The sequence below is a fragment of the Ovis aries genome, chromosome 1 (genome assembly GCF_016772045.2).
Source record: "Ovis aries strain OAR_USU_Benz2616 breed Rambouillet chromosome 1, ARS-UI_Ramb_v3.0, whole genome shotgun sequence".
NCBI lineage: Eukaryota > Metazoa > Chordata > Mammalia > Artiodactyla > Bovidae > Ovis > Ovis aries.
In genome coordinates, this window is record NC_056054.1 from 112173471 (window position 1) to 112245559 (window position 72089).

At 44.0% G+C, this 72089-nt stretch overlaps 1 protein-coding gene and 5 pseudogenes across 1 annotated transcript; 3 read left to right on the forward strand and 3 right to left on the reverse strand.

The window, feature by feature from the left end:
• Positions 1-5427: 5427 nt before the first annotated feature.
• LOC101104035 (intelectin-1-like) lies at positions 5428-15809 on the reverse strand (annotated as a pseudogene).
• Positions 15810-16215: 406 nt separating this feature from the next.
• LOC101104293 (voltage-dependent anion-selective channel protein 2-like) lies at positions 16216-32123 on the forward strand (annotated as a pseudogene).
• Positions 32124-40771: 8648 nt separating this feature from the next.
• On the forward strand, positions 40772-41395 carry LOC101104549 (large ribosomal subunit protein uL13-like; annotated as a pseudogene).
• Positions 41396-42342: 947 nt separating this feature from the next.
• LOC114108808 (voltage-dependent anion-selective channel protein 2-like) lies at positions 42343-43422 on the forward strand (annotated as a pseudogene).
• Positions 43423-45033: 1611 nt separating this feature from the next.
• LOC114113243 (intelectin-1-like) lies at positions 45034-52738 on the reverse strand. Its single transcript, XM_027965470.2, has 8 exons — positions 52582-52738; positions 52231-52294; positions 51493-51600; positions 50298-50545; positions 49812-49970; positions 49299-49419; positions 48090-48193; positions 45034-45296 (listed from the first exon to the last, which is right to left on the reverse strand). The coding sequence occupies exons 1-8, from the start codon at positions 52591-52593 to the stop codon at positions 45144-45146; spliced, it is 969 nt and encodes a 322-aa protein (XP_027821271.1). The 5' UTR covers positions 52594-52738; the 3' UTR covers positions 45034-45143.
• Positions 52739-68198: 15460 nt separating this feature from the next.
• On the reverse strand, positions 68199-69141 carry LOC114108825 (heterogeneous nuclear ribonucleoprotein D-like; annotated as a pseudogene).
• Between the last annotated feature and the right edge of the window lie 2948 nt (positions 69142-72089).

The window sequence follows — 72089 nt, forward strand, 5'->3', positions numbered from 1 at the left end:
AGTTAATATCACATAAATATCTGGGAAAATGGTACACCAGTGACCTACCTCCTACTTCCTCTAAAATCTGTATCCCACATCACTACCCTCAAGTCTTACTGCCCCTGACACTTAATTAGTTCAGGTCTAGATCAGTTATGAGGCTTTCAACTGGGACTAATACTAAACCCATCTCAAACTGGCTTAAGCAAAGAGTAAACACATCACCTCATGAAATGGGAAATTTAGAGGCAAGGCAGTTTCCAGCTTGATTGACTCAGCTCCAGCTCAGTGTCTTCAAGGACCTGGGCACTTTCAGCCTCTCTGCCCTGGCTCATCCTCTGGCTGAGGATAAAATGTCCTCTGGTGTTCTAAGCAGCACATGTGCATTAGTTTTCTGGGTCTACCATAACAGAATACCACAGACAGGTGGGGACAACAGAGCCTAAACAGCAGTGTATTTTCTCAGTTCTAGAAGGTACAAATCCAAGGTCAAATGTTGACAGCTCTAGTTTCTTCAGGAAGGCCTCTTTCTTGGCTTGCAGATGGCCACCTTCTCTCTGTGTCCTCACAGGGTATTTCCTCTGTGCATGAATCCCTAGTGGTCTGTGTGTCATCAAAGTGCTTCCTCTTATAAGGATATGAATGAGAGTGGATTGGACCATCACTTTAACTTCATAACCTCTTTAAAGGCCTCATTCCCAAATGCAGTCATGTTCTGAGGTACTCAGAGTTAGGATTCTGGCATGAATTGGGGGAGAACACACTTCAACCCGTAATAATCTATAGTATTTTTTTATATTTTTTTTAATTTTTTGAAGTATAGTTGATTTACAATGATATGCCACTGTCTGTGGTGCAGCAAATTGACTCAGTTATACACACAGAGGTGATGTTTTAAATATTCTTTTGCATTGTGGTTTATCACAGGATATTGAATATAGTTTCCTGTGCTATACAGTACCTTTTTTTATCCATCCTATACATAACAGTTTAAAAGTGCTATTCCAAAATTCCCAGCCCTTCCCTTGCCACACCTCTCCCCTTTGGCAACCACAGATGTGTTCTCTATGTCTGCGAGTCTGTTTCTGTTTTGTAAATATGTTCATTTATGCCATATTTTAGACTCCATATGTAAGTGGTGTCATATAGTATTTGTCTTTCTCTGACTTACTTCCCTTAGTTTAATCGTCCCTAGATGGATCCATGTTGCTGCAAATGACAGTATTTCGTTATTTTGTGGTTGAGTAGTATTTCATGGTGCATATGAACCACATCTTCTTTATCTACTCACCTGTCAATGGACATTTAAGCTGTTTCCATGATCTGGCTATTGTGAATAGTGCTGCTGTGAACACAAGGGTGCATATATTTTTTTTAATCATATTTTTTGATTACTTACTTGTTAGCTTCCTCAGATCTTAGGTGCAGAATCTTCATCGCATTATGAGGGATCTTTTGTTGTGGTACACAGGGTCAGAAGTTGTGGCATGTGGGCTCTCTAGTCGTGGCATGCAGGCCTAGTTGTTCTGTGGCATGTGGGAATCTTAGCTTCCTGACCACGGATCAAGCCCACATCCAGTTCATTGCAAGGTGGATTCTTAACCACTGGACCACCACAGAAGTCCCGGGGATGCATGTATCCTTTTGAATTGTAGTTTTGTCCAGGTATACACCCAGGAGTGGGATTCTTGGATCACATGGTAATTCTATTTCTAGTTTTCTGAGAAACCTTCACACTGTTTTCCATAGTGGCTGAACTAACTTATATTTCCACCAACAGTTTAGGAGGGTTCCTTTTTCTCCACAGTCTCCAGGATTTGTTGTTTGTAGACTTTTTAATGATGATTGGTGTGAGGTGGTACCTCACTGTAGTTTTAGCTGCATTTTTGTAATAATTAGTGATACTGAGCATCTTTCCTTATGCTACCTGGCCATCTGCATGTCTTCTTTGGAGAAATGTCTATTAAGGTCTTCTGTCCATTTTTCTATCAGACAACCCATAATAAACTATAAGACTAAGGAATATCCAGAGCAAAAACAGGGATCACTTCCTCTGGCTCTTTTGCAGAAGTGAAGTTTTTCCCAGAGGCCCCAGCACACTTTTCGTCAGGTCTCATTGGGCAGAGACAGGACACACGCCTGCTCCTGAGCCAGTCTCTGGCCAGAAGGCTGGAACTACGTTGATTGCCTCAAACAAATCATCTGGACATCAGATGATGCTGGTGACCATAGAACAGAGTCCTGCGGAGGCCTCCATTCCTGAAATGGCCTCCTGCCCCTTCCTAATCCTGTGTTCAGTGTTGGCCACCTCCAAGCCCTTCCCTACATTGCTGCCAGTAAGGGTCCTTCTAAACCACAAGCTCCTACACAGTCCTACTAAGAATATGCATGGCATCAGCTGGAGCACCAGGCTCAACTTCCACACCATGGAGTTGGATCAGTTATCAATGGTGGCACAAGCCACTCTAAACCCAGGGGCTTAACACAGTGATGACCCTTTCTTTTGTTCATGAGTCTACAGTTCAAGCAGAGCTCAGTGGGGACAGCTTGTTTCTGCCACATTTGGTGTCACTGGGACATTTGAAGGCCTTCTCACTCCTCTCTTCCCTCAGTGACCTTCCCCCAGCACCTCAACTGTGCCTTCTCCCTTCCTACTCTCCCTTCCTCTTTTCCTCCTTGCTTTCCTGATCCCTTCTACCTTTCCCCCTTCCTCTTTCTCTGGCCACCCTTGTCCCCTTTTCTCATAGGCAATCAGTTGTCATCACTCATTCAGCATCCCACCCTGGACAATGCACCATGGGACCTGTGATAGATTTCAGATCAGTCCTCTGCCTCCTCCATATCTCTTCAAAAATTATTATAAAGAGACAGGTAGAGTGATCACAAATCACATAGCTTCTAGTTTTTGTTTTTTTCTCAATCTCTTCAATTTTTTCCCTAATTTTTATCTTTCTGAATTGGCAGCTCCTAACTCAAGTCTTAGTTAGCACTTTCATTTTTGCCTCAGGCTTTCATGTATGGAGGACCCAGGCTAAGACAAATAGCACTAGAATTGGTTCTGGAAACAGGCTGTCAGGATGGGCTTTAGAGTCAAGTGGCTCACATATCTGATAGGAAGACTAACCCGTTGCTGCTGGTCTCAGGGATTCTGTGAATGTCTGGTACTTGCCCTCTGTACCTTTCTCTTCCCCATTTTGTGCCTTTTATGAGTTTTAGATCAATTTCTCTCACACTGAACTTCCCTGTGAACCAGAAGGTAGGAATCAGGGAGAGAAGTTAAGAGGGAAACTGTAGACCCAGCAGGGAACGTTAGAGCACTGGCCATGAAGAAGGGATAGACAGAGTGAGAGAAGTGTGAGGGGGTGGGGACTATAGCCCCCGATCTTTCCACTACTGGACAGCCTAACCTGGGGAGACAAGGAAACATTTGAGACTGGATTGTGTCTGGGAACAAGCTGGAACTGTTGAAATGCACAGAAGATTTAGTAAGAATGTAAAAGAAGGATAAAAATTGATTCTGGTATATTATTACTTTTGTGAATTTAAATCCACCATCAATCACCAGTCCATAGAAAGATAATTCAAAATGTACCTTAGGCAAAAGAAAAACTGATGTGTTTACATAGAAAGAGAATAGTGGGGATAAAAGCCCTGACCCCTGCCACCCTTTCCAGCCCAACCTCTCTAAGTGAACTGTTTATGCTTTATTGTTAAAACAAAAAAAGAATAACAAAAAGAATTATAAAAATTAACACAAATACAGGAAAGGATATAAGGCATAAATATACAGTTTAGTAAATTATAAAAAAGCAAAGACTTATGAAACTACCATCCTGCTTAAGAAACAAAAGGTTTCCAGAGCTCCAAAAATAGTACTTCCAGATAACAAACCCTTTCTAAGTCATACCTTGGAGCTGTTTTGCAGATACTGAAACTCCACCAGGTGGAAGAAGTTAACTGCATGCCAACCACAAGCACACTGACCCCAGACCAGCTGGAACCAGAAGGTGGATGATGCTGATTCCCAGTAGCCTCACCATCAACCGATTGGATGAAAATCCACTTGCTGATCCTGCACCCTGCAACTCCCTTCCTCACCCTGTCTTTAAAAACTTTTCCCTGAAAGCCACTGGGGAGTTTGGGCATTTTGTGGGCATTAGCAACCTAAACTTGCTGGGCACTTGCAGTAAATGTTGTCCTTTCCTTCACCACAGCTCCACGTCAGTAGATCAGCTTCCCCACACACAGGCCAGCAGACTCAAGTTTGGCTTTATAACACCTTGACATGAGGAGAGAGAAAAAAGGCAAGAGGTAACAAAAATGAGGAGAGAAAGAAAGAATAAAGGAGAGAAAAATGAAGTCAGGAATGTGCTAGTAAGGGACAAAGATTTACTAAGGAGGTGAAAGCAAAAGAAGATACTAGAAAAAGAGCAAACACAGGTGACTCTTGAACAATACAGATTTGATTCGTGTTGGTCAACTTATATGCACGTTTCCTTGACACAATACTACACCATCCATGACTCACTGAATATGCAGTTGCTGACCACAAACTCAGAAACTGCAGATATGGAGGAACCATGGTACAGAGGGCCAAGTATGAGCTTTTCAACTGTGCAGGGGATTGGTGCCCACAGGTTATTCAAGGGTCAACTATATATTAACAGTAGATGACCTAGTACCACACAAACCACGTTTAGCCAAGAACAACCACAGGGCTTTCACTTCACCCTCCAGCCAGGACAGCATCTGCCCAAACCAAAAAAAAAAAAAAAGCCCCAGGGCCTCAGCTGTGGCTGCAGTTCTCCCCTCAGAAGGATTCAAGGGGCAGGCTTGTAGGACTCAGCCTTTCACGTGGGGATCTGACACTGTCTCCCGGTAGATTAGGTTGAAATTGAGTTGACTTGGAGGACTCCCAGCTACTTTTCAGTGAATTTCTTGGTATTGTGAGAACCCTCCCCAACACACACACACACATTGCAACATGTACTAGAATCATTGCAGGGACACTTCCTGAGTGTCAAAGCTGGAGGAATAAAGGAAATGGACAGCTGTGACCTTAATCTCTTTTTTCCTACTGAATCTAAGTAACCTATTATTCTTTAAGATGTTTATATTGAGGACTTTACCTGATTAGCTAATAACAGTATGTTACAAAAACTTCATAAGAATCATTTTCCTCTGCCCTTCAGTCTCACACTAGTCTCCAGAAACGGGCAAACTTGTGTTCAAGAACTTGACGTTGCGACTTGAAGTTTGAAACTCAGACTGTTCAAAGAGGTATTCACCAGAATGAGAGGTATTGTTTCAAAATATCCCTTCAGGTCTTCAGGTCTTGGCCAATTTGTAAACAGACTCAAAGAAATTCAAAACCACAAAGTGCACAAAGTGATATGATTTATTCCCCTCCCCTCCTTGTTAGCATTCTATTTTTCCATACCTGAGGGTCTGGGCTTAGGAGCTGGGTTCCACGTCTCACACCACAGCTCTCAGTGGTAGAACAGGAGCACAGCTGCCTCAGTGATCTCCCGGCTGGAGCTGTAACCCCAGTGAGCTCCATACCCATCCCAGTCAAAGGAGGAGAAATGCCCACACTGCAAGGGACTGCTCTCTGGGAAGAATCCTCCTCCACCGATGCAGTGCTGGGGAGCAGGGAGAAGACACAGCGAGGGGTTGGCTGTGGACACACCAGTGAGCTCTTAATGGTCAAATCCCCTGTAATTTTGGGCCTTCTCCTACTTGGCCTTGACCCCTCCCCTGCACAGAGCTCACTTTCCAGTGGACTCTGAAATCATGCTCTCCTGAATTCCTTTTTACCTTCTTTCCCGTTTATTCTCAGGCCCCTCAGCTCACCTCCTTTCCTTAATCAATCCCCCAAATGCTATTCCTCACAGCTCTGTCCACTTCTCACTCTCCCAGTGAGGCTCATCTTCTCCCATGACTTTTGCTAACACCAGCATGATCATGCATTGTCATGATGCTCCTAAATTTCACAGGGCAGCCAGTTATTTTCTGCGTCTGAAACCCCATATCCAACTGTCTCATGGATGTCTCCACCTACATATCTTTAGATCTAAAACTCCACTTGAGCAAAACAAAACTAATTCTCTCTTGCTGTCCTTGAATCTATTCCTCTCTCATCACACATCTTAACTGATAGCATCCAGTCACCCAAAACAAAACCCTGAAGTCTGTTCAGTCTTCATCACATGCCATCTCCCATATTCGTTTAATCATCAAGAACTGTTGATTCTACCATCTATGCACCCATCCTTATTCTTTCGGCTTTATCAACAACACCTTAGCTCAAGTCCTTGGTGTCTCACATCTGCACCTTTACACCTGCCTCATGGTCTGGTTGACTCTTGTTTCCCTGCTCTTGAATCCATGCCCCCCTCCTTGCTAAACCAAAGTGATCAGGTCACTAATCTGGTCAAACTCCTCTGATGTATCCCATTACCTATAAAATAAACTCTACATCCTGAACATAATGCAAAAGCCCCCCCTTGCCCTACTTCCTGTAAATATTTTCAGCTCTTGATTCTACACCATGTGCATACCATGATACAATTTACACAACAGCTCACTGCCCCCTCAACACACCATGTCTATCACATCCCAGTGATTTTGGACATGTTAGTCATTCATCCTCAAAGGACACTATTTGCCCCTTGCTGCCTGTTGAACTCTACACACATCTTTTGATATTCACCAAAAATGTCACCTTCCTGCAGAATCAACTGGGTGCCATTAGTAGAGGTAGAAGCTCCTGTATTGCCTCCCCAGGGCCCTTTGTTTATGTAGCTATCTCAGGTCATACCACACGAAATTGCAATCGTGCATTTACAAATCTGTCCCTAACCACGTGAGTTCCTTAAGATGACTCTGTCAGCTTACAGTTCTAATACCCAGCACTTTGTAGGTACCCTCCCATGTATTTTTGAGTCAGTACATACAGGGGTAAATGCAAATGGGAACTTATGAACAGAATAAGGATTCATGGAATCCAGAGTAGGAGGGGGGGGACACACCCAACCCCACTCCCAGGACCGACACACACATTATCCTCCAGATCAGTATCTAGGGGCCTTGTCATGAGGGCACAGCTGCCTCTTTCTGACTGACACATGGACAAACTGATCATTGCAGGGGGAGGTGAAGATGTCCTTGACTTCAGGGTCGCATTTCTCAGACTGACAGGTGTGGAAGGAAACGTTGTGAGTGAGCATGCTCGTCCTTAGAGCTCTGACTCCCTTTTCTCCTGCCCCTCCAGTCACAAAACGTCCCTCAAAGACACTCTCCAGCTGGCACACCTCTGCTGCTCACTTCTACAAGACTGAACATACAACAAAAACATAAAGATTCTAGACGTTAATAAGAATATTAGATAATATTTTTGTGATCTCAGTATATGAAAATACTTCCTAAACACAATATAAAAGTACTAATCATACATGAGAATATAGATAAGTTGTACTTTGATGAAGTAAATTATGTCTAATGGTTAAAGGTACAAACTATCATTTATAAATTAAGTTCCTGGGGATGTAATATACAGTATGCTTCCGATAGTCATAATATTATGGTGTACATTGAAAAATTATAAAAGAGTAGATGTTAAAAGTTTTCCTCAGAAGAAAAAAGATTTTGTAGCTATGTGTGGTAGTGGACGTTGACTAGACTTATTCTGATGATCATTTCACAATACATAAAAATATAAAATCATTATGGTACACACCTGAAACTAACATAATATTACATACTGATTACATGTCAAGTTAAAATAATAGTAACAATTTTAAAATTATGTCCACAAAATACCAGCGAAAGAAGAAAAATGCAAGCTACAGAGACATACACCAATATACCCCAGAAGGGGTTGTACACACAAACACAGACACACACACACACAAGCCATGATTCTCCCCAAAACTCACGAACTCAGTGTTGCAGCCAGTGACTCTCATCCCAGCACACAGGGCATGAGCTGCTCTCATTGTTAAACATCCTGAACTGGACAAATCCTTCAACAAATTCTCCTGGAAAAGAAGAGGCAGAGAAAGGCCTAAGCATTCAAAGGATGAACTGAAAACAGCTTCCTTTTGACCAGCCCAGAGATTCCCTAAATCAACAAGTCAGGTGATAGCCCAGCACTCCAACATGCGTGGATGAAACCCAGCACTTCTGTGGACAGCAGCTGCTACATCCTGGCTCCGAACTTCGCTGGAAGAGACCTTCCTCCATCTGGAGTAACAGGACCAAGGCTCGTGTTCACAAGAGTCACTTGTCTGCCTAAAGCTCATAGGTGAAATTAATAATCCACTGAGAGATCAGCAAGAAGACATTCAGAGGTCCAGCAGGAATAAGCAATTATCAGAAGTGGCCATCTGTTTCTGCTAGCACACTTCTCATCCAATTACCATAACGTTAACATAAAATGACTCATTTTCCCACCAAAAACTTAAGTCTGTGCTTTCTTTAAAATAGTAGCTATCCATCATTTGTTGTTCAGTCACTAAATCATGTCGGACTCTTTACAACCCAATAGACTGCAGCACACCAAGCTTCCCTGTCCTTCGCCATCTCCCAGAGTTTGCTCAAACTCATATCCATTGAGTAGATGATGCCATCCAACTATCTCATCCTCTGTTGCTCCCTTCTGTTCTTGCTCTCAATCTTTCCCCAAATCAGAGTCTTTTCCAATGAATCAGCTCTTCCCATCAAGTGGCCAAAGTATTGGAACTCCAGCTTCAGCATCAGTCCTTCCAATGAATATTCAGGGCTGATTTCCTTTAGGATTCATTGGTTTGATCTCCTTGCTGCCCAAGGGACTTTCAAGAGTCTTCTCCAACACCACAGTGCAAAAGCATCAATTCTTTGGCACTCAGCCTTCTTTATAGTCCAACTCTCAACCGTACATGACTACTGGAAAAATTAGAGCTTTGATTGTACAGATATCTGTCTGCAAAGCGATGTCTCTGCTTTTTAATACACTGTCTAGGTTTGTCATAGCTTTCCTTCTTCCAAGGAGCAAGCGTCTTTTAATTCCGTGGCTGCAGTCACTGTCTGTAGTGATTTGGGAGCCCAAGAAAATAAAGTCTGTCACTCTTTCCACTTTTTCTCCTTCTATTTGCCATGAAGTAATAGGACAGAATGCCATAATCTTAATGTTTTGAATGCTGAGCTTTAAGCCAGCTTTTTTACTCTCCTCTTTCACCTTCATCAAAAGGTTCTTTAGTTCCTCTTCATTTTATGCCACTAAAGTGGTATCATCTACATAACTGAGGTTGTTGATAATTCTCAGGTAGTTTGATTTCAGTTTATTGATTCATCCAGCTTGGCATTTCACGTGATGCACCCTACATAAAAGTTAAATAAGCAGGATGACAATATATAGCCTTGACCTACTCCTTTCCCAATTTTGAACCAGGCTGTTGTTCCATATCTGGTTCTAACTGTTCCTTCTTGATCTTCATACAGGTTTCTCAGCAGACAGGTAAGGTGATCTGGTGTTCCCATTTCTTTAAATATTTTCCACAGTTTTCTGTGATCCACACTAAGGCTTTAGCATAGTTGATGAAGCAGAAGTAGATGTTTTTCTGGAATTCCATTACTTTTTTTATGATGCAGTGGCTGTTGGCAGTTTGATCTCTGGTTCCTCTGCCTTTCCTAAATCTAGTTGGTATACCTGGAAGTTCTCAGTTCAAGTACTATTGAAGCCTAGCTTGAAGGATTTTGAGCACTACCTTGTTAGCACGTGAAATGAGCACAACTGTGCAGTAACTTGAATATTTGGGGCATTGCCTTTCTTTGGGATTGGAATGAAAATTGACCATTTCCAGTCCCATGGCCAATGCTGAGTTATTCAAATTTGTGGGCATATTGAGTGCAGCACTTTAACAGCATCATCTTTTAAGATTTCAAATAGCTCAGCTGGAATTCTAACACCTCCACTAGCTTTGTATATAGTAATGCTTCCTAAGACCTACATAACTTTGCACTCTATGGTTTCTGCTTCCAGGTGAGTGATGACACCATCATGGTTTTCCAGATCATTAAGACCTTTTTAATATAGTTTTTCTATGTATTCTTGCCACCCCTTCTTAATCTCTTCTCTTTTTATTAGGTCCTTGTCATTTCCATCCTTTATTGTGCCCATCTTTGCATGAAATGTTTCCTTAAAGAGACCTTTAATCTTTTCCATTCTGTTGGTTTTCTCTATTTCTTTGCATTGTTCCCTTAAGAAGGCTTTCTTATCTCTTCTTACTATTCTTTGTACCTCTGCATTCAGTTGGGTATATTGTTCCCTTTCTCCTTTGCCTTTCGCTTCTTTTTTTTCTCATCTTTTTTCTGAACAAAAATGTTCAAATTACTGCACAATTATACTCATTTCACATGCTAGCAAGGTAATGCTTAACATCCTTCAAGCAAGGCTTCATCAGTACATGAACCAAGAACTTCCAGATGTACAAGCTGGATTTAGAAAAGGCCTCCTCAGACAACCATTTTGCCTTCTTGCATTTCTTTTTCTTTGAGACGATTTTGGTCACCACCTTTGGGACAATGTTATAAACATCCGTCCATAGTTCTTTAGGCACTCTGTCTATCAGATCTAATCCCTTGAATATATTTGTAACTTCCACCATATAATCATAAGGAATTCTATTTAAATCATACCTGAATGTCTTGATGTCTTTCCTACTTTCTTCAAGTTAAGCCTTAAGTTTACAATAAGGAGCTGACGATCTGACCCACAGTCAGTCTTCTTTTTGCTGACTGTGTAGAGCTTCTCCATCTTTGGCTGCAAAGAACATAATCTGATTTTGGTATTGACAAACTGGTGATATCCATGTGCAGAGTTGTGTTCCGTGTCATTGGAAGACAGTGTTTGCTATGACCAGTGTGTTCTTTTGGCAAAACTCTATTAGCTTTTGCCCTGCTTCATTTTGTGCTCCAAGGCCAAACTTGCCTGTTACTCCAGTTATCTCTTGACTTCCTACTGTTGCATTCCAATGCCCATGATGAAAAGTACATCTTTTTTGGTGTTAGTTCTAGAAGGTCTTGTAGGTCTTCATGGAACTGGTCAACTCCAGCTTCTTTGGTATTCTATTCATCATTACAAAAACAAATTTTTCTCACCACTTGGCTGTTTGTTTTTGCCTCTGAACTTTAACTTACCTCTTTCCTTAACTATTATAAGAGTCATGCAGGGTACTGATTAGGAAGACTGAGCTGGTATCCTCTACAATGGAGAAGAGTAATACTAACTTCATTCTTTTCTCATGATGATAAAATGACACAAAATCATGTTAAGTTCCTATATTATACCGTGGTACATTGTATGTGTTCAATAAATGCTAACAATTGTTAACTGTTACTAGTTACACTTTCCCTAAGAGAGCAGGGAAGAGCTGATGACTGGGCTTGGGAAGGAGGTACTCACGCTGACCATCTGGTGAGTAATAAGATGCAGTTTTCTCAGCATCACCAAAGTCATAGTCAATAGGAATGGCTGGGCTATTGTCAGTCCAGCACTTCCCTGCTCCATATTTCACGAGGTATTTCTAGAGACCAAAATATAGGTTGTGTGAGGACAAGCAGGAGATTTAATGCCCTCAGGTGTCATTTTCAGATCAGCTTTAAAATACTAATTCCTCCCCACCCACCCACCATCATAACTATGGCCAACAACCTCAAGTTCCTCTCTCTTCCCCCATATGCTTCTTCCCTTGCTTGGCTCAGAACTCCCAAGAGAGGTAGACTGTGAGTTCACTTGACCCAGAGGGAGAATAAACAGCCAAGAACAAGCACCTGCTAGGGATATGGGACCCAGACCAGACTTATTCTCACCCAAAACTCCTAGCTCTCAGCTCACCAAAAGAAGTGCCCCCACTCCCAGCCAGCAGCCCCAGGTACCTGGTAGAGTCCAAACAGATTATGCCCCAGGCTCTGGAAGAAGCCCGTGTTGGTGTGTTACCTCAGCAGGGAGCTCTTCCTCCAGTGCTGCAGGGGGGACTTCTTGGGCACGTGCCAGATGCCCAGGTCCCAAGCTTGAATGTCCTAGTAGCCAGGGTTCTGCAGAGGGACACACACTCAGCCTGACCAGCCCAGGAGGTGCTACCAGCCAAAGACCCACACACACAGTCCTCAGTGGAGCTGAGAGCTCAGGTCTCCAGGAGGCCAGGTACCCAGCAGTGCTCAGACCCCCACCCTTCCAGAAGATGATGAGGCCCCACCACCCAAACAGCCTTGGTGGGAGGAAGCTGTGACTCAAGACATGGGCTTCTGTCTGTCTTCTCCAGCCCCACCTCCACCTCCCCGTCTCCTGAACTCCCTTCCACATGCTCTGCTCCGGCCTCACTCCACTTCCCACCCTTTCCACCTGGGTGCTCAGTACCTTGTAGTCATCACTGGTGGTGGCCTCTGCAGACCCAAACGTGTTGTAATTGGCCCAGTTGCCGTTGCCCTCTGGGTAGTCAGCCCTGTTGCCCTGCTGACTGGACCAGCGATTGCCCACCGTGCATTTCCCGAGCATGCGGTTCTCATGCACATTGGCCACCAGGGTCCAGCCGCCATGCCCCGAGGTCATGTCACAGAAGGTCTGGCAGACGACACCATTCTCAGTGCAGAGGTGATACAGGCCATCTGCAGAGGGAACCAACCCAGAGACCCCCTTTCTGAGACCACAGGGTCTATCTCAGGCCTCACAATCAGAAAGACTCTGGAAAGTCAGAAATGTATCCTGAAGGCCCTCACACATACCTGTTTATTAGAAGACAATTCTCCATGGGTCATCTAAGAGCAGAAACACTGACTGCCTTTGTTCAAAGCTATCTTTTCAAAGACTTTGTAGAGCAAATATCCAAGAAGACAGAGATGATATCCCCCTCTGGATAGAGCCTCCTTCTGACCACTCAAGGCCTGATAATAGCACCCAACCACATCTCAAGTCTACATCAGGATGTGCCCTCTGCAACTCAGAGCAAAGGAGAGGCATGGTCACTGCCCATTTTATGAGATTCAGATTCCCTAAGTGTAGAGTTCCCTTCCTGGACCTAGCCCTAAAGGAAAGTAAACTTTCTGATATGAATTTGGAATTCCAGTTGAGCTGTTTCAAATCCTGAAAGATGATGCTGTGAAAATGCTGCACTCAATATGCCAGCAAATTTGGAAAACTCAGCAGTGGCCACAGGACTGGAAAAGGTCAGTTTTCATTCCAATCCCAAAGAAAGGCCATGCCAAAGAATGCTCAAACTACCACACAATTGCACTCATCTCATATGCTAGTAAAGTAATGCTCAAAATTCTCCAAGCCAGATGTCAGCAATACATGAACCGTGAACTCCCTGATGTTCAAGCTGGGTTTAGAAAAGGCAGAAGAACCAGAGATCAAATTGCCAACATCCTCTGGATCATGGAAAAAGCAAGAGAGTTCCAGAAAACATCTATTTCTGCTTTATTGACTATGCCAAAGCCTTTGACTGTGTGGATCACAATCAACTGTGGAAAATTCTGAAAGAGATGGGAATACCAGACCACCTAACCTGCCTCTTGAGAAATCTGTATGCAGGTCAGGAAGCAACAGTTAGAACTGGACATGGAACAACAGACTGGTTCCAAATAGGAAAAGGAGTACGTCAAGGCTGTATATTGTCACCCTGCTTATTTAACTTCTATACAGACTACATCATGAGAAACACTGGATTGGAAGAAACACAAGCTGGAATCAAGACTGCCAGGAGAAATATCAATAACCTCAGATATGCAGATGACACCAGCCTTCTGGCAGAAAGTGAAGAGGAGCTAAAGGGCCTCTTGATGAAAGTGAAAGAGGAGAGCGAAAAAGTTGGCTTAAAGCTCAACATTCAGAAAACGAAGATCATGGCATCCAGTCCCATCACTTCATGGGAAATAGATTGGGAAATAGATGGGGAAACAGCGGAAACAGTGTCAGACTTTATCTTTTGGGGCTCCAAAATCACTGCAGATGGTGATTGCAGCCATGAAATTAAAAGACGTTTACTCCTTGGAAGGAAAGTTATGACCAATCTAGATAGCATATTCAAAAACAGAGACATTACTTTGCTGACTAACGTCCATCTAGTCAAGGCTATGGTTTTTCCTGTGGTCATGTATGGATGTAAGAGTTGGACTGTGAAGAAGGCTGAGCGCCGAAGAATTGATGCTTTTGAAGTGTGGTGTTGGAGAAGACTCTTGAGAGTCCCTTTTACTGCAAGGAGATCCAACCAGTCCATTCTGAAGGAGATCAGCCCTGGGATTTCTTTGGAAAGAATGATGCTAAAGCAGAAACTCCAGTACTTTGCCCACCTCATGCGAAGAGCTGACTCATTGGAAAAGACTCTGATGCTGGGAGGGATTGGGGGCAGGAGGAGAAGGGGACAACTCAGGATGAGATGGCTGGATGGCATCACGGACTCTATGGACGTGAGTCTGAGTGAACTCCGGGAGATGGTGATGAACAGGGAGGCCTGGCGTGCTGCGATTCATGGGGTCACAAAGAGTCGGACACGACTGAGCGACTGAACTGAACTGAAAAGAACTTTACCAACCCTATCTGTCAGTCTCCTTGGAAAACCCACTACATGTACAGATGACTCCTGTAACATGATCCAAACCCTCAAAATTCCCATTGGAAATCTACTTGGCTGGACGCTGGAGTCAAATCAGACAGGAGTGGTGGGCACAGCCCTCCTGATCTCCATAACTGGGATCTGCTTAGCTAAAAAGTAACTGAAAGAAGAGGATACTGGGTTGGTTTATGACTCACCATCTGCCTCACTACAACTTTCTTTGATTTCCTTGCCGCTTCTGAGAAGCAAAGACAGGTATGGAGCACATTTTTCATCCTCCCAAAACTTCTCAACAGAAGGGATCATTGCTAGAGGATGGGAGAATAATTCCCATTAATATTCAGATGCTACTCACACCAGCTTTCCAGGCCATCAGCTCCCAACCCCCTCCTACTTTACAATTTTATCACTGGACTGTGAGGCCCCAGAGGTCAGGATTCTCACAGCTAAGAATATCTGACCACAGTCTACTACAGGCTTAACACTTGCATTCTTTCGCTCAATGGTTTAAAAATGAAAACTGTCATAGTGCCTACTGCAAGGAAGGGAATTGGGGGGATGAAGACAAGACTAGGTTGTTCCCTGGACACAGCCCTGAACACCGTCTCCTTCTGGGAACCCCAAGGCCAAGGCCATAGGAGCAGGAGCCACTAGAAGGAAGCACAGTCTTCACCACCATGGCTCCCCTGAGCCCCCTCAGCCACACGCAGAGGTACAGATGGAGCCCCAGGACAGGCCTTAGCTTCAGGCCAAACATCCAGAGAGACCAGCAATCAACACTAGGCCACAGCTCATGTAGGCTGCAAAGTGCGGCTTCTCTTCATCTCCACGACTCCCCTCTGGACCAGAACATCAGCATCCAGCCCAGCTCCACCCCCTCTGCTCCACCGTGCACCTGGGTGAGCTCATGAAACTGCTGCTCCTGAGTGACCTACCTGCACCCCGCCCTCTGGCGGCCAGAGAGAGGAACAGCAGGAGGCAGAATCTGGCACCTGACCCCTAAGAAGAAAACGATGCAGGACATCATTGGCCGATCCATCATTTTTCATCTTCCCATCCTTGCTGCCTGAACTTTCTGAGTAAGGAAACCTCAAATGGGAAGTGATGGCCTCCTGGGCATTCTCAAGCCTACTGGAACACACCCAACCTCATCCAACCCTCAAATCCTTAAGGGCCCACAGGCTCCTTTCTCTCAAACTCCCCATTCCTGAGACCAAGACCAGACTTGAGTGGCATTGTGGCTCCCCACACACTCGGATCTTATCTCAGACTCAGTGCAGAGAGCTTCCTCACAGCACGGAGAGCTTCCTCCTTCCTTCCTCACAGATCCCAGGAACCCCGAGTTCCCTGCCAGGCGGAGTCTCAGAGCAACTGCCTCTGCAGAGTCCTGACATGAGTGAAATGCTGAGCCTTGTGGAGAGGATCAAGTATGTGGGCCCAGCCCACTCTGGGCTGCAAGCCCCGCCCTCAAGCTTTCTTCCCTTGAAGGTTCCTGAGGCTCGGCCCGGCAATGAGAAATGAGTGACTGTCTGGAGGGGCAGGAGGCAGCACTCTTGGTCACACAGATGACACTCATCCCATGAGGGCGAGCCCTGCAGGGTCAGAGCACACACAGTGTTCCCTTCCGTAACAGACTCTCGGGATGGATGGGACCTCATGGTTCTCCCCTGCTCCAGATGTCCCTGCCTGTCCTGCTCCAGATGTCCAGTCAGATGCCCCAGGGCCTCACACACCTCCGTCAGGTCGTCATCCTTCCAGTCTCTCCCGAAACTTCTCCATGAAGCCCGCCCTGACACCCCCACCCCAGGCAAGGCTGATAGACACTCCCCTGGCCTAACAGGGACTTCATCACCCGGATTATGACATGTGCCTCACTGTCGTGTCATTCTGTTTTAATTTTGAGGCTAAAATAATTGAAAATTTACAGAATATTGCGAAAATAAGAGTAGTGCAAAGACGCATATAGCTTCTGCCTAGATTCACCTATAGTTTGTGTTTTACCCAATTTACTTTAGCACCTGTGCCTTCTCTCTATGCGCATACACAAACTCACACAGGCTTTTTCTTTAAAAACAAATTGAGAGTAAGTCACACACATGAAGGCCCTTTCCCTGGATAAATCTGTGTTTTCCTAGTAGGGATTTCTCACATATAACCACAGTGAAATGATCAATTATGTATCATTAACTCTTTTTAATGTAACAGGTCTTTTTCTAGGGTCCACTAACCTGGGAGTTCTACTCAGCTCAGCTGGCATTCGTCAGACTGAAATTTCTCTGGCTTTCATTTCTTTCCATTATTAGGAGATTTCTGTCCACAATGAAGCCCATAATCCCTAGGGGATGTTTTACACCTGCTGACAACAGGATTTCCCCATTCCACACCCAAACCAGCCCAATTCCTTGAAAGGAATCGATGTCAAGGATTCAGAGCACTGACAACTAACCCTATGACACCTCATTTCTGTTACCTCTGCTGCTGGGGCTGCTCTCGGGGTCAGATGCTGATGTTCAGGGCACTGCTGCCTCTCATTCCTGGGCCAGACAGGATGAAACATAAGCTGGAATCAAAATTAGCAGAGAAATATCAACAATCTCAGATATGCAGATGATATCACTCTAATGGCAAAAAGTGAAGAAGAACTAAAGAGCCTCTTGATAAGGATGAAAAAGGAGAGTTAAAAAGCTGGCTTAAAACTCAGCATTCAAAAAATTAAGATCATGGCATCCTGTCCCATTACTTCATGGCAATTACAAGATGAAGAAGTGGAAACAGTGACAGAATGTATTTTCTTGGGCTCCAAAATCACTGCAGATGGTGACTGCAAGAGTGAAGTTAAAAGACACTTGCTCCTTGGAAGGAAAGCTATGAAAAACTTTGACATCTTATTTAAAGACAGAGATGTCACTTGCCAACAAGAGTTGCTGTTCAATTGCTCAGTCCTGTCTGACTCTTTGCAAACCCATGGACTGCAGCAAGCCAGGCTTCCCTGTCCTTCACCATCTCCCAGGGTCTGCTCAAACTCAGGTCCATTAAGTATGTGATGCCATCCACCATCTCATCTTCTGTCGTCCTCTGTCACAAGTGTGCATACAATCAAAGCTATGGTTTTTCTAGTAGTCATATATGGAATAAGAGGTGGACCATAAAGAGGCTGAGCACAGAAGTACTGATACTTTTGAACTACAGTGCTGGAGAAGACTCTTGAGAGTTCCTTGGACTGCAAGATCAAACCAGTCCATCCTAAAGGAAATCAACCCTGAAATATTCATTGGAAGGACTGATGCTGAAACTCCAGTACTTTGGTCACCTGTTGCAAAGAGCCGACTCACTGGAAAAGACCCTGATTCTGGCAAAGACTGAAGGTAATAGGAGAAGAGGGTAGCAGAGGATGAGATGGTTGGATGGCATCACTGACTCAGTGCACATGAGTTTGAGCAAATTTCGGGAGATGGAAAAGTCAGGGAAGCCTGGCGTGCTGTGGTCCATCCAGTGGCAAAGAGTCAGACATGACATAGTGAGAGAACAACAAAGATGTGGACTAAATACATTTAGTTCCAGAGCTTGTACTTTAAAACATTCGCATGACAGGTATGGGGCACAATAAAAACAGTGACAAGTGAAAACTTTCCACACCTCAGAGTTCTCTGGTTGCTCTAGGGTGGAAGGGATCACAATTAAAGTCAAGTCGCCTTCTCAGAGAAGTACTCTCTAGCATTCTTTTCTGGGCTTGTGAGTGATCTGTTCTCCCACAGCTCCTTTGCCTGTCCTCATCTGAGCACTTATCACCTTGCATAGAAATAGTCTGTGGGCTCCAACACATTTCTAGAATGGAGTGTATCTGTTTTCTCTACCACTGCACCCCCCACACGTAGCCCAAGAACTAGCACGATGCTCAGTAGATATTGCTGGAATGAATTCATAAAGGAAAGCAGGAACAGAAAAACTATCCTTATCCATCCACCTCTTATCTGCACACCCTGGCACAGAGGTGAGTCACACACGGGGAAGCACCAACAACAGGCAAAACAGATTCATGTTCCCTGTCATCCTCTGCAGGCAGAGGAAGGGCAGCTGAGAGCAATGAGGGGCAGAGACATCTATGTTTGGAGATAGAGAATGGCGAGAAGAGGCAAGGCAGGTGAAGAGAACGGGGAGAAGAGACAAGGCAGGAAAGAACAGGGGACAGAAAATAAGTGCCTGAGGAAAGGCAAAGAAATAGAGGAAGAGAGACTGCAGACGGAATACCAACGCTTCCCGACCCAGGACCAGATACATCTAGTTTAAAGACAGATAAACATCCCAGGAAACTTCTCTCTTTCACTCCCCCTTCCTCTCTGTTTTGGCCTTCCTCTTCCTCTCCTTCCTCCCCATCTCCTAATTTCCCCAAGGCCTAAGGACTTTGCACTTCATGTTCTAGCCAGTAAGAAATTACTGACACCTGAAAGCGGGAGAAAATTGGGAGGGCGTGTTATCAAGAGATTTGCATCCAAGAAGAAAGCACTGTAAGATGTCTAAGGTTTAGTCTTGGATCAGGACTGAAGTTATCCACATCTTGTCTGTACTGATAACGCATTAAGGGTGATTTGGCCACTTGGCTCCTTCTCAGGAAGTCCCTGAAGAGGGAACCCAAGAAGCTGTCAACCCACTTTCCAAGAAGGGTAACCATCATGACAGGCCTCCCAACCCCATCTATCCTTAAGGAGAAATCCCCAACAACCACAGCTACAATATACCCCATTTGCATTAGTGTCCCCTCAAATTAAACACTTTCTTTTCTTTAAGGTCTTCAGGTGATGGACATAAATTGATCAATTCATGCAGGTGAGTTAGGAAAGGTTAGAATAAAATGCTTCTCCTCCAGCCTTAATATTTTGGTATTTTAAAGGCAATCTGAAAGGAGAATGGAGGAGCGGCACAATCATCAGTCACAATTCCTGGGCCCTAATATCCAAACACAAGAGTAGTTAAAGGAGAATCAACCCGAACAATACACATTCTTTGGAGATGCCCTACAGTGTTCCTGCCTCTAAGGAAAAGCCATCTCAGAAACACCAAGCCTTGAATCCATGACATGACTCTTGTCTCCTCAACCAGTAACGTTCTAGTTAGTAGGTGGGTTGTTCTCCATCCTGGAATCCCATAATCAGGAGGAGAGCTCTGGGTCTCATATCACAAGGCTCTCAATAATAGAAACAAGCACAGCTGCCTCAGTTATCCCCAAGCTATTGCTGAAATTAGTTTGAATTGCACATCCATGCCAACCAAAACCAGAGAACCCCCCACTCTGCAAGGGGTTAGACTTTGGGAAGATTACTCCTGCAGTGACCCAGTGCTTAGAAACAAGGAGGGGAAGATGAGACAACGAGACATCTGCTGCTGCGGCCAATGACATCCAAGTGGCCAAATCGAGTGGACATTTTGGTCCTCGTTACTCCTTATCTGAGTTCTTTACCTTCTTGATGTTCAGTCCCTAAGTCATGTTCAACTCTTTGTGAATTCATGGACTGCAGCACACCAGGCTTCCCTCTCCTTCACCATCTCCTGGAATTTGCTCAAGCCTATGTCCATTGAATTGGTGATACCATCTAACCATCTCATTCTCAGTTGTCTCCATCTCCTCCTGCCTTCTATCTTTTCTAGCATCAGGGTCTTTTCCAATAAGTCAGTTCTTTGAAAAAGGTGGCCGAAGTTTAGGAGCTTCAGCTTCAGCACCAGTTCTTCCAATGAATATTCAGGATTTATTTCCTTCCAGACTAACTGGTTTGACTCCTTGCTGTCCAAGGGACTCTCAGGAATCTTCTCCAACATCACAGTTCAAAAGCATCAATTTTTTGGTGCTCAGCCTTCTTATGATCCAGCTCTCACATCCATACATGACTACTGGAAAAACCAAAGCTTTGACTATATGGACCTTTGTCAGCAAAGTGAAGTCTCTGCTTTTTAATACGCTCTCTACATTTGTCATAGCTTTCTTCCAAGGAGCAAGCGTCTTTTAATTTCATGCCTATAGTCACCATTTGCAGTGATTTTGGAGCCCAAGAAAATAAAGTGTGTCACTGTTTCCATTATTTCCCCATCTATTTGCCATGAAGTGATGGGACCAGATGCCATGATCTTCGTTTTTTGACTGTTGAGTTTTAAGCCAGTTTTTTCACTCTCCCCTTTCACCCTCATCAAGAGGCTCTTTAGTTTTCCTCTATGCTTCTGAAATAAAGGTGGTATCATCTGCATATCTGAGGTTATTGATATTTCTCTGACAATCTTGATTCCAGCTTGTGCTTCATCCACCCCAGCATTTTGCATGATGTACTCTGCATATAAGTTAAATAAACAGGGGTGATATATGCAGCCTTGACCTACTCCTGTACCAATTTTGAACCAGTCTGTTGTTCCATGTTCAGTTCTAACTGTTGCTTTGTAACCTGCACACAGATTTCTCAGGAGGCAGGTAATGTGGTCCGATATTCCCATCTCTCTAAGAATTTTCCACAATTTGTTGTGATCCACACAGTCAAACACTTTAGCGAAGTCAGTGAAGCAGATGTTTTCTGGAATTCTCTTGCTTTTTCTAAGATGCAATGGATGCTGGCAATTTGATCGCTGCCTTTTTTAAATCCAGCTTGTATATCTGGAAGCTCTTGGTTCACGTACTGTTGAATCCTAGCTTGGAGGATTATGAGCATGACCTTGCCTGCATGTGAATTGAGGGCAATTGTGCGGTAGTTTGAACATTCTTTGGTGTTGCCCTCTTTGGGATTGGAATGAAAACTGACTTTTTCCACTCCTGTGGCCACTGCTGAGTTTTCCAAATTTGCTGGCATATTGAGTGCAGCATTTTCACATCATCTTTTAGGATTTGGAATAGCTCAGCAGGAATTCTATCAACTCCACTAGCTTTGTTCATAGAGATGTTACCTAAGGCCCACTTGACTTTGCACTCCAGGATGTCTGGCTCTAGGTGAGTGATCACACCATCGTGGTTATCTGCATCATTAAAATCTATTTTGTATAGCTCTGTGTATTCTTGCCACCTCTTCTTAACATCTTCTGCTTCTGTTAAGTCCATACCGTTTCTGTCCTTTATTGTGCCCATCTTTGCATGAAATGTTCCCTTGGTATCTCTAATTTTCTTGAAGAGATCTCTAGCCTTTCCCATTCTATTGTTTTCCTCTATTTCTTTGCCTTGTTCATTTAAGAATGCTTTCTTATCTTTCCTTGCTATTCTTGTATATCTTTCCTTTTCTCCTTTGCCTTTCACTTTTTTTCTTTTCTCAGCAATTTGTAAGGCTTCCTCAGAAAACCATTTTGTATTTCTTTTTCTTGGGGATGGTTGTGATCACCACCTTATGTACAATGTTACAAACCTCCAGCCATAGTCCTTCAGGCATTCTATCAGATCTAATCCCTTGAATCTATTCATCCCAGCGCTGTATAATTATAAGGGATTTGATTTAGGTTATACTTGAATGGCCTAATGGTTTTCCCTAACTTCTTCAATTTCAGTCTGAATTTGGCAATAAGGAGTTCATGATCTGGGCCACAGTCAGCTCCCGGTCTTCTTTTTCCTGCCTGTATAGAGCTTCTCCATCTTCCACTGCAAAAAATATAATCAATCTGATATCGGTATTGACTATCTGGTGATGTCCATGTGTACAGGTCTCTCTTGTGTTGTTTGCAGAGGGTGTTTGCTATGGCCAGTGAATTCTCTTGGCAAAACTCTGTTAGCCTTTGTCCTGCTTCATTTTGTACTTCACGGCCAAACTTGCCTGTTATTCCAGATATCTCTTGACTTCCTACTTTTGCATTCCAGTCCCCTAGGATGAAAAGGACAATATTTTGGTGTTAGTTTTACAAGATCTCATAGGTCTTCATAGAACCATTCAACTTCAACTTCTACAGGATTAGTGGTTGGGGCATAGACTTGGATTACTTTGATATAGAATGGTTTGCCTTGGAAATGAACCAAGATCACTCTGCAATTTTTGAGACTGTGTCCAAGCAGTGCGCTTCAGTGGAGAAGGAAATGGCACCCCACTCCAGTACTCTTGCCTGGAAAATCCCATGGACGGAGAGGCCTGGTGGGCTACTCTCCACGGGGTTGCAAAGTGTCAGACACGACTGAGTGAATTCACTTTCACTTTTCACTTTCATGCATTGGAGAAGGAAATGGCAACCCACTCCAGTGTTCTTGCCTAGAGAATCCCAGGGATGGGGGAGCCTGATGGGCTGCCGTCTATGGGGTCGCACAGAGTCAGACACAACTGAAGCGACTTAGCAGCAGCAGCAGTGCATTTCGGATGCTTTTGTTGACAATCAGGGCTACTCCTTTACTTCTAAGGGATTCTTGTCCACAGTGGTAGATATTATGGTCATCTGAATTAAATTCACCCATTTCCATCCATATTAGTTCACTGATTTCTAAAATGTCTATTTCACTCTTGCATCTCTTGCTTGACCACTTCCAATCTACTTTGATTCAGGGGTCTAACATTCCAGGTTCTTATGCAATATTGTTCTTTATAGCATCAGACTTTGCTTTCACCTCCTGACGTTGCTTTCACCTCCAAACAACTGGGCATTGTTTCTGCTTTGGTTCAGGATTTTCATTCCTTCTGGAGCTATTTCTTTGCTCTTTTCCAGTAGCATATTGGGCACCTACCTATCTGGGGAGTTCATCTTTCAGTGTCCTATCTTTTTGCCTTTTCATACTGCTCATGGGGTTCTCCTGACATCTTTCAACATTTCTGAACATTTATTCTCAGGTTACTTGGCTAGACTCTTCCATCATGAGTTCCTCAAGTACTGTTTCCCAAGAAAGGACACATATTCCCTCCTTTATAGACTCCATGAACCCCTGGTTTCAGAAAATTTCACTGATGGCCCCCAAATTGCTGTCTCTGATCCAGAGGTTTCTTGGGCTAAACCTCGAAATTCAGCTGCCACCTAGATATCCTCAAGGCAACTTAGTTCCCCATGTGACCAAAACAGTCAGTTCTATCCCTCACTGATCTCATGCCAGGCCATTGTCTAGACATCCTAACTCTCAGTCACCCAAATGACAACCAAGTGGTGATTCTAAACTTCTTCCCTTCTCATCTCCCCCCTGTGCCACTGCTCATAAACGTAAAATCTTTTAATTCATCAAATCCCACCATTCCTCTCCATGGGCATTGCCCTACTCAAGCCTTCATGTGGCTTATTGAACCTATTCATTACTGACCTCCTTGTTCCTAGTCTCTTTCCCTGGGATCTGTCACCTTTGTGATACCAACATGATCTTTGTAAAACAAAGATGATCAGGTCAATCTTTCCTTTAAAATTCTAATGCTCCCATCACATACAGCATAAACCCCAAATCATTGGCATCATGTAAAAAGTTCCCCATCACCTGGGTTCTGTTAATATTTCCAGCATCACCTCCTGCATCTGCCCAACAAACATTCCATGCTCCAAAATTGAAAACCAAGTTGTTGCCATAACATGATCTCTCTAAAATAGTCATGATTCTAAATAGACTATTCACTCAACCTAAATTGCCCTGATTTCCCATAGACATCTTCCAAGACAAACTCAGAAGTTATCCTTCATGAGTCATCACCACTGACAGTCCAGCAGAGTTAGGGTGTCATGGTAACCACTCAGTAGTATTTTTGTTACATTAATTATGCTTCAGATGATAATTATGTGTTTGTACGGATGTCTATACTGGCAAACCTGAGCAAGTCACATGCCATTCATGTGCTTCTCTCTCACACAACAGCAGAGGGTAGCTGCCCCCTGCATGCTTGCTAAGGTGCACACAGGCACATGTGCACACAACCTCACACCTGCTTTGGACCATGACTGGAGGGAACCATGGGGACCAGACTGGCACAAGGAGGAGGAGTGCACAAAACTGTCCCTTTTGTGCCCCCAGACTCATCACTCCCCCGTCAGACCTGAGGTTCTCCCTGACAAGGAAGTTGCCTTATCCTGACTGGGAGAGGGACCAGCTAAAGGCTGAGGAGGAAGAAGAGACAAATCTTGAGAGTCACCTGCCACAAATAAAGACCTTGTCTGAGGCTTCCCTGATGGTCCAGTGGTTAAGACTCCATGCTTCCACTGCAGGGGAAATGGGTTCAAATCCCTGGTCATGGAAATAGGAAATAAGATACCACAGGTCACTCAATGCAACCAAAATAAAAAATGTGAGTCAACTTTTAAAAGATGAGAAAGGAAACAAAGACTCAGATGCTTATACACCAGTGATCATTGTAACATTATTCACAACAGTCAAGGGACTTACAATTATATTTAGCATTTCTGAGCCTATTTCCTTATACCAAAAATGAAGCTAGTAAACAGTGATTAGAATTTACTAAAGATCAGATGACATGATATTAAGAAACATACTTTACTTTTTTATAAAAAGCATAAATGAAAATGAAGAGGAACACACATTTCTAAATGCCAGTTATTCTTGTTGTGGGGAGGAAAACGGGAAGGGAGCAGTCCCAGGCACAAAACAGATCATTCAGCTCCCTCTGGAAATCGCAAGACCAAGCTCACTGGAGTGGGGAGAGACTAGGAGGGAACACAGTTCTTAATACAGGCCCCTGAGGGCCACGACACAAAAGTGGAACCCACAGCATTCCTCACCAAGCACCTTACGTCTCCATGTTAGGTCCCACTCACCAACAGAAATCAGCACTCAGCGTACAGACATCTCAAGTCTGAGCACAAAGTGGCTTCTGTGCAGCTCAAAGACATCCCCTCTGCCCCAGAGGCGCCAGGACGCTGGACCTGCCCAGCCCAGTTCTGTTATTGACACTTGAGAGGGGAGAAGTGCTGTTCTAGGAGACAATCTCCTGCACCTCCCCCTCTGGTGGCCAACATGAGAAATAGCAAGAAGCTGGGTGGGATCCTTGTAATCTAAGAAAAAAACAAAAGTTTGCCTTCTGGATGACCTCTCAGTCTCTACCCCTAGCTCCTGCCCATTCCCACAAGACGCAACGGCTAAGGATCCCTTGTCCTCCACACATCTCTGACCTGGAATCCGGGCTCCTGCACTCACACACCTTGTCGGAGTCTCAGTAGCACTTGCTTCTAGCACGGACATGCCCTCTTTTCTCTCCACACTGGGGCCAGGAGCTGAGAGCTGACATCCAGGTGGACACTGAGAGCTTTCTCTCCTGATACTCCACAGGCTCTAAAAGACACGAGCTAAAGGCCACCTCTTAGCACAGTGTTCAGATCTGAGAATTTCGTGGACCTCTGTATTTTCCAAGTGAAAACACATGAGTGTACAAGGCTGATAAGAGTGGTGATGGTTTGGCTTTTTCTTTGTACCTCTCTTTCTGGAAAAATACACACACAAAAAATGTTTTTAATTGAACATCGACCGTCATCACCATTTCCTAGAAAAAACACATTTTAAAAACAAAATTGGAAATGATCATCTCAGAATACATAAAATCTTCAGTTGAAATAAATTGCTTTCACAGTGACACTGCTTTACCTTTGAATTTCTCATTTTCTCACACAAACTAGTGAACGTTTACTACAGATGAACAAATGTAGACACCACACATGGGAGGATAAGTCAGTACAAACCACCCCGCTGCTTCAAGCTTCGTCTATTATTCCTATTCCAGCGGCACTCCTCTGTTCTCAGATTCTTCCTTCAGCTATAATAGAATTGATCCATTCCTCCACAGTGATGTCACATACCTAATACATAACTTTATTATACCACTGATCATATCTCAAGCCTTGGGAAAAGACTGAACCTTTTGTTACTGTTGTTGTTAAGCCAACATTTCCTGTCTTTGTAGGTTCAAAGCACTGATTTACACAAAGTACGAGACAGATTGGTAAAGGAACTAAAACACTGCCCAAGAAGAAAACTCCAAAGAAAACTTACGCTTTTAGTGTGTTCTTTTATTACTTCTAAGACATAACTTTCCATAGTTTGACATCTTCCATTTCATTCTGCATTTCATCCTATGTGGTGTGAAGTTAAGGAGCAGCCTACAGTTGACAGCATCTGGGGAAATGGTACAAGTAACATTAGAGACATCACACCTTCTAACCACCTTCATCCAGTCACAGCCAGTGACTGTGTCCCATTCATTCTGCCTCCTGCTTCCTCTTTAATCTGTTTCCCACACCACTGCCCTTAAGCCTCACTGCCCCTGACATTTGATTAGTTCAGGTCTAGGTCAGTTGCAGGGCTTCCCTTGTGGCTCAGCCGGGTCCTTGAAGATGCTGAGCTGGTGCCAAGTCAGTCAAGCCTGAAACTGCCTTGCCTCTGAATTTCCTGGTTCATGAGGTGATGTATATGCTTTTTGTTCAAGTCGCTTTGAGACAGGTTTTGTATTAGCTCTAGTTAAACGCCTTGTAACTGACCTGAAAGTGAAAGTTGCTCAGTTGTGTCCGACTCTTTGCGACCCCATGGACGATACAGTTCATGGAAATCTCCAGGCCAGAATACTGGAGTGGGGAGCCTTTCCCTTCTCCAGGGGATCCTCCCAACCCAGGGATCGAATCCAGGTCTCCTGCATTGCAGGCAGATTCTTTACCATCTGACCCACCTCACACAGCAAAGAATCCCCATGGACAGAGGAGCCTGGCGGGCTACACTCCAAAGTCGGACACGACTAATAATTTGACTTTCCAGGTCTACCATAACACAATACCACAGACTCATAAGGAGAAGGGAACTTAAACAACAGACTTCTTTTTCTCTCAGAGTTCTGGAAAGTAGAAGTCCGAGATCAAGTGTTGCAGGTCCAGTCTCTTCAGAGGCCTCCTTCTTGATCTGCAAATGGCCCACTTCTCACTGTGTCCTCACGTGGCCTTTCCTCTCTGCGTGCATCCCTAGCAATGTGCTTGCACTTAAAGGGGTACAAATGAATGGATTAGATCCACACTAATGGGCTCATTTTAAGTACATAATCTCTTTAAAGGCCTGACCCTCAAATGCAGTCATGTTCTGAGGTACTTAGGATTACGGTTCTGGTGTGAATTTGGGGAGAATAAAATACAGCCTATAATAATCTATAAGACTAAAACACATCTAGAGGGAAAAGGAGATTCTCTTCCTCTGGCTATTCTTGAGAAGAAATGAAGGTTTTCCCAGAGGCCCCAGTACACTTTTCCTCATTTCTCATTGGCCAGAGACAGGACACATGACCACTCCTGAATCAGCCTTTGGCCAGGAATGAAACAATCTTTATTGCTTCAGATTAATCCTCTGGGATGATGCTGGTGGCCACAGGTCAAGGACCAGCTGAAGCCCCCTGTCCTGAAATGGCCTCCTGCCCTTTCCTAATCTTCTGTGTCGGTGTTGGCCCACTGCAACACCTTCCCCACACTGCTGCCAGCAAGGGTCCTTGCAAAGCAGAAGCAAATCCACAGTCCCAACAAAATTCCCACGTCTTCAGCTAGAGCACCAGGCTAAGACTCCACACCATGGACGTTGGATCAGTTACAATAGGCCACTCCAAACACACTGGCGTAACAAAGAACAATCACTTCTTTTGTTCATGAGTCTACAGTTTGAGCAGAGCTCAGTGGGGACGGCTTGTTCCTACTGCACGTTGTGTCACTGGGACATTGGAAGGGCTTCTCTCTCCTCACTTCCCTCAGTGACCTTCCTTCCCAATACCTCAATTTTACCTTCTCTTTCCTGACTCTCTCTAGATTCTCTCTCTCTTTGCTTTTTTCAATCCCCTGAGCCCTCCCAACTTTTCTCCTTCCTCTTTCTCTGCCCACGTTTGTCCTTGCTTTTCATGTGGAATTAACTGTCATCACCCACTCACTGTCCCATTCTAGACACTGCACCTGGGACTTGGGACAGATTTCGGGTCAGTCCTCTGCCTCATCCGTGTCTCTTTCAGAATCAGTATAAAGAGGCAGGCAGAATAATCACAAATCACAAAGCTCCTAATATTTTTCATCTCTCCCATTTTTTCCTACTCCTCATCTCTCTGCATTGGCAGGTCCACAGTCAAGAGTTAACACTTTCATCTTTGCCTCAGGTTTCCAAGTGTGGAGGACCCAGGCTAAGATAAACACCAAAGAAATGCTTCTGAAGACAGGCTGTGAGGATGGACTTAGAGTCAAAGTGCTCACAAATCTGAAAGGAAGAGTGACCTGTTGCTGCTGGTCAGTGGGATTGTACGAACGCAGGGTGCTTGCCCTCTCCACCTTTCTCTTCCCCATTTTGTGCCTTTGTGCCCTGTAGATCAATTTCTCTCACACTGAACATCCCTGTGCACCAGAAAATAGGAAACAGGGAGAAAAGTTAAGACGGAAATTGTAGAAAAAGAAGCAAGAAATTGTTAGAGTACTGATCATGAAGAGAAGCAGGGGAAAGTGAGGGAAATATTAGGAGCTAGCGACTGCAGCCAAGGGATCATCCCAATACAGGACAACCTAAAACGGGGAGACAGGGTGGAATTTGAGGCTGGACTGTGCGTAATGACAGGTTGGAAACTGTTGGAATGTGGAGGAGGTTTGGAAGAATTAAAAGAAGGAATAAATAATTGACTCCGAGAGACTTGCTATTTTGAATTTAGATGCATCACCAAAGAGCAGTCCTTGTCAACAGAACTCAAAATGTACTTTAGGCTAAAAGAGAAAATCGACAGTATGTGTGTGCATAGAGAGAAAATGAAATTTTTCCCCCTTCCTCACCTCACATCCAGCCCAGCTTCTCCAAGTGACTTTTTATGTCTTATGCTAAAAAGAAAACTTCACTGTAAAAATTAGCACATACAGAGAAGGATATAAAACAAAAATACACCATTTAATGAATTTTAAAAAGCAAAAGCTATGGATTCACTAACCTCCATAAGAAATAAAATTTTGTCAGGACTCCAAACTTGTTCCTTCCAGATGACAAATCCCTTCTGAGACGTATTCTCCAAGATCATTTGCAGGTACGAAAGCCTCCAATCGGTAGAAAAAGTTAATAACCATATGCTGACACAGGCAGAGTCCGGGTCACTGAAACCAGAAGGCTGACGATATTGACCCTCAATTACCTCACAAGCAACCAATCAGAAGAATGTCCTCTAGCTGATCCTGCAACTCACAGCATTCTTCCTCAGCCTGTCTTGAAAACCCTTTCCCTGAAAACCACTGGGGAGATCAGAGGCAATGGGTGGGGGGATGAGGGTGACGTTAGCTACCCAGACTTCTCGCTGTCACCTGCAGCAGACGCTGCACGTCCCTTCGCCATAATCCTGTGTCGTAGATTGGCTTTTGTGCACACAGCCCAGCAGACTCAAGTGTGGTTCAGGAACCCTTGACATGAGAAGACAGAATTAAGGCAAGAGGTAACGAAAATAAACAGAGGAAGGAAAAATAAATTAGCAGGAAGGAAAACCAGGAATGAGCTAGTAAGGAACAAATTTTCTTTTCTTGGAACTTATTTTCTTCTTTTCCTCCTTTTCTTTCCTTTCATTGAGCTCCAAAATCACTGCAGATGGTGGCTGCAGCCATGAAATTAAAAGACACTAGCTTCCTGGAAGAAAAGCTATGACCAACCTAGACAGCATATTAAAAAGCAGAGACATTACTTTGTCAACAAAGGTCCAGCTACTCAAAGCTATGATTTTTCCAAGAGTCATGTATGGATGTGAGAGTTGGACCATAAAGAAAGCTGAGCAGCGAAGAATTGATGCTTTTGAACTGTGGTGTTGAAAAGACTCTTGAGCATCCCTTGGACTGCAAGGAAGTCAATCCTGAATATTCATTGGAAGGACTGATGTTGAAGCTGAAGCTCCATAATTTTGGCCACCTGACATGAAGAACTAACTCATTGGAAAGACTCTGTTGCTGGGAAAGATTGAAGGCAGGAGGAAAAGGGGAGACAGAGGATGAGATGGTTGGATGGCATCACCGGCTCAATTGACATGAGTTTGAGTAATCTCTGGGAGTTGGTGATGGACAGGGAAGCCTGGTGTGCTGCAGTCCACGAGGTCACAAAGAGATGGACATGACTGAGCGACTGAACTGAACTGACTAAGAACAAAGATTTAATAAGGAGGTTAAAAAAATAGAAGACACCAGAAAAACAAAGCAAATGCAGTTAAAACTGGAGCAAAGCAACCTTGAACTGTACTGGTCTACTTACACGTGGTTTTATTTTCCAATATTAAAGAATATAGACTACACAGTTCATGACGTTGAACCTGCATGTGTGAACCACAAACACAGGGGAACCTCAGAGGTGGAGGAATTATGGGTACAGATGATCAACTGTAACTTACATGTGGATTCTAGACTCTGAGGAAGAATGGTGCCCACAACCCACATGTTGTGCAAGGGTCAGCTGTACATTAACAGTAGCTTACCAACTACTACACAAATCAGGTTTAGCCAAGAACAGCTATGAGGCTTTCAGTTCACCCTTCTCCAGGCCATTTGCCTCTCAACCCATAGCAAGCCCATGTCCTCAGCTGTGGCTGCACGCTGTCCTTCAGGAGACACCAGACTACCCCTTCTCATAGTCTTGTCCTGAAACCAACACACTGAGCTGTGGGTAAACAATGTGTATTCCTCTCTCATGGGCTGACCTTGGCAAATCTGCCAGAGAGATTTTCAGGGAAGGATTGGTTTCCGATTGTCTGGAAGAGAAAACAAAATCATGCATGGCCACAGAATTTTCAACATCTGGATGATCTAATATAGACACCGGTCAAGTTCCCGGGACTGGAGAAGGGAATGGCTACCCACTCCAGTATTCTTGCCTGGAGCACCCCAGGGGCAGAGGTGCCTGGCAGTCCACACTGCATGGGGTCGCAAAGAGTCAGACATGCCTGAGTGACTATCACAAGTCCCTGGGAACTTGGAAACCAGACACATATGCAATGTGACCTGTCACAGAGCAGTGCAACCCTGACAGAGCTCTGGGGCAGGACCGAATTACCAGTGAGGACCAGACTTACAAGGCTTGAGTCTGGGGTTTGGTGCTGCCTTCTCACACTACCGTGGTAAAGAGGAGTGGTGACATCAAGTCTTCTTACAGAGGGAGTCTATACACCTTGGTTGTGATGTTGACTTGGATTTTGCTGGACCTGCAATCCATGGTTCAGCTGTGTTTGACTGTGAGGGCTGGCTTGCTGGGTTCCATGATCTGGGACAGTGCCAAATCAATGCTAACAAGGAATAACTTTTCAGGGCACTACAGGACTGGAGACTTTCAGCCAAACACAACATCACTGATTCTGGGGACAGAATGTGAAGTATCAATGCATCAGAAAGAAATTCATCTTGATATTTGGGTGAATGTTGCTTAGACATTAGGTACCAGCTGCACTCATTTGGGCATTAAATCTAAACATCACTTGGATCTCACTGCTTTTGTTTCGGAAAAAAACCAACAACTCTAGTTTAGTTGGAGTAGGCTATACTCAGCCTCTGTGCAAACCTAACACTGTCCTGGTAAACAGGAAGAGCATACTGCCTGGAGTCCACGAACTTGACCTTTCTCTGGGGTTGGAAGTTCATCCAGCTGTAGAAACCTCTGAGAAGGGATATCAGAAGATAGGGTCTTAACACAATTGCTCTGTGACCAGTAGGATTAACTACCCCTCCTGGGCTTCCAGGTGGTGCTAGTGGTAAAGAACCCACCTGCCAATGCAGGAGGCATAAAAGATGCAGGTTCGATCCCTGGCTCAGGAAGATCCCCTTGAGGAGGTCATGGCTACCCACTCTAGCATTCTTGCCTGGGAAATCTCATGGGCAGAGGAGACTGGCAGACTACAGTCCATGGGGAACCAAAGAGTTGGACTCAACTGAAGTGACTTAGCATGAACCCACACACCCCTGAACCCCAGTGATCAAAACAAAGGGTGATCTACACAACAACTGTATTTTAAATGTTTAGAGAATTTCATATTACCTGGTCTCTGGTGAAATTGGTTATCTATCTAGTTGTCAATGCCGCATTCATGGAGCATTTTTAAATGCATTCACCTTGCATTTTTAAATCTATTTAACTGTTAAATGTACTAACCACCAAAATGAAACTGACCTTTGTGAAAACTGTTTTTAAAAAAGTAAAGACAAAACCTTCTCTCCAGGGTTTCTCAACCGTAGCACTCTTGATGTTCTAGATCGCTCTGCATTTGGGGAAGGCGTCCTGTACCGTCCGGTGTTTCACAGCAGGAGCTGGGCTCTGCCCAGTAGTGCTCGTGTCACACCATATCAACTGGCGTCTGCATTGGATGCATCAAGAGGCAGTCTTCACCTGGGGATCTGAGGATTTCTCCTGGTTCACTTCAGCTCAGTTCAGTCACTCAGTCGTGTCTGACTCTTTGTGACCCCATGAATGCAGCAGGCCAGGCCTCCCTGTCCATCACCAACTCCCGGAGTCCACCCAAACCCATGTCCATTGAGTTGGTGGTGCCATCCAACCATCTCATCCTCTGTCATCCCCTTCTCCTCCTGCCCTCAATCTTTCCCAGCATCAGGGTCTTTTCAAATGAGTCAGTTCTTCGCATTAGGTGGCCAAAGTATTGGAGTTTCAGCTTCAACATCAGTTCTTCCAATGACACCCAGGACTGATCTCCTTTAGGATGGACTGGTTGGATCCCCTTGCAGTCCAAGGGACTCTCAAGAGTCTTCTCAACACCACAGTTCAAAAGCACCAATTCTTTGGTGCTCAGCTTTCTTTATAATCCAGCTCTCACTCTCATCCATACATGACCACTGGAAAACCATAGCCTTGACTAGACCTGGTAGATCAGGTCAAATTTGAGCCAAGGTGGAGGACACTCAGCTAGTTGTCAGTAAATTGCTTGATGTTGTGTGAACCTACCCCAACACATAGATGTTGCAATTAGTACTAAAATCATTTTAGGGACACTGCCCTAAGCGATAAAGGACATGGCAGGTGTGACCTCAATCTTTTTTCCCTGCTGAATCTGAATAATAGTTATCTTTTCTGCTCTAAGATGTTTATGTTGAGGGCTTGATTGGATTGACCAATGATGGTAGGGTAGGAAAATTAAGGAATGGCATCCCCTGTTCTTTAACTCCCTCAGGGAATCCAAAGAAAGAGGAGCAAACTTGTGTCTGGGACCCAAGACTTGAAGTTCCAAACTCAGAACATTTAAAATGGAAATCAACCCAAAGAAGGCATTATTTTAAAACGTCCTTTTAGGTCTCAGTCAATTTGCAAAATGAATTCAGAGAAACTCAGAACCACAAAGTGATGTAATTTATTCCCTTCTCTCTTTGTTAGCATTCTATTTTTCCATCTCTGAGGGTCTGGGCTTAGGAGCTGGGTTCCACGTCTCACACCGCACAGCTCTCGGTGGTAGAACAGGAGCACAGCTGCCTCAGTGATCTCCCGGCTGGAGCTGTGACCCCAGTGAGTTCCATATCCATTCCAGTCAAAGGAGGAGAAATCTGCACACTTCAGGGGACTGTTCTCTGAAAAGTATTCTCCTCCACCGAGGCAGTGCTGGGGGACAGGGAGAAGACACAGTGAGGGGTTGGCTCTGGACACCAACAAGCTCTGAATCTTCGAATCAGAATCTTTGGTCTGTTCCTAGAATCTTTAGTCTGTTCCTACCTGGCTTTGTTCCCCCGTCCATAAAACCCACTCCTCCAGTAGACTCTGAAACAATGTACTTCTCTGAATTCCTTTTGAACCTCCCTCATATTAACCCTCAGGCCTGCTAGCCTACCTTTCCCCATAAACGCTTTTCCTCAGGGCTCTGGCCACACCTCACTATCTGGATGATGGCTCATCTTCATAAACCAGGGCCCCTTGTTTATGTGACTACCACAGGTGACACCTTATGAAGCTTGCCATCATGCGTTTATATCTCTATCCCAGTTCATCTGAGTCCCTTAATGACCCTGTCAGCTATGCATCTCTAGGATCTATTGCTAGTATCATACACTTTGAAAGAATCAGTTTTTGCAGGGGGACATGCAAATGGGGCTTTCCAAGTGTCCCAATGGTAAAGAATCTGCCTACCAATGCAGGAGATGCCAGAGACAGGAGTGGGATCCCTGGGTTGGGAAGATCCACTGCAGTAGGACATGGCAACCCACCCTGATATTTCTGCCTGAAAAATTCCAAGGACAGAGGACAAAAATTCCATGCACAACTCATGGCACATGCAAATGGGCACAGATGCACGGGATAAGGCTCCATGAAAGCCAGAGTGGGGTAACACCCTACCCTCCAAAGCGCACGTCTGTATTATCCTCTGAACATAAGCGAGAGGCCCTTCCACAAGGCCGTAGCTGCTGCGTCTTCACTGACACATGGACAAACTGATAATTGAAGGGGGAAGTGAAGATGTCCTTGACCTCAGGGTCACATTTCTCAGAGTGACAGGTGTGGGAGGAAAGTGCGCTAAGTGAACTTTATTATTCTTACAGTTCTGACTCCCTATTTCTCCTCCCCCTCAGCCAGAAAATGACCCTCAAAGACAGTCTCCAGTCACCCCAACTATGGTGCTCTCTTCTACAAGACTGGAAAAGCAACAAAAACGTAAAGCTCCTACAAGTTAATATGAATACTCGGGAATAACTTCATGACCTCAACATACGGAAATACTTCTTAAACACAATATAGAAGTACTAATCATACATGAGAATACAAACAAATTAGACTTCAGTACAGGAAATTATGTCCAGTGGTCAAAAGATAAAAGGTTTCAATTATGAAATAGGTCCTGGGGATATATTGTACAGAATGGTGACTAATACTATATTGTACATTGACGAGTTGTGAGAGAATAGATATTAATTTCTCATCACAAGAAAAAAATTGTAACTACATATGCTTGTGGGTGTGGACTAGATTTATTATACCAATCACATGCAGTGCATAAAAATATAGAATTATTATGGTATAAACTTGAAATTAATATAATGTTAAATGTCAGTTGAATTTCAATTAAAAAGCGATAGTAACACTTTAAAAATTATGTTCACGAAATATCAGCAAAAGAGTAAAACTACAAGCCATGGAGAAGCATATCATCATACTCCACAGGGTGGGTGCCCTCTCGTGCACTCACACGGACAGGTCGTGGTCTGTGTTGTCCAGCAACTCACGTGCTCATCGTTGCAGCCAGTGACTTTCATTCCAGCACACGGGGCATTGCTCTCTCATGTTCACTGCCCGTTATATGAGAGTCGGATTCTCTAAGTGCAGACTTCCTCTCCTGGACCCAATCCTTCAGAGAATAAATTCTCTGGTAGGAAAACCTCTTGTTGTTTCTTGACAAGCCAAATTTGTCAGCCTGCTTGGCAAACAAACTGCCTGTGCAGCTGTCTCCTGGCCCTCTTGCCATTCTTCTGTAGGAACTGAGGCTCAGGAAACCAGCACAAGAAAATTCTGATACTCTGGCGACTGCTATGAACAATAAATTTCCTTGCCACACTGCCAGGAGTTTCCTGTTTACTGCCAGCATCTATGAAACTGTGAGTGGCTAACTCTTTAGCTTAGGAGAAAGGGAAAATCTTACACTCATCACTGCTCAAGAGTCACCAGGATAGACAGAAGAGATGGGCACACTGTTCTTTATCTCCATGACGGAGATCTGTTGAGCTTAAAAGTGTTTAAAATGAGAGGATCCTGGATTGGTTTATTACTTACCACCTGCTTCACCACAACTTTCTTAGATTTCCTTGCTGCTTCGAGGCAGGAAAGACCAGAAAGGGGCTTAGGTTCTGCTCTTGCAAAATGTCTCAGGAGGATGGGATGCTGCTAAAGGATGCAAATATAATTCTCTAACAGTCTGAAGCTGCTCACACCAGCCTTCCAGGCCATCATCTCCCAGTCCCTGCCCACTTCACCAGTTCATCACTGGACTGTGAAGCCACAAAGGTCAGGATGCTCTCGGGTAAGACTAGCTGACCATGATCTAGTACCTGCTTGACACTTGCATTCTTCTGCTCAGCTAATTAAAAATAAAAAGTATCATTACTTCTACTGTGACCTTTGGACTTGAGAGGATGGGGGACTAGACAAGGTTGCTCATTGCCACAACCCTCACCAGCACCTTCTGGGAACCCCGAGGCCAAGGCAATTGGAGCAGGAGCAACTAGAAGGAAGCGCAGTCTTCTCCACAGCTCCCCTGAGCTCCCTGAGCTCCCTCAGCCACCCAGAGGCATAGAGTGGGGCTCCAGGACATGCACTAGCTTCAGATCAGATCCAGAGAGGCCAGGCAATCAGCACCCAGATCACAGTTCTGTCAGCTGCAAAATGTGACTTCTCTGCATCTGCACGACTCCCTCTCTGGGCCAGAACATCACCAGCTCCTACCCAACTCTGCTCCACCTGGGTGAACACCTGCGTGAGCTGAAGAAGCAGCGGCTCCTGAGTGACTTACCTGCACTCGGACCTCTGGTGGCCACAGAGAGGAACAGCAGGAGGCAGAATTGGGGCTGTGTCCTCTCAAGGACATGCAGACGGTTAGTCCATCCATTCTCTTGCCCTCATTTTGTTCCGTCAACTTCCTAGTAAGGAAAACTCAACAGAAAGTGATGGCTTTCTAGGCATTCTGGAACCTCCTGGAAATGCCCCCACTCCATCCAACCCTACAAAGCCTTACGGGGCCGTGAGTTTTTCTCTGAATCTCTCCATCCCTGAGACCAAGACCAGGGAGCTGGAATTGTGGTTCCTCACACACCTGGATCTTGTCTCAGACTCAGAACAGATTCGTCACTTCACAGAGAGCTCCCTCCTTCCATCCTCACAGATGAAGGAACGGAGAGTTCCCTGCCAGGTGGAGACTTAGAGCACTGCCTCTGCAGAGAGTCTGAGGTGGGTGAAATGCTGAGCCTCTGGGGAGAGCAAAGGGTGGGCCCTGCCTATCGCAGCCCACATTGGGCTGCAGGCCCCACCCTCGAGCTGTCCTTCCTTGAAGGTTCCTGAGGCTCGGCCCCGGCAATGAGAAGGATTGTGTAACTGTCTGGAGAGGCAGGAGGCAGCACTCGTGGTCACACAGGTGACACTCACCATGAGGGGGGCGAGCCCTGCAGGGTCAGAGCACACACAGTGTTCCCTTCCATAACAGACTCCGGATGGATGGGACCTCACAGTTCTTCCCTGCAGCCTGTCCTGCTTCCACCTGAGTCAGATGCTCCAGGGCCTCACACACCACCATCAGGTCATCATCCTTCCAGTCTCTTCTGAAACTTCTCCATGAAGCCCGCCCTGACACCCCCACCCCAGGCAAGGCTGACGGATGCTTCACTGTCCTACTACTGGACTTTCTCCAACCCCTAACTGTGGCACGTCACACTGCATGTATTTCTTTTATTTACTCTTGGGTTAGAAATAATTGAAAATTTACAGAACATTGCCAAAATAACAATATTACTAAAAAAAAGTCCATATAGTTTCTATCTAAATTCGTCTTTGTTTTGAAAAATAAATATTCACAGGAAATGTTTACAGGGTGGAGGAGGATTAGTAAGAATGTGAATTATACTTTTTCATATTTCATCCCGTTTGCTTTATCATGTATTCCTTCTCTCTAAATGCACACAAAAACTCACAAACTCACTGTGCTTCCTTCTAGATACTCCTGCAAGTCCTCCCATAGCAGCACCACCCCCACCCGCCTCACCTGCGCCGCCATGATCTGAGGTCTGGGGAGGGCGGCTGGCCTGGCCTCTGCAGCTCCACACCTCATATCTCCGGTACATTCATTTTGTACCAGAAACAATTTTGAGAAAGTATTCTGTTGAGACAGAGCCTTCCTTGCTCCTGGTGGAGTGGCCACCCCACACACACCCACCTGTGCCACAGAGCAGGAGGCCCAGTCAGCTGCCCGAGCCACAGAGAGCCCGCTACCAACATACTGCAGTGTTTTTATGTTTCAAAGGTCATACGTCCTCATTCACTCACCCAGCCCTTCAAGTACCTTCTACTCTCTCAGTGCCAGGGCCAGACCACAGGGGTTTCCTGCTGCAGGAATTGGGGGCTGGGAACAGCAAGAGGGATAGTAGTCTGGGGATGGGGTTACCATTCTCTACTTTGTGGAGAGGCTCACTCAGATGCACTGGGATTCTTCACTCTGCCTCACCCTGCCTTTTTAGGGCAAATAACACAGCAGAACCAGGTGGGTATTTTAGCATATATGTATAAAAAGAATTCTAATTTGCAAAAGAAAGAAAGACAGGCAGAGTGATCATACATCACAGAGTTCCTGAGGCTTTTCTTCATTGCTTTCTTTTTGTCCTGGTCCTTATCTTTCTGAATTGGCATATAGCAACTCAGGTGTTGGCACTTTCCTCTTTGCCTCAGGGTTCCATGTGTGGAGGACACAGGCTAAGATAAAAAGCATCAGAAGCGGTCCTGGAAACAGGCTGTCAGGATGGGCTTTAGAGTCACATTTCTCATATACCTGAAAGGAAGAGTGACCCACTGCTGCTGATCAGTGGGATTATGAGAACGCCTGGCACTTCCCTCTCCACTTTTCCTTTCCCATTTTGTGCCCTTGTGCCCTGTAGGTCAATTTCTCTCATCTCTGAACTCTCTGTGGACCAGAAGTTAGGAATCAGGGAGAGAAGCTAGGAAGGAAACTGTAGAAGCAGCAAGGAACTTTAGAGCACTGGCTATGAAGAGGAGCTGGGGAAAGCGAGGGAGATGCTAGGAGGTGGGGATTGCCGCCCCCTCCTGTCCTTCCAGTAATGGACAGCCTCAACTGGGGAGACGTGGAAGAGTTTGTGGCTGGACTGTGTGTGGGAACATGCTGGAAATGTTTACAGGGTGGAGGAATGCTCAGTTCAGTTCAGTCACTCAGTCGCATCCAACTCTTTTCAACCTCATGGACTGCAGCACACCAGGCCTCCCTGTCTATTACCAACTCCCTGTCTACTCAAACTCATGTGCATTGAGTCAGTGATGCCATCCGACCATCTCATCCTCTGTCATCCCCTCTCCTCCCACCTTCAGTCTTTCCCAGCATCAAGGTCTTTTTCAATGAGTCAGTTCCTCACATCAGGTGGCCAGTGTATTGGAGTTTCAGCTCCAGCATCAGTGCTTCCAATGAATATTCAGGATTGATTTCCTTTAGGATGGACTGGTTGGATCTCCTTGCTATCCAAGGGACTCTCAAGAGTCTTTTCAACACCACAGATCAAAAGTATCAATTCTTCAGCACTCAGCTTTCTTTATAGTCCAACTCTCACATCCATACATGACTAATGGAAAAACCATAGCTTTGACTAGATGGTCCTTTGTCAGCAAAGTGATGTCTCTGCTTTTTAATATGCTGTCTAGGTTTTTCATAACTTTTCTTCTGAAGAGCAAGCGTCTTTTAATTTCATGGCTGCAGTCACTGTCTGCAGTGATTTTGGAGCCCAAAAATAAAGTCCCTCACTGTTTCCATTGTTTCCCCATCTATCTGCCATGAAGTGATGGGACCAGATGCCATGATTTTGGTTTTGTGAATGTTGAGTTTTAAACCAACTTTTTCACTCTCTTTCACTTTCATCAAGAGGCTCTTCAGTTCTTCTTTGCTTTCTGCCCTAAGTGTGGTGTTATCTGCATATCTGAGTTTATTGATATTTCCTTGGCAATCTTGATTCTAGCTTGTGCTTCATCCAGTCCAGCATTTCTCATGGCATACTCTTCATATAAGTTAAATAAGCAGGGTGACAATATACAGCCTTGATGGACTCCTTTCCTTATTTGGAACCAGTCTGTTGTTCTATGTCCATTTCTAACTGTTGCTCCCTGACCTGCATACAGATTTCTCAGGAGTCAGGTCAGGTGGTCTGGTATTCCCATCTCTTGAAGAATTTTCCACAGTTTGTTGTGATCCTCACAGTCAAAAGTTAGTAAGAATGTAAAAGAGTAAATAAATATTTGATTATGAGAGAGTATTGTTTTTTGTGAATTTAGATTCATCACCAATCACCAGTCCATAATAGCATAATTCAAAATGTACTTTAGGGGAAAAAAATTGTCAGTCTGTATCTGTGTGGAGAGAGAATAGTGTGACTTAAAGCTCCCCCATTCCAAACTTGCATCCAGTCCAGCTTCTCCCTGTGAACTATTTAGGATTTATTGTTAAAAAAAAATACTTTATTGTAAAAAATTAATACACATACAGAAAAGGATTAAAAGCATAAATAGACAGTTTAATGAATCATGAAAGTAAATACCTATAGATTCACCATCCTGTTTTAGTAACAAAAGTTTCTTTCCCACACAAATGCCAAAGATGGCGGAGGGGCAGGTCCTGGTGTTTGATAGCTGAGGCCATCTCCTGGCCTACCTGGCAGCCACCCTGCCCAAGAAGGTGCTTCTAGACCAGAAGGTAGTATTCCTGCACTCCTAGGGAATCAGTATTTCCTGGCAGTTTCTACAGAAACAAGTTGAAGTGCCTGGCCTTCCTCTGCAAGCAGGTAAACGCCAACCCCTCCCAAATCCGAACACCCAACTGCATCTTCTGGCTGACAGTGTGAGACATAGTACCCCCAAGACCAGGCAAGGCCAGGCCACTCTGGACCACCTCAAGGTACTTGATGGGATCCCACCACCCTATGGCATGAAAAAGTGGACAGTGATCCCTGCCATCCTCAAGGTGACGTCTTGACATCTATGTCCATCTGACACCTATGTGCAAGTTTTCCTGCCTAGGGCACCTGGCTCATGAGGCTGATTGGAAGTACGAGGCAGTAGCAGCCACCCTGGAGGAGAAGAGAAAGAAGAGCAACATCCATTAGTGGGGAGGGGGAGGCGGAAGCAGCTCAGAAGGCTACAGAAGCAAACTGAAAAGAACATAGAGAAGAAAACTGACATATTCACAGAGGCCCTCAAGACCCAGGGATTCCTAGCCTGAGACCCATAAAACTGACTGCTGAGTTTTCAGGAGAAAAGAAACAGAAGTTTGCCAGGGCTCCAAACATATTCCTTCCAGATGACAAATCTCTTCTGAGCCATATCCTTCAAGATGATTTGCAGATAATGAAACCCACAACAGATAGGAGAAGGTAACTGGGGGCTGGCCACAAACAGGTGGGCTCCAGATCAGTTGGAGAAGGTTGATGATGTTGAGTCCCAATTACCCCACCAACAACCAATCAGAAGAGTGTCCACCTGTTGATCTAGCATACAGCAACCCTCTTACCCATCCTGCCTTTAAACATTTTTCCCTGAAAGCCAGTTGGGAGTTCAGGATCCAGGATTTGAGCATTAGCTACCCAAACTCCTTGCTTAGAGTCTTCAGAAAATACTGCACTTTCCTTCACCACAATCCCGCATCAGTAGCTTGGCTTTACACATCTAGCAGATTCAAGCTGGGATTTGTAGCAACCTGACATAAAGAGAGAGAAATAAGGCAAGAGGTAACAAAAAGGAGTAAGAAAGAAGGGTTAAAGGAGAAGGACAGAAATCTGGAATGAGCTAGTAAGGGGGAAAGATTTATTAGGGAGGTGGAAAAAAGAAAAAGATACTAGAAAAGATACTAGAAAAAAGCAAACACAGCTGACCCATGAGCAAAGCTGGTTTGAACTGTGCTTGTCCACTTATATCTTGGATTTTTCCAATGTTAAATCACATAGTCCTACGCAATTCATGGAGTGGGATAAGCTACCCACTCCAGTATTCTTGCATGGAGAATTCTCATGGACAGAGGTGCCTGATGGGCTACAGTCCATGGGGTCACAAAGAGTCGGACATGACTGAGATACTAAGCACAGCACAGCACACAATTCATAACTTGTTGAATCTGCAGATGTGGAACACAGACCTGGAGGAACTGCAGATATGAAGAAACTATGGGTACAAATGACCAACCGTAAGTTATATGTGGATTTTAGACTGTTTGGAGGACTGGTGACCACAATCCACACATTGTTCTAGGGTCAACTGTACATTAACCATTGTTGACCAACTATCATACAAATCAGGTTTAGTCAAGAACAACCACAGGGCTTTCACTTCACCTTCCAACCAAGATAGCTGCTGCTCAACTCAGAGCAAACACCGTGGCCTCAGCTGCGGCTACAGAACTCACCTGAGGAGACACCGGACCACCTCCTCTCACAGTCTTGCCATCACACCTATACAGAGAATTCTGTATATGAGCAATGTGCATTCATCTACATATGTGGACCTTAGCAAATCTGCCAGAGATAGTCTCAATGAAGGATTTGGTTTGGTGTTGTCACGATGTGAAAATAAAATGACGCACTGACAAGGCATGGTCAGCACCCGAATCATCTAATACACAGGTCATGTTCCTGGCAGCTTGCAGACCAAATATATACACTGTATGATCGATCACAGAACAATGCAACACTGACAACACTCTGGGAACAGAATTAAATTACAAATGGGAGCCAGATTTGTCAAAGTTTGAATCTGAGCTTAGTACTACCTTCTCACACTAACATGGTAAAGAAAAATGCTAAAATCAAGTCTTCTTACAAGAGAGTGTGTTTGTGATGTTGACTAGGATTTTGATGAATCTGCAATCCATGATTCAACTGTCTTTGACTATGAGGTCTGGTTTTTGGATTCCAGCCCATGACCTGGGACCGTGCCGAATCCAAGCTGACAAGGGATAACTTTACAATGCATTACAGACTGGGGACATCCAGCTACAAGCTCTGGTGTGATTCTGTGGACAGAATTTGGAGGATCAATTTATCAGAAAGAAATTTATCTTGACACTTGGGTGAATCTTGCTTGGGCATTAGGTACCAGCTGGACTTATTTGAACATTGCAGATAATATCAATCAGAACCCACTGCTTCTGTTTCTGCAAAAACCAACAATTCTAGTTCAGTTGGAATGGGCTACTTTCAGACTCTGCCTCAGAGATCTTCAGTCATGTTAATGAAGTTAGAATCTGCCTTGAAATGAGACGGTTGAAACTTTCAAGCCCATTCACCTTGACTCTCCTGAAAAGAAAAGGGTTGGAAGGTTTAATCAATTTCCCTAGTTGTTGCGGTCCTTTAATGGACCGGAACCTGGTGGTCTGGAGTCGACCGATATGAAAGTAAAGGAGAAAGAAAGAGGCTGATATTCCTTGGTTTACACAGAAAGCCAATAAAGTCCCTGACAAGGGACTTGCTTTGTTCACGGAGGTCTCAGGCGCCCTCTTGATGGAGTGAAGACGCAGAGCGCCTTCTGGAGAGGGTCTTAGAAGCCCAGGCAGAAAAGTGAACTCAGAGGGCCTCTGTGCTCCAAGGGATCAACCTGAAAAAGAGAGAGAGAGAGAGAAAGACACAGGGACAAGAGCTCTGATGGAGCAAAGGTGTTTTAATTAACTTGGTGTGTGTATATATACTGTCTTACAAAGTTGTTATTCTTAGCAAAGATAAAGATTAAAGTTCCAGACTTACAAAACATAGGCAATCCATATTAAAGAGAGAGATTTGTAAACGATCACTTTTACTGTAAGGTTCACAAGGAGGAAGAGGATACTTATCACTGTATAGAAAAATTAATGATGGAAATGCCTGGATTCTTCAGCCCCTGGGAGAGGCTCGCCTCTCCTCTTAATTCCTGAGTATTCCTGACAGATCTGAAACAGCACACAGGAAGCCTCCTGTTAAATGTATCCTGACACTTAGTCAATGATTTAATCAAACCTGTCTGTGTAAAAACCCCAAAAAGATACAGTTTAGAGAGCTTCAGGGTTGGTGAATATGTGGAGATTGGGAAGAAATGCTTCAGGGCAAGGAAGCTCTGGGCCTTTCACCTGTACTGGCTCCAGCTGTCTCTTCCATCTGGCTGTTCCTGAGTTATACCCTTTTCTGATAACTCATCATCTAGTAGATAAAATGTTTCATTGAGTTTTCTGAGCCACTCTAGCAATTTAATTGAACCCAAGGAGGGATTCACTGGAACCTCCAATCTACAGCCAGTCAGTCAAAGCACAGGTGACAATCTGGACTTGCAACCGGTGTCTGGAGTAGGGGATTCAAGGGACAGACTTGTAGAACTGAGCCCTTCACATGGGGATCTGACGCTGTCTCCTGGTAGACTAGGTCAAAATGGAGTTGAGTTGTAGGACATCCCACTAGGTGTCAGTGAATTCCTTGGTATTGTGAGAACCCTCCCTAAAACAGAGATGTTGCAAATAGTACCAAATCATTTTAGAGACACTGTCCCAACTGTCAAAATTGGAGGAATAAAGGAAATGGACAGCTGTGACCTCAATTTCTTTTTTCCCTACTGAAACTAAATAATAATCAGCTTTTCCTCTTTAAGATACTTATGCAGAGAGCTTGATTTGACTAACCAATAATAGAATGGTAGGAAAATTAAGAATGATTTTTCCCTGCTCCTCAGTCTCCCATAGGGGTTCCCTAGAAAGAGAAGCAAATGTGTGTCTTGGATACCTGAGACTAGAAGTTCCAAACTCCGAAAGTCTAAAGTAGAAATCACCAGCTTACAAGGTGTTATTGTAAAACATCACTCCAGGTTTCAATTTGTAAAAGGAATTAAAAGAAACTGAGAGTCACAAACTGCACAAAGTGATGGAATTTATTCCCTTCCCCTCCTTGTTAGCATTCCATTTTTCCATTTCTGAGGGTCTGGGCTTAGGAGCTGGCTTCCTGTCTCACACCACACAGCTCTCAGCGGTAGAACAGGAGCACAGCTGCCTCAGTGATCTCCCGGCTGGAGCTGTAACCCTGGTGAGCTCCATATCCATTCCAGTCAAAGGAGGAGAAATCCCCACACTGCACTGGATTGCCCTCTGGGAAGAATCCTCCTCCACCGATGCAGTGCTGGGGGGCAGGGAGAAGACACAACAAGGGGTTGGCTGTGGACACACCAGGGAGCTCTTAATGGTCAAATCCCTGTAAATGTGGTCTTCTTCCTACTTGCCTTGACCCCTCCCCTGAAAAAACCTTTCCCTCCAGTGGGCTCTGAAACCATGCTTTCCTGAATTCCTTTCTACTTTCCTTCATGCTTATTCTCAGATCTCCTCAACCATGCTTTTTCCTCAATGGATCCCCTAAAGGCTATTGATTCCTCACAATTCTGTCCACACCTCACTCTCCTGATGATGGTCTGTCTTCTCCCATGACTTTTGCTAGGACCAACATAATCACCTATTGCCAAGATATACTCCTAAATCTGAATGACCAGCCAGTTATTTTCTGGGCTTGAAATCCCATATCCAGCTGCCCTGTGAATGTCTCCACCTACATATCACTAAATCTAAAACTCCACTTAAGCAAAACAAAACTAATTCGCTCTCTTGCTGCCCTTGAATCTATTTCTCCTCCTGTCACCCATCTTAATTGACAGCACTCAACCACCCAAAACAAAACCCTGAAGTCTGTTGCCTCTTTCACTTCCCATCCCCCACGTTCATTTAATCATCAAGAACTGCTGATTTCACTGTCTAGGCATCCATGCTTGCTCTTTTAAATTTATCAAGGCCACCCTGGCTCAGGTCCTCAGTATTTCACATCTGTACCTTTACACCAGCCTCATGGTCTCACTGGAGAAGGCAATGGCACCCCACTCCAGTTCTCTTGCCTGGAAAATCCCATGGTAGGCTGGTAGGCTGCAGCCCATGGGGTCGCTAAGAGTCGGGCACGACTGAGCGACTTCACTTTCGCTTTTCACTTTCATGCATTGGAGAAGGAAATGGCAACCCACTCCAGTGTTCTAGCCTGGAGAGTCCCAGAGACAGAGGAGCCTAGTAGGCTGCCATCTGTGGGGTTGCACAGAGTTGGACACGGCTGAAGCGACTTAGCAGCAGCAGCATGGTCTCACTGACTCATTTCCCTGCTCTTGAATGATCAGGTCACTAATCTGTTCAAACTCCTCTGATGTGTCCCCTAACATCAGATTATAGGTGTCCCATCACCTATAACATAAACTCTGTGTCCTGAACATAATTCAAAAGCCCCTCCTTGCCCTACTTCTTGCAAGTATTTCCAGCATCAGCTCTTGATTCTACACCATGTGCATACCATGATACAATTTACACAACAGCTCACTGCCCCCTCAACACACCATGGTCTATTAAATCCCAGTGATTTTGAACATGTCAGTCACTCATGCTCAAGGACACTACTCTGCCCCTTGCTGCCTATTGAATTTTACACACATCTTTTGACATTCAGCAAAGGTGTCACCTTCCTTCAGAATCAGCTGTGTGCCATTAGTACAGGTAGCAGCTCCTGTATTGTGTTCCCGGAGCCCCTTGTTTATGTTGCTACCACAGGCGATACCACATGAGATTGCAATCGTGCATTTATATCTCTCTCCCACTCAGTCTGAGCTCCTTAGGATGACTCTGTCAGCTTTGCATCTCTAATAGCTGCACTTTGTAGGTTCCCTAGCATGTATTTTTAAGGGATCAGTGCTTGCAAGGGTACATGCAAATGAGCATTAATGAGCAAGATAAGGCTCCTTGGAAGCCAGTGTAGGGGAAACACGTCTCACCCTACTCCCAGAGCCCACACCTGCATCATCCTCCAAATCATAATTTAGGGACCCTTCCATGAAGACACAGCTATCACACCTCGACCGAGAAATGGACAACTGGTAACTGAACAGGGAAGTGAAGATGTCCTTGACTTCAGGGTCACGTTTCTCAGACTGACAGTTGTGGAAGGAAAAGGTACTGAATGAATATTCTTGTTCTTAGAACTCTGACTCTCTCTTCCTCCTGCCCCCCAGCCATAAATGTCCTTCAGAGACAGTCTCCACTAACCACAACTACGGTGCTCGCTTCTCAATACTGGGAAAAAATAAAAACATAAAGTTTCTACATTGAATGTAGAATAGCATCATGATCTCGACATAGGAAAATACTTCTTAAACACAGCATCAAAGTACTAATCATACATGAGAATACAGATAAATTGGACTTCAATACAAGAAATTATATCCATTAGACAAATGTACAAACTTTCAGTTATAAAATAAGTCCTGGGGAATGTAAAGTATAGACTAGTGACTATAGTTAATAATACTGATTGGTACACTGAAAAGTTACTAAGAGAGTAGATATTAAAATTTTTATCACAAGACAAAAGAATTTGAAACTATTTGTGGTAGTGGGTGTAGGGTAGTTGGGTTACTGTGATGATCATTTCAAAATACATAAAAATATAGAATCATTATGTTATATACTTGAAGCTAATAAAATGTTTTATGTCCATTGAATCTCAATTTAAAGCAATGCTGCTACTGCTGCTAAGTCGCTTCAGTCGTGTCCGACTCTGTGAGACTGCATAGACGGATGCCCTCATAGACGAGGCTCCCCAGTCCCTGGGATTCTCCGGGCAAGAACACTGGAGTGGGTTGCCATTTCCTTCTCCAGTGCATGAAAGTGAAAAGTGAAAGTGAAGATGCTCAGTCGTGTCTAACTCTTCGCGACCCCATGGACTGCAGCCTACCAGGCTCCTCAATAGTAACAATTTAAAAAGTGTGTCCACAAAATACCAGCAAAAGAATAAAATGCAAGCCAAGGAGATTTACATTAAAACATCCCAATCAAGTGTTCCCCTGCACACATAGACACACACGCACAAGCCAGGGATCATCCCTAAACTCACGAACTCAGTGTTGCAGCCAGTGACTCTCATCCCAGCACACAGGGCATTGGCAGCTCCCTCATTGTTAAACACCCTGAACTGGACAAATCCTGCAACAAATTCTCCTGGAAAAGAGAGGCAGAGCAAGGCCTAAGTATTCAAAGGATGAACTGGAAACAATTTCCCTTTGACCAGCCCAGGGATTCCCTAAATCAACAGGTCAGGTTACAGCCCAGGACTCCAAGCTTAGGGGATGAAACCCAGCACTTCTGTGGACAGCGGCTGCTACATCCTGGCTCTGAATTTGGCTGGAAGGGAACCTCCTTCCATCTGAGCTAACAAGACCAAGGCTTATGTTCACAAGAGTCACTTGTCTGCCTAGGGCTCATAGGAGAAATTAGAGTCCACTGAGAGATCAGCAAGAAGACCTCCAGAGGTCCAGTAGCAATAAGCAATGATCAGAAGTGGCCATCGATTCATGTCAATGTATGGCAAAACCAATACAGTATTGTAAAGTAAAATAAAGTAAAAATTTAAAAAAAAAAAAAAGAAGTTGCCATCGGTTTCTGCTGGCACACTTCTCATCCAATTACCATGACTTTATTTGCCCTACCTACCATTACCTGCTCTCATTGAAACAGTAAATGTAAAAACTGATGGTTCACATTTTCCCACCAAACATTAACTTTAGTAGTGTTAGTCTCAGTCGTGGTCGACTCTTTGTGACGCCACAGAATGCAGCCCGCCAGGTTCCTCTGTCCTAGAGATTTTTCCGGCAAGAATACTGGAGTGGGTTTCCATTTCCTTCTCCAGGGGACCGTCCCTACTGAGGTATCAAACCAATTCTCCTGTTTTATCATGCTGAAAAAATGTCTTCTTTCAAATAATAGCTATCTATCATAACAAAAACAAATTTTTCTCACTACTTTCCAAGTAGTTCTCACCTGGGAACATTAGCTTGCCTTTTTTGTGTAACTATTATGTCACACAGTATATTGATTAAGAAGTCTGGCTTTATATTCTCTACAATGGAGAGGACAGTAATTCTAACTCCATAGATTTCTCAGGATGATTAAATGACACAAACCATGTCAAGTTTCCAGAAAACAGTTTGGTGTGTTGTATTGATATGCGTTCCATAAATGCCGGCAATCATTAATTGTTGTTATTTACCCTTCCCCCAACAGTGCACCAAAGGACTGATGACTGGCTTTGGAAGCAGATACTCACGCTGACCATTTGGTGAGTAATAAGATGCAGTTTTCTCAGCATCACCAAAGTCATAGTCGACAGGAATGACTGGGCCATTGTCAGTCCAGCACTTCCCTGCTCCATACTTCACTGGGAATTTCTACAGGAAAGAAAATACAGATTGAGGAGAGTAGAGATACTGCTGTACTGGGAAGTAGAGGATTTAATGCCCTCAGGAGGCATTATTCAGACAACATTCTGAATGATAGGGATTCTTTGCCATCCCTACTCATAGCTCAGAACCTAACCAGCCTCAAGACCCTTGTTTTTCTCCTTTACCCACTTCCTTTTTCCCCAGAGCTTCTTGTGCTTCCTGGCTCACAGTTCCTCTGAGAGGCAGCACCTTAGTTCACAGGGACCCAGAGGTAGGAGAAAGCCAAGCAGAGGTTCCTCTTAGTGCAATGACCAGAGCAGACGTACTCCCCATCCAAATCATTGGCTCTCTGTTCACCAAAAGACCACGCCCCACCCCTAGCCAGCAGCCCCATGTACCTGGTAGAGTCCAAAGAGATTATGCCCCAGTCTCCGGAAGAAGCCCGTGTTGGTGTGGTACCTCAGCAGGGAGCTGTTCCTCCAGTGCTGCAGGGGGGACTTGTTGGGCACGTGCCAGATGCCCAGGTCCTGGGCCTGGATGTCGTAGTAGCCAGGGTTCTGCAGAGGGACACACACTCAGCCTTGCTAACCTGGGAGGTGCCACCAGCCAAAGACAGACATACACAACCCTCACTTGAGCTGAGAGCTGTGGACTTCAGGAGGCCAGGTGCCCAGCAGTGCTCAGAAACCCAACCTCCTCCAGCAGACGATGAGGCCCCACCACCCAAACAGCCTTGGTGGGAGGAAGCTGTGATTCAAGACATGGGCTTCTGTCTGTCATCTTCTCCAGCCCCACCTCCACCTCCGCGACTCCTGCCCTCCCTTCCACGTGCTCTGCTCTGGCCGCAACCCACTCCCCACCCTTCACACCTGGGTGCTCAGTACCTTGTAGTCATCACTGGTGGCGGCCTCTGCAGACCCAAACGTGTTGTAATTGGCCCAGTTGCCATCGCCCTCTGGGTAGTCAGCCCTGTTGCCCTGCTGACTGGACCAGCGATCACCCAACGTGCATTTCCCACGCATGTTGTTCTCATGGACGCTGGCCACCAGGGTCCAGCCACCACCTCCAGAGGTCATGTCACAGAAGGTCTGGTAGATGACACCATTCTCAGTGCGGAGGTGATACAGGCCATCTGCAGAGGAAACCAGCCAGAGACCCCCTTGTCTGAGAACAGGGAATCCCTGTCAGGCCCCATTACCAGAAAGAATTTGGGAAGTTAGAAATGTATCCTCAAGGCTCCTACACACACCCATTTCTTGAGGACAATTCTCTGTGGGTAATCTTAGAGCAGAAACACTGACTGCCTTAGTTCCAGGCTTCCTTTTCAAAAAGGCTTTATAAAGCAAACATCCAAGAAGACAGAGATGGTATCTCCCTCTGGATAGAGCCTCCTTCTGACCACCCGAGGCCTGATAAGAGCACCTGACCACATCTCAAGTCCACATCAGGATGTGGCCTCTGCAACTCAGAGCTAAGGCCAGGCATGGTCACTGCCCATTTTATGAGATTCGGATTCCCTAAGTGCAGAGTTCCTCCTCATACTCAGCCCCAAAGAAAATAAGCTGTAATATCAGAAAAGACTGGTGCTTGCTTGATGATTGCAATTTATGAGCTGCTTGGCAAACAAATTACATGTGCAGATATCTCCTGGACCTCTTCACATCACTGTGATGGGACAGGACCAGGGAAACAGCACAGGAAAAAGCTGATGCTCTGTCTACTTCTGCGTTAGTGAGTAATAAAGTACTATGCCTCTGCCTGCCAGAATCTATGACACTGGGGCAGACTAACTATTTAGCTTACTTACAAGAAGGAGAAAATCTTGTCATCAGAGCTCTGGTCACCAAACTAAGAGTCACCAGGAACACCAGAAACATTCTCCCTGTGTTCAGAAAATCATGTCTCCTACAACTACATGGGACCCAAAAGCCTCAAAATTCCCACTGGAAATATCCTAGACTGGACCCTGGAGTCAGAGCAGACACGAGTGGCAGGCACACCCCTTTTGATCACCATGACCAGGATCTGTAGCGAAAAAGGGGCCAAAAGGAGAGGATGCTGAGTTGGTTTATTACTCACCACCTGCGCTATGGCAACTTTCTTTGATTTCCTTGCAGGTTCTGGGCAGGAAAGACAGGAAAGGGGCACAGATTTCGTTCCCCCAGAACTTCCCAACAGAAGGGGTCACTGTAGAGGATGTGAGGATAATTCTCATTAATAGTGTTGCACGGCTCACTCCAGCCTTCCTGGTCATTGACTCCCAGCTCCTTTCTCCTTCACAGGCTCATCACTGGGCTTTGCAGCCCCAGAGGTCAGTGTCTTCTGTGCTAAGACTAGCTGAGCCACCATCTAGTACAGGCTTAACTCAACCTGCATTCTTCTCCACAACTAATTAAACACGAAAATTCTCTTTATGCCTATTGTGATAAATGGAATTGTGAGGATGAGGATTAGGGAAGAATGTTCCCTGGACACAACCCTGACCACCAAGCACCCTCCAGAAATCCCAAAGCCAAGGCCACGGGAGCAGGAGCAGCTAGAAGAAAACAGTCTTCGTCTCTAGGACTCCCCTGAGCCCCCTCAGCCATACAGAGACACAGACTGGGGCCCCAGGACAGGGCTTAGCTTCAGACCAAACATCCAGAGAGACAGCAACCAACACTAGGCCACAGCTCAATTTGGCTGCAAAGCGCGGCTTCTCTGCATCTCCACGACTCCACTCTGGGCCAGAACATCAGCATGCAGCCCAGCTCCATCCCCTCTGCTCCGCTGTGCACCTGGGTGAGCTCATGAAACTGCTGCTCCTGAGTGACTTACCTGCACCCCGCCCTCTGGCGGCCAGAGAGAGGAACAGCAGGAGGCAGAATCTGGCACCTGGCCCCTAAAGAAAGCAGGTGCAGAACATCATTGGCGGGTTCATTCTTTCTCTCCCTTCCACCCTTGCTGATCCATCGTTTTTCATCTTCCCATTATGATCTCTGAACTTTCTGCATATGGAAACCTCAAATGGAAAGTGACGGGATTCTGAGCATTCTCGAACCTCCTGGAATAGACCCCACCTCATCCAAGCAACTTAGCAGCAGCAGCAGCAGCATCCAACCCTCAAATCCTTAGAGGCCCACAGGTTCCTTTCTCTGAAACTCTGCATCCCTGAGACCAAGATCAGACCTGAGCTGGCATCGTGGCTCCCCACACACTCGGATCTTGTCTCAGACTCAGTTTCCTCACAGCACAGAGAGCTATCCCCTTCCTTCCTCGCAGATGCCAGGAGCTGAGACTTCCCTGCCAGGTGCAGACTCAGAGCTACTGCCTCTACAGAGAGTCCTGACATGAGTGAAGTGCTGAGCCTTTATGGGGTGAGCAAAGCATGTGGGCCCTGCCCATCCCAGGCCACTTTGGGCTGCAAGCCCCTCCCTCGGGCTTTCTTTCCTTGAAGGTTCCTAAGCCTCGGCTCCAGCAATGAGAAGGATTGTGTAACTGTCTGGAGGGGCAGGAGGCAGCAGTCTTGGTCACACAGGTGACACTCACCATGAGGAGGGCGAGCCCTGCAGGGTCAGAGCACACAGTGTTCCTGTCCGTAACAGACTCTTGGGATGGACGGGACCTCAGGGTTCTCCCCTGCAGCCTGTCCTGCTCCCACCTCGGTCAGATGCCCCAGGGCCTCACACACCTCCATCAGGTCATCATCCTTCCAGTCTCTCCTGAAACTTCTCCATGAAGCCCGCCCTGACACCCCCACCCCAGGCAAGGCTGACGGATACTCCCCTGGCCTAATAGGGACTTCATCACCCAAAATATGACATGTGCCACGCTGTCATGTCATTCGGTTTTAATTTGGAGGCTGAAATAATTGAAAATTTACAAAATATTGTGAACATAAGAGCAGTGCAAAGACACACATATAGCCTCTACCCAGATCCCCTGTTAGTTTGTATTCTACCCAGTTTGCTTTATCATCCATGCCTTCTCTCTTTATGCACACCAAAACTCACACAGCCTTTCTTTCTTCAACATATTGAGGATAAGTTACATATATGAAGGCCTTTTCCCTAGAGAAGTATGTCCTTTCCCAATACAGATATTCTCATATTAACCACAGTGCAATTATCAACTTCTATCATTAATTCTTTTCAATGTAACTGATACTTTGCTAGGGCCCGCTAGCCTGGGAGTTCTACTCAGCTCAGCCAGCATTCATCAGACTAAATTTTCTCTGGCTTTCATTACCTCCCATTATTAGGAGATTTCCTGTCCACACTGAAGCCCAAAATCCCCAGGGGATGTTCTTGTTGTTATTCAGTCACTCAGTGATGTCCGACTCTTTGCGATCCCATGAACTGCAGCAAGCCAGGCTCCCCTGTCCCTCAGTATCTCCCAGAATTGGCTCAAACTCATATATCTATTGAATCAGAAATGCCATCCAACCATCTCATCCTCTGTCATCCCCTTTTCCTCCTGCCTTCAACCTTTCCCAGCATCAGGGTCTTTTCCAATGAGCCAGCTCTTTGCATCAGGTGGCCAAAGTATTGGAGTTTCAGCTTCAGCATCAGTCTTTCCAATGAATAGTCAGGGTTTATTTCCTTTAGGATTGATTGGCTTTATCTCCTTGCAGTCCAAGGGATTCTCAAGAGCCTTCTCCAGCACCACAGTTCAAAAGCACCAATCCTTCAGCGCTCAGCCTTTTTTATGGTCCAACTCTCACATCTATACATGACTACTAGAAAAACCATAGCTTTGACTATATGGACATTTGACCATATTTGACTATATGGACTACAGGGTCAGAAAAGTGATATCTCTGTCTTTTAATACGCTGTCTAGGTTCATCATAGCTTACAACTAGATTTCACCATTCCACACCCATGTCAGCCTGACTCCTTTCAGCTCTGTCCACTGCCCAGGCTCTGGCTGACCACTGATACCTCATTTCCATCACCTCTGCTGCTGGGGCTGCTCTCGGGGTCAGATGCTGATGTTTAGGGCACTGCTCCCTCTCATTCCTGGGCCTCCAGCCCCACATCTCTTTGATGTACAAGATGCAGAAACAACCCAGCTTGTTCAGTGCAGAGGAGAGCAAATGCCTTACACACATATAAACCACTATCTAATCCAAGGCCTGAATGTTATTCATAATTTACACTTACCTGTGCACTCTACTACATCATAACCACGTGAATTTGTTTTCAGAGAGGACAGGATTGGAGGGAGAGATGGAGAGAAGACTGACCTGTCTCCCATACATCTCTGCTGTTTGCTACAGCCATAGGGAAATGACCACTAATACCACTTAATCAGGCAATATCTCAGGTAGTCATTCGGGTTGTTCACTGTGATTAACTCCCTTCTTTTTGGAGGCACAGGAAAGACTGCACCTCTCCTCTGTGAAGTTAAGTGGGCCATGGGACTTGTTCTAGCCAAGAAATGTGAGCAGAAAGGGTCACTTTCAGGCTGAAACCTTTACCAGGCAGGGCACAAGTCCACACCATCCTTTTTCCAGCCTCAGGAAATGACCCCATAAAATATGGGGCCCTGGTTTGGTGGTATGTTTATGTCTGATGAGGAAACTAATCTTCAAGGTTGGATGGATGGCGTTCTGTGTTCTGTTTTAGGGGTAATGCTAAATGCGTTGCCTGTGGTGTCTCAAGAGGTGTGAGATGTACAGACTGCACTGGGGCCTTAAAGGCAGACCTGAGGGAAACAACGTCAGCACTGCGAGAGTCGGCTGCCTTGGTTCTGTATTACAAAGGGCAGGGTCTGGGAGAAAAGGTGGTCATTTTGCAAGCAGGAGTGAAAAGAATAACTAATTCTGGGTCTTCAACAGGCAAATGGTATGGAAAAATTTCTTTGATAAATCATCTTCTATCAGGACACACACACACAGAAGCACTGTATGTGTGTGTGTGTGTGTGTGTGTTAGTTGTTCAGTCATGTCTGACCCTTTGTGACTCATAGACTATAGCCTGGGGGGCTCCTCTGTCCATGAAATTTTCCAGGTGAGAATACTGGAGTTGGTTGCCATTTCCTCCTTCAGACAGATAGATACAGATACATACCACTCCCAAAATCTTTGTCTCTGTCCGCTTTAGTCAAGAACAAGTATATACTATTTAGTATCTCATGCACAATATAGTAAGTAGTGGCAAAAACACAACCTAGCAACTGAGGGAGCTGAGAAATATTATTCCTGCACTACATATCAAACTTCTAAAATTTTACTAGTAAAATTTGGGAGAATAAAGCAATACCTTTTTAATTACGTTTAGACTGAGTATGTTTCCAGACATTCATTCATGTACTGACATTCTGAATTACTGTGCTCTCAAGTTCCAAAATACCAATATTTGGGGTATAATAACATATTTTAGTGTTTTTCAAGAATATGAAACCTGATTTTTTACATCTTAATTTATGTATCCAAAGGAACAATTTGCATTAAAATTTCAGATTAAAACTACACTCCTTTAAAAAATTGTCACCATACCCATTGCTCACTTAAAACCCCATCTTGGTTTAACGCTACGCTAGAATTTCAGTCTTACAGAATATAACAGTGTATGGGGTACTGAAAGCTTGTTTTTTAGTCACTACATCCTGGTGGCAGACCCAGGTTTTAGGCCTAGGTATGGCCTATTCTTGCAACTCTTTTAATTCTTACTCCTATACATCTGAGAACTCTTTTTTTATGTTAGTTCACCCGGACTTATTGAGTAATTCATTTCCTTCATGTCCTCAAAACAGAAAATGTTAGCTTAGCAAACAAGGGAAACAACCTACTTTTCCCTAAGAATTGCATGCAAGATAAATAAATATTTGAAATACAATGAAATCAGGTACATAATAAAAGCTTATCTTAAAATTATGAAATTATATACAAGGAAGTAGTTGAGTTTGTCACTAGAAAAGAGAGATAAAAATTTGTTCTTGAAGAGCTCACTGTCTCCAGAGTATGAATAATGTCACACTTTTTGATCATGAGAGGGGTTTGTACTAAACCAAAGATTCAAAAATTGACATCTGAAGATTGGGGCAGGTCATGACAGTGACATAAAAAACTACATTTACTCTGTGACTATGGCCTTTCTATTTTGGTGTTGTAAAAAAACCTTTCATGTAAAATAATACTGATGACATGTTCTATTTTTGCTTTTTAATTTTTAATGAGAAATTTTTTTTTAATTTTGTAACAACTTTTTCTTGTTTCCCATAGAAGTAAATAAACTTTGTGACAAGTCCTAAGTTATGATTCTGTGTTGAGCCTGGTCTAGTCCTGAGAAAACCTGTCTTCATCTCCATGGGGCAAAATATGTGGTCAGAGGCACCGCTGGGTTTTCCTCCTAAAAGACCCAGCAGCAATCCCCAGGGACTTTATAAAACAAGGAAAGGATCCCAACTTAACAGGGAATAGGAAGAGATAAGGGAAAGTTCCTCTGCTCTTTGGAAGGAGAACTCAGGGGCTGTTCTGGTTTGTTATTAAGTTTCCCACCTCTTTCCCTTTGGGGCTGCATGCCTGTTGTAGAACTCTCTCTCAGTTATGTCCATCTTTGCTTTATATATTATAATGGTATGTTATTAGTTGTATCAATGTTTATAATTGCTGTATCATTTTGCTGTACTGGACTTTATAAATGTATAATGTCCTTTGTCTCTTGCTACTTTTTTTAAATCTGTTTTGTCTGATATTAGTATTAATATTGGCATGGAATATCTTTCTCCTGCCTTTCACTTTTATTCACTTTCAGTCCCTTTGCATCTTCAGATCTAAAATGAGTCTCTTGGAGACATTATAGAGTTGGATCATGACCTTTTTTTAGCTTTCGGCTCTGCTGGGTCTTTGCTGCTGTGCACAGGCTTTCTCCAGGTGCAGCAAGCGAGGGCTGCTTTCCGCTTGTGGTGTGCGGGCTTCTCATTGCGGCGGCTTCTCTTGTGGAGCAAAGGCTCTAGGTGTGTGGGCTTCAGTAGGTGTGGCACACAGGCTTAGTTGCTCCATGGAATGTGGTGTCTTCCTGTACCAGGGATCAAACCTATGTCCCCTGCACTGGCAGGCAGATTCTTAACCACTAGACCACTGGGGAAGTCCTGATCATGATGTTTTAATTCATTCTGCCATCTCTGTCTTTTTACTGGAAAATTTAATTCATTAATATTTAAAGTAATTGCTGACAAGGGGGGATTTACTTCTTTCATTTTGTTTTATTTTCTATACACCTTACCGGTTTTCATTTCTCCATTGTTGTACAGCAGAATCCGACACAACATTGTAAAGCAAATCTCCTCCAACTAAAAAGAAAAAAAAAAACTCTCTTTTCTCATCACCTGCATTACTATCTTCTTTTGTGTTCAGTTGGTATTTTTTTTGTAGTGAAACATTTAAATTCTTTTCTCATGTTCTTTTGTGTATATTCTATACTATTTGTGCTCAACGTGAAGATTACATGTAACCTGCTAAAGTTATAAGGCCATATTGGAATTTTAACAGCTTAACTCAATATTATACAACTCTGTTTCTTTATAGCTCTGCACCCACCCCTTTCTGTTGCTGATGTCACAAAATTACATCTTCATACATTGCGTGGCCTAAAACTTACACTAATAATGTTTTTAATGCATTAATCTCTTGGGTTGTGTAGAAAAAAAGTGTGCTCACAGTGTTTGAATAATTTGCTTACATGTATGTCTCTCCCTGCCATTCCCTTGACTTCACCCTCCATCCCACTGTACTCTACAACCCAGTGAACATATTGTTTTCATCTGTTTCAGAGTTTACCACAATTCACAGTATAGCAATTATTCAGCAAAAGTGTCCCAAAGTCTATTTTTAATAATTGAGTAAAACAGAATTGAAGGAGACTTTTCAAAACTCTTAAGAATATAATAATAGTTAACAAGTATCAAGCAGTTATCACAATCCAGGCACTCTTTTAAGGGCTGTAATGCTATTTCATTTAATATTTATAAAAACAACAAGTGAGGACTTTACTATTATTATGTATTCTTTATTAATGTCTGTATGACCTGTATTCAGTTAAAAAAAAAACTAAGACTCTGATATATTAATAAATTTCTAAGGGCCAGGTGAATTTCAGGAACCATGATTTGGACTAAATACACTTATGAACATTTTTTAATGTATTGTACACCTGGAACTTTCTGCCAGTTTTTCTTTCTACCTATAGAGGATCTATTTATTTCTCTTTTTTTAAGAGGCGTAAGTGACATACTTTATTAGTTTTAGGTATACAACAAAGCAATTCAAAAATTATGGTCTGCAATATCAACTGCAATATGGTCACCACAGTAAGTCTAGTTACCATCTGTTACCTTACAAAGTTAACAAATGCCCTACATTATATCCCCATGACTTACTTTTTTTTTTTTCTTTTTCTTTTTTACCTCACTGTGTGGCTTGAAGGATCTTAGTTCCTTAACCAGGGAGAGAACCCATGCCCCCTGCAGTGGAAGCAAGATGTCCTAACCACTAGACCACCAGGCCATTTGACCACCAGCGAATTTCATAAGAGTCCATTTCCTGAACCTCTTGTCAAAGATCATATTTGGCTGCAAATAATAGAAAAACCTATCACAGCAGCATAAATAATTCAGTGGATTCATTTATCACAAAATAAAAATTCCAGGGGTAGGCAATGAAGGACTAGTGTGAGACTCAACTACTTTAAGAGGGTACTTGACTTCTTTGATATTCCTACTTCACCTTCTATTGCACATAATTTTTTTTCAGCCTCCTGATCACAAAATGGCCACTTTCTCTCCAATCATCCCATCTGTTTCCAGGGATAGAGAAGAATAAAGGATGAACAAAGAGCATTTAGGTTTCTACTCACTAGCACTTGTATCATGGCGACTCTAGATACTAAGGAGTCTCAGAATTTTAATATTTTGTACTGACATTAGAAGAAAGGGGAAAAGCTGGGATTGGAATGATGCGCTGAGTTCACTACTATGATTTATCATGTTTTTGTGAGTTTCCATTTTTTTTTAAAAAGCAAACTTGTCATCTACATTTCTTTGAATATTAATGAAATTGAACAATGGTGACTTTGTGGAATCTTGATCTTAGTTTTACTAAACCTAGAAAATAATTTAGAAATAATGGTAATGTAATCACTTCTGCCTCCCCGGCCATGCCACATGGCTTGCAGGATCTTAGCTCCCCAACCCGGGCCCTCGACAGTGAAAACTTGGAGTCCTAACCACTGGACCACCAGAGAATTCCCAACCTTTAAATATGTAAACCCATGCTCAGCTCACTGGCCATAAAAAAACAGGTCATGGGCAATGGTTTGTCAACCCCTGATCTTGACAAGAATAAAGCATTTGTGTTATTCCCCTCTGTTTTCAAACCTACCTGCCTTCCTCTGGAATTTATCACGTGAGTTGTTGTGTAAAATCTCAGTATATTATTATCAAATCAGTGAATCTGACCTCTGCTTGTGAGTTAATTCTCTACCTCCCAAGGCTAGTTATTCCACTTGGGCCCTCTTGATTGCAAAAAATAATTTTATGTTCTTTTGTGTTAAGTATCTTCTTCATTAGTAATATTTCTGGGATGTATTATGAGAATTGCAAAATTCCCAGGAGGCACCCACACCTGCAGAGGTGGGCTATTCCTGCTGGAAGTCTTATGGCCTGTGTCTAATGGCTTGTGGGCTTGAGAGGAGAGAAGAGAGCTCCGATGACAACAGGATCTGGGGATGCCACCACTGCCCAAAACGTCCCTGCTTCCAGGGATCACCAGTTGGTCCTTTAGGTTTAAAGCCAGTGCCTACCCACACTATAAATTATCATGGTGGTGTACATTCAAATTTCAAGACATTTCTCTGGCAATACAACAAAATTTTAGCAGAACTAATTTTAAAGAGCTATTCTGCAATAGTAAATATTTCTAAAAACTAAAGTGATGGAGGAGATGATGGCAGAGGAGTAGGTGGACATGGACTACATCTCTCTCCATGGAAACATCAGGAATACACCTTCAGACACAGAACTGCATACAGAACACCGGCTGAGAGTGGACACGCGTACCTGACTAGCAGAAAATAATATATAGGACCACACAAAACTCAGTAGGATGAAGGAACCAGGGGGAGAAACAGGAGTGTTGGTAGGACTGGACCTGCCCTCGGAGGGTGGGGGAACTGAAGCGGGGGTCCCATCCCCTCATCGGGGCATCTGAGTCAGAGGAGAAATATTTAAGGCTGAGAATGAAACAGCTGATCTGTGGTAAAATCAGACAGTCCTTGCTGCAGCCATACATACCCCAGACAGCGACACAGGTCCCCTGGGAAGGCACAGCAGCTGGGAGCTGGAATTTAGGGATTGTGGAGCAATCCCAGGGCGAGGGCTGCTGTTGACTGCAGAGAGACGGATCGAGGGGATGTAGGGGAGGAGATTGTGGTGGGCAATGCCTGTGGAGAAAAGCTGGGCAACCATGGAAGCAAGATGATACTGCTGAGTCATGCATAGGGGGTGGGGCCATCACTATAGCCTCTCTTTCCCCACACCCGCCATCAGCAGCTGAACAATAGAGAGGCTGGCCCGTCAAATGCCTGATGCACTGAACTTCAGAGCAGGACACCACCCAGGGTGCCCCTTTAAGTGACTAATGAGCCGATCTACAGAGCAGGACCCCAGCCAGGGGGACCACTCTATGTGCCTGTCACGCCAAACAACAGAGAAGGACCCCAGTCAAGGGAGCCCTCTAAGTGCCTGAACAAGCAGAGCTATGGAGAAAGACTGGCCAAAGAGCCCTTCTGATCGCCAGCTACAAAAGGCTTGAAAAAAGACTCTGATAGGGCCATAACTCCTGCAGCAGAGGTAGTCCATGTCCCTGCACACTTGGCGCCACCAGGGTCCCTGCAAGCCAAGCAGCTGCACCACCTTCATGCTCAACTCTCACTGGGGCAGAGCTGCCACAGGCAAAAAACACCTTGCATCTATGCACACAGGGTTGCTTGGGTCATGTCCAGCTCTGTGACCCTGTAGACTGTGGCCTGCCAGGCTTCTCTGTCAGGGAGAGGTGTCCTCCAGGCAAGAATACTGGAGGGTATTGGCCATTACTGGTTGCCATGCCCTCCTAGAGCACTGTATTCCCTGCTGCCCTAGCCGCCAACCCCCCCGGAGTACCTGGTGCTGCCAGAACCCCTGTGACCCAAGTAGCTGCACCATCTCCACACCTGGCCCTCACAGGGGCAAACCCAAGCCCTCCAGGGCAGCCTTAGGAGGAAACTCCAGTGGATGACCCACATGTAGAGGTGGAAATAAAACCACAACTGAAACTCAGGAGCAGTGTGGCTAAGGAAGAAGACCCAAAACCTTCCCGCCAGCTGTACAAGCTGCATATTAAATCCACATGATCAACTAGGCAGACTCTGTGTCTACGGAATATACAAAAGGTAATTGAGAGCTCCCACAAAAGAAGTTCTGATAGCTATGGACATTGGAGGCAAGAACACACAGGAGTAGGACCAGATTAGAATCTGAGCTGCCCTCACAGCAGGTCCAGAGATCAGCACACTGTTGGAGGGCATCCTAGGGAGGTGAGGTGGACTGTGACTCCCAGAGAGGGGAACGACTCTGACAGCAGTGACTCAAGAAAAAACATTTACTATTATTCTTATGTTTTGACTTGTTCTGTAGATTCTTTTGTATTCCTCCCCCCTCTTTTTCCCCCTCTGTTGTAGTTGTTGGTTTTATTGGCATTATGAAACCTAATCAAGATTTGAGCTTCTTTTTCCTCACTCACATTTTTTATCATTGTTATAAACCTCTGCCTCTATGTTGGGCTTTTGCTGTTCTGTGGAGTTTCCCTTTTTTTTCTCTCTCTCTCTTTTTTTAATTTTAATTTTTAAGTTTTCAAATCTATTATTTTTTCTACATTTATTCCTTTGTTTACTTTTCCTCCTGTTCTTTTCCCCTTGCAGTCAATCTTTCATGTATATAAATCTTCTTTATCTACCTCTTTTTGACATTGTATATCCATTCTTTCTTTCTTTCTTTCCTTTCTTCTCAACATTTGTTAGTTTTATTTTCATTGCTTTATTCCCCAATTGGCACCTTGCTTTAGTTTGGTTTTCCAGTGTGTGCTTTAGTTAGTTTTGTTCTGATAGATATACTTTTTGGTTTCCTTTGTTATCCACGTCAATCTATTGTACTTTACTTTTGTTGGACTGTTTTGATTTTACTTATGGGTGTATATGTATATATGTATATTCAGTCACACTTTTTATTGTTGTTATAAACCTCTGCCTCTACGCTGGGCTTTTGCACTTCTGTGAAGTTTTCCTTTTTTTTCTTTCTTCTTTCTTCTTCCTTTTTTTCATTTCTGTTTTTTTTAATGTTAATTTTTAATTTTTGTTAAACCTATTAAACTTTTTATATATTTATTTCTTTGTTTGCCTTTCCTACTGTTCTTTTCCTCTTGCAGTTAATCTTTAATGTATATAAATCTCCTTCATCTACCTCTATTTAACTTGGGATATCTGTTCTTTCTTTATTTTCTTTCTTTCCTTTCCTCTCAACGTATTTGTTAATTTTGTCTTCATTCTTTTATTCACCACCTGGCACCTTGCTTTAGTTTTGTTTTCCAGTTTGTGTTTCGGTTAGTTTTCTTCTTAACTGGTAAATATGATTTTTATTTCTTTTGTTTGCCAGGTCAATCTACTGTACTTTTGTTGTTGTTGTTGTTGTTGTTGTTGGACTGTTTTGACCTTGCTTATGGGAGTATATGTATATGTGTATATTCCATTATTTTAATTATTATTTGTCTGATTTTGTAACTGCCATTTGTCTGGGGTTCATCTTTTGTTTCTTGTTTTTGGATATTTGTTTTAATCTCACCATAACAAACCACTTGTGGAACATCATTCCTAACCCAAGATCCAGCCCTGAGACTTTGGAGTGGGAGCACTGACTCCAAGACTCTAGACTACCAGAGAACTAACCCTCAGTTCAGTTCAGTCACTCAGTCGTGTCCGACTCTTTGTGACCCCATGAACTGCAGCACGCCAGGCCTTCCTGTCCACCACCCACTCCCGGAGTTAACTCAAACTCATGTCCATCGAGTCAGTAAAGCCATCCAGCCATCTCATCCTCTGCCGTCCTCTTCTCCTCCTGCCCCCAATCCCTCCCAGCATCAGAGTCTTTTCCAATGAGTCAACTCTTCGCATGAGGTGGCCAAAGTACTGGAGTTTGAGCTTCAGCATCAGTCCTTCCAAAGAACACCCAGGACTGATCTCCTTTAGGATGGACAGGTTGGACCTCCTTGCAGTCCAAGGGACTCTCAAGAGTCTTCTCCAACACCACAGTTCAAAAGCATCAATTCTTCAGTGCTCAGCTTTCTTCACAGTCCAACTCTCACATCCGTACATGACCACAGGAAAACCCATAGCCTTGACTAGACGGACCTTTGTTGGCAAAGTAATGTCTCTGCTTTTCAATATGCTATCTAGGTTGGTCATAACTTTCCTTCCAAGAAGTAAGGATCTTTTAATTTCATGGCTGCAATCACCATCTGCAGTGATTTTGGAGACCCCCCCAAAATAAAGTCTGACACTGTTTCCACTCTTTCCCCATCTATTACCCATGAAGCGATGGGACCAGATGCCATGATCTTTGTTTTCTGAATGTTGAGCTTTAAGCCAACTTTTTCACTCTCCTCTTTCACTTTCACCTAGAGGCTTTTTAGTTCCTCTTCACTTTCTGCCATAAGGGTGGTGTCATCTGCATATCTGAAGTTATTGATAGATTTCTCCCCGCAATCTTGATTCCAGCTTGTGCTTCTTCCAGCCCAGCGTTTCTCATGATGTGTTCTGCATAGAAGTTAAATAAGCAGGGTGACAACCATAAGAGATGATAAACATTTTTTCTTTGGTGATGTTCCTAACCAAAGAAATGGTGATGAATCAGACTTAGGAAACGAACTTATGGTTGCTGACAGCTGAAGAGATAGTCAGGGAGTTTGGGAAGGACACGTACACATTGCTATATTCAAAATGTATAACCAACAAGCACCTATTGTGTAGCACATGCAACTCTACTCAAGCTTCTGTGCCAGCCTGGATGGGAGAGGGGTTTGAGGGAGAACAGATGCATGTATATGTATGGCTGAGTCCCTTCACTGTTCACCTGAAACGATCACAACATTGTTAATCAGCTATACCCCAATACAAAATACAAAGTTTAAAGTTTGGGGAAAAGGAAAAAAAAAAGAAATGGTAATGAGTGATGTTCCTCTTAGAGGAAGGGCTAGAAATGCTGTACAGATCTGTGTACAACCTACAGGCCTAATGATTGGCAGTATGCCTTCAGCCTGAGACTCTCGCATTCTGCCATTTAAAGAAGGAGTCTGATCCTGATCCAATTAAAAAGAATGCTTAGTCCTGCAACAGAATATTGTCACATTTGGCTCCAGTGAACCTGAAGTGCCCAAATGCAGAGTGCTGTTACTTCACTGAACTCCAAAGAACAAGTTGTGTATTTGGTTTGCACCTCTTCCATAATGAGTAATATGGTAGATTTCAGTTTGAGATTTGCTTTCCTTGTAATATATCAGTTCAGCAGGGGAGGCTGTGGAAAGGGAGACCCATAGCCTTCACTGCCTCAAATCAAGATCACTTACACCTGCCAAAAAGAACTTGACAACTGTGAACAACCAATTTGGCTTAGGTCAGTTTACAAACACATCCTTAATGACTCATTGTCTATAAATAATCTCAAACCATGGTTTTCTCTCAAGGGTGATATTTCAGACAGTCTTATTGGATAGATCCCTTTGACATCTCTATATAGTCATGAGTTGAAGAACACTCTAAGGTACCTGAGACCACATCTGTTTTTACCCACTATTCTATCCTCTGTGTGTGCCATGTAGTAGGTGTTCAATAAAAACTATTAAATGTATGCTTTAATAAATGAATATGTAACACATTTTAGCCAGAATGTCCCCAAGTCCAAATCTTCCAACTTTCATTGGAAAAAAAAAAAAAAAAAAACAGAAAAATCTGCTGACTCAATTTCCTGCACTACATACTCTGGAAAAACCCCATGCCCTCTCTGAGATTTCAAGAGATTCCCAGGGGCCCCTCATGGCTACCTCTGGCTCTGACTTCTTGTTCTTGCTGAATTCTCTCATGTCTCTCCTCCCATACAGTTCTCATCCTTACACTATATGTAGGACCAAGTATGAAGCCTCCCCTTTTATCTGCAAAACATCACCAATCCAAGGCAGTTGTTGAGATTGCTACTGAAGGTTTTTGGATAACAGAGAGGAATAACTGCCAGCCCCCAAAAATAAATAAAACTTAGATATTAGACATCTCTGTTCTCATGTTCCTCAGCATCCCTGAAACAAGGAACTTCCTACTGCTGAATTTCCCTCTCAGAAGAGTGACCCTGCCTCTGGCTCCCAGAGCTATAACGGCCTCTCGCTAACCTTCAACATTAATCACTAACTTCCCAACGTTGTCTCATACAGGGAAGCCTAACTCTTCTTTGCTGTACCATCTCCTGTCTAGGCTGAGTTTTTGCAAGCAAACTGGCCTGTTTAGATGTTTTATCTAACCCAGGAATTTATATCTCTCCCTCTAGGCCATGCTCTATACCAGAGCACTTACTGTATATATTCTATGAGCCAGGTGTCCTAATAGATGCCAGGATATAAAATGAATAAGAGCTTTCATGGTGGCTCAGTGGTAAAGAATCTGCCTGCCAATGTAGGAGACACAGAAGATGCGGGTTTGATCCCTGGGTTGGGAAGATCCCTTGGAGAAAGAAATGACAACCCTCTCCAGTATTCTTGCCTGAGAAATCCCACGGATAGAGGAGCCTGGTGGGCTGAGATCCATGGGGTCACAAAAGAGTAGGACGACCTAGCAACTAAATAACAAAAAAACATGAATAAAATATAGTTTCTAGGGAATTCCCTACCCGTCCAATGGTTAGGACTCTGAGCTTTCACAGCTGAGGGCCTGGGTTCAATCCCTGGTCAGGAAACTAAGATCCCACCAGCCACACAGTGCAGTCAAAAAAGAAATATACATATATAGTTTCTATATAAAAGCGACTCAGTTATCATTTCTTAATCTCAATATCTCATTTCCATGACCCAGCTGTCCGCTTACATTAAAATGAAGTAAAATGAAGTCAGTCTCCATCTTCAGCTTCAACATGTTGTACTTTGTTAATAGCAGTCAGATTGGTTATACATATTAATCTCCAAACCCCCCTATCCCCTCCACCCTTCCCCGCTGGTAACCATAAATTTGTTCTTTAAGTCTGTGAGTCTATTTCTATTTTTGTATATAAGTATATTTGTATCATTTCTTTTTAGATTCTACATATAAGGGATATGGGATATCATACTTTCCTTTCTCCGTCTGACTTACTTCTCTGTCACTCAATATCACAATCTCTAGGTACATCCATGTTGTTGCAAATGGCATTACTTCATTGTTTTTAATGGCTGGGTAATACTCCACTGTATACATGTACCACTTCTTCCTTATCCATTCCTTTATCAATGGGCATTTAGGTTTCTTCCATGTCTTGGCTACTGTAAACGTATTGCAATAAATACTGAGGTGCATGCATCCTTCCGGACCATGTTTTCCTCCAGATGTATACCCAGGAGTGGGACTGCAGAGTCATGTGGTAACTCTAGTTTTAGCTCTTTTAAGGAGCCTCCATACTATTCTCCATAGTAGCTATACCAATTTACATTCCCACCAACAGTGCAGGAGGGTTCTCTTCTCTCCACATCCTCTTCAGCACTTAATGTATGGATTTTTTGATGATAGCCATTATACTGGTGTGAGTCGGTATCTCATTGTAGTTTTGATTTGCATTTCTCTAACAACTAGCAATGTTGAACATCTTTTCATGTGTCTCTTGGCCGTCTATATGAATTCTTTGGAGAAATGTCTATTTTGCTCTTCTGCCCATTTTTTGATTGGATTGTTTGTTTTGATGATATTAAGCTTCATGAGCCATTGGCAGATTTTGGAGACTAACCCCTCATCAGTCACATCATTTGCAAATATTTACTCCAAGTCTGTGGGTTGTCTTTTGTTTTGTTTCTGGATTTCTTTGCTGTGCCAAAAGTTTTAGGCTTAATTAAGTCCCACTTATTTATTCTTGTTTCTTATTTCCATAGATCAAAAATTGTACTGCTGCCATCTATGTTAGGAGTGCTCTGCCTATGTTTTCCTCTATGAGTTTTATAGTGTTTAGTCTCAGCTTTAGGTCTTTAATCCACTGTGAGCTTATTTTTTGTATGGTATTACAGAATGATCTAATTTGATTTCTTTCCATGTTGTGGTCCAGTTTTCCCACCACCATTTGTTGAAGAGACTGTCTTTTCAAAATTGTGTAGTCATGCCTCCTTCATCATAGATTAATTGGCCATGGGTGCATGGGTTTATTTCTGGGCTCCTGATCTTGTTCCATTGATCTATATTTCTATTTTTGTGAGAGTACCACACTGTTTTGATGACTATAGCTTTGTAGAATAGTCTGAAGTCATGGAACCTGCTTCCTCTAGCTCTGTTTTTCCTTCCTCAAGATTGTTTTGGCTTTCCCTGAAGCATTTCCGGGAACTGAGGACAAGAGACCAAATGTTATCTCAGTGCTCTTATCACTCAATGAACTCCAAGGGTTTAGGAACTGTAAGACAGAAACTGTGGATGAAGACCAATATATATTTCTCATATATTCTGATTCTCACCTGAATGATCAGATCCATTTTTATAAATCACAATATCATAGGTACTCTTCTACCTTCCATATCTTTCATCATAATATTTGGTTTGGGGTTTGGCCCTGATGTCCACCATGATCCTAGTTCCACCTGGTCCACCAGCTGCAGCTCCCCTTCCTCCCGTTGCTATTGCTGCTTGTACATCTCTTTGGGTTGTGTTTTTTTTTTTAATTTACTCATCACATCCCACCGCTGCCAAGCATTCCTTGGACTTCCCTGGTGGCTCAGATGGTAAAGCGTCTGTCTACAATGCGGGAGACCCAGGTTCGAGCCCTGGGTTGGGAAGATCCCCTGGAGAAGGATATGGCAATCCACTCCAGTACTACTGCCTAAAAAATCCCATGGACAGAGGAGCCTGGCAGGCTGCAGTCTATGGGGTCGCATAGAGTCGGACACGACTGAGTGACTTCACTTCATCACAGAACCAATTTGATAATAGGTGCTTTCTAACAATTTCTTTACTGGCTCTTCATCTGTATATGTGATAAAACAAATCCTCATTTTTTCATTTATTTTTGTATCCATGGGGAGTTCAATATTTCAACCCTTCCAAAATCTCCAAACTATTATTTAATTTGTTCTTCAGAAGTATCTGGGCTCAAGCTACCCACGAAATTTTTTTTAGGAGTTTTCTTGCCTCTTGAAGCATTGACTTTTGCGGGTCTATCAATTTGCCATCTAGTTAGTGTTCTTTCACTTCCAAAGTCTTATTAACACTAGCAGCATCTCTGAAAAGCACAAATCCAGGTCCTCTTGATATTTGAGTAATCAGATCTGTTTTGATTATGCAGCCTACAGCTTACCAAGTGAGATAAGTATTCAGTCAGGTCTTTCTTGCTTATATACCAACTCAAGGCTCCAATAAACATTTTACTATCATCCTGCTGATCCTTACTGATGTTGATCTTGTAGCCCTCTGCAAATTCTTCTGGGTCATCATACTTATTTACATGCTGCATGGTGGGGGTGCAGCACCAGCTGAGCCTGAGTCCAGGCAGCAGCGATGATGGTGCATTTTATGGAGTTGAATTGAAAATGATGGCAGAAGGGCCCATTTCTTGATTTTTTTAATATTTTGACTTCTTGGGGGCGTTACTTGCCCTGGCGGAACTATCCCTGTCAGGGTTAGCTAATTCCTAAGGGTAGGAAACAACTTGCCTGTGAACTTTCTTGTCATGTGCAAACCAACCAATACAGGGCTGGTAGCCTCAGCCTCCTGTCTGTGAGGGTCTCACAGTCCAAGACACCATCAACCTGCCCCAGTCACCAAGGATCAGGAATCAGACAGCTAGAGACAGCCCCTGTGCCCCAGAGCCCGCTGAAATTATTCAAGCTAGCCAATCCTAAACCTGCTTATCCTGCTTTACCTCCTCCTGTGGAAACCACAATGAGGGTTCCTGCATAAGATTTCCCCTCACTATCTCTGCCTCCTGATTGACTCTGGTTTCTGCCCTTTGTGGCCCCCCCCCCCACCCTGATGCTGGGAAAGACTGAATGCAAAAGGAGAAGAGGGCAGCAGAGGGTAAGATGGTTAGATAACATCACCTACTCAAAGGACATGAATCTGAGCAAACTCTGGGAAATAGTGAAGGACAGGGAAGCCTGGCTTGCTGCAGTCCATGGGGTCACAGAGTCAGACATGACTTAGTGATCAAACAACTACAGCTTCTGGGACTGAGCACTTTACCTGTGGAATCTGATTCTATCTCTGGGCAGGCAGTGTCAAAATTGAGTCAAATGCTCAGACACCCTGTGGCATCCAAATATTGCTTGTTGGTATGGGGAAGCCTATACACACACACAGGAACTGAGTCTCAGAACCTTGCTTAGTGCCTATAGTGCTAATCACAACTATAGTGGCTATAGGTGGCATGAAGATACTGCGTAGAACTATGGGAAATCTGGATATGGACTAGCATACGCAGATATTGGCAAACAAAGCACATATGGCAATGCATCTCAAGCAGGAGACAACCACCAAAACGATTTCCAGCCATACTAGTGGGGGCATCAGAGAAAACAAGAGTAGTGCTAAGCTATTAATGATTGGCCTTCTGTTGATTTAAAATGATTATTTTGTAAAAGATTTTCTACTGTACAAGACAAAACTATGTCCCACTGTTTATAACTGAAACAGGAGGGAAGGGGGCAAAGCACGTTCTTTAAAAGAGTGGCATGGCCTGAGGACATGACATAATAGAACCAAATAGGCCCAAGATGGAAGACAAGTTGACTTCCTTGAGCCTTCAGGATATGTTCATTGTAACAGATCAGCAAGCTAAATGACATACCTACCAGGGAAAACCACGAGACCATTCAGGTATGACCTAAATCAAATCCCTTACGATTATACAGTGGAAGTGACAAATAGATTCAAGGGAATAGATCTGACAGAGTGCCTGAAGAACTATGGACGGAGGTTCATAGCATTGTACATGAAGCGGTGATCAAAACCATCCCCAAGAAAAAGGAATCCAAGAAGGCAAAATGTTTGTCTGAGGAGGCCTTATAAATAGCTGAGAAAAGAAGAGAAGTGAAAGGCAAAGGACAAAAGGAAAGATATACGCATCTGAATGCAGAGTTCCAAAGAATAGCAAGAAAAGATAAGAAAGTCTTCTTCAGTGATCAATGCAAAGAAATAGAGGCAAACAACAGAATGGGAAAGACTAGAGATCACTTCAAGAAAATTAGAGATACCAAGGGAACATTTCATGCAAAGATGGGCTCAATAAAGGACAGAAATGGTACGGACCTAACAGAAGCAGAAGATATTAAAAAAGAGGTAGCAAGAATACACAGAAGAACTGTACAAAAAAATCTTAATGACCCAGATAACCATGATGGTTTGATCACTCACCGACAGTCAAACATTCCTGGAGTGAAAAGTCAAATGGACCTTGGGACGCGTCACAAAGTTAGTGGAGGTGATGGAATTCTAGCTGAGCTATTTCAAATCCTAAAAGACGATGCTGTGAAAGTGCTGCACTCAATGTGCCAGCAAATTTGGAAAAGTCAGCAGTGGCCACAGGCCTGGAAAAGGTCAGTTTTCATTACAATACAAAAGAAAGGCAATGCCAAAATATGTTCAAATGACCGCACAATTGCATTCATCTCATATGCTAGCAAAGTAATGCTCAAAATTCTGCAAGCCAGGCTTCAACAGTACATGAACCATGAACTTCCAGATGTACAAGCTGGATTTAGAAACGGCAGAGGAACCAGAGATCAAATTGCCAATATCCACTGGATGATCAAAAAAGCAAGAGAGTTCCAGAAAAACATCTGCTTTATTGACTACACCAAAGCCTTTCTGTGGATCACAACAAACTGTGGAAAATTCTTGAAGAGATGGGAATACCAGACCACCTGACCTGCCTCTTGAGAAATCTGTATGCAGGTCAGGAAGCAACAGTTAGAACTGAGCAAGGAACAACAGACTAGTTCCAAATTGGATAAGGAGTATATCAAGGCTGTATATTGTCACCCCACTTATTTAACTTATATTCAGAGTAAATCACACAAAATGCCAGGATGGATGAAGCACAAGCTGGAATCAAGATTGCTGGGAGAAATCAATAACTGCAGATATACAGATGACACCACCCTTATGTCAGAAAGTGAAGAGAAACTAAAGAGTCTCTTGATAAAAGTGAAAGAGGAGAGTGAAAAAGTTGGCTTAAAACTCAACATTCAAAAAATGAAGATCATGGCATCTGGTCCCATCACTTCATAGGAAATAGATGGGGGAACAAAAGAAACAGTGAGAGATTTGATTTGGGGGAGCTCCAAAATCAATGCAGATGGTGACTGCAGCCATAAAATTAAAAGATGCTTGCTCCTTGGAAGAAAAGTTATGACCAACCTAGATAGCATATTAAGAAGCAGAGACATTACCTTGCCGACAAAG

Coding starts and splice junctions, on each gene's coding strand:
- LOC114113243 (XM_027965470.2), bottom strand. Junction 50,546..51,492: donor AAGTTGCCATAGCGCAGGTG/GTGAGTAATAAA, acceptor TTTCCTCTGCAG/ATGGCCTGTATCACCTCCGC. Junction 45,297..48,089: donor CTGGCTGCAACACTGAGTTC/GTGAGTTTAGGG, acceptor CCTGCCCCCCAG/CACTGCATCGGTGGAGGAGG.